Source organism: Euwallacea fornicatus, chromosome 31 (genome assembly GCF_040115645.1).
Source record: "Euwallacea fornicatus isolate EFF26 chromosome 31, ASM4011564v1, whole genome shotgun sequence".
Lineage (NCBI taxonomy): Eukaryota > Metazoa > Arthropoda > Insecta > Coleoptera > Curculionidae > Euwallacea > Euwallacea fornicatus.
In genome coordinates this window covers 338,635-406,582 of record NC_089571.1, presented here as the reverse complement: position 1 = coordinate 406,582, position 67,948 = coordinate 338,635, and the positions used below count along the sequence as shown (strand labels likewise).

The window sequence follows — 67,948 nt, the reverse complement described above, 5'->3', positions numbered from 1 at the left end:
TTTTCCAAAAAAATTTGATTTTCAGCCATTTTCTAATAATTCGAAAATGGCTAAGTATTTTGCAATAAAATTCTGCGCTGTTGTGCAAAATGCTTTACAGTACTTAGATCAGTGAATTAAATAAAGTTTTTTCATACAGGGTATTCAAAAAGAGAGTTCAAAATAATAATTAAAGGATTGTAAAAAACTCGAATTTTTTAAATAGAAACCCCCTATTTTTTCAACGAAAACATATTTAACACCAAAAATAAGTAGTACTTTCAGTTCAATTGTCTATATCTAATCGTTTTCATTTTAGTAAAAAAAAAACACTTTTCAATGTTTATTACTTCGTAACAATTTATTTTTAGTAACGTCTAGATTTACTAGATGGCGCAACAATCGTCAACAGTAGGCTTCTTTCTTCTGTAAGATGCTTTGACAGATCGGCTCGTTTTAAAGTGATCTATTATGCGTTTGAGGAGTCTTCGTGATGGCTTCGGTTGTTCTGGATGTCGAATAACAAATGTATGACAAGTTTTGGTTAATACTTAGTTACATTCACCATAAATAATGAACATATTGAGATAATCTTCGTTTGAATAATTTAATGTGCTGCTATGCTTAAATTCTGGCGAGCAGCGGCATCTAGTAACTCTAGTCGTTACTAAAAACAAATTGTTAAGAAGTACTGAACGTTGAAAAATTTTTTTTTTATAAAATGAAAACGATTAGATATAGACAATTGAACTGAAAGTAGTACTTATTTTTGGTGTTAAACATGTTTTCGTTAAAAAAATAGGGGATTCCTGTTCAAAATTTTTTTATTTTTTACAATTCTTGAATGATAATTTTAGACTCTCCTTGAATACCCTGTATGAAAAAAATTGATTTAACTAACTGATACCAAGACTGTAAAAGATTTTGTACAATTACGCAGACTTTCATTGCAAAATACTTAGCCATTTTCGAATTATTAGAAAATGACTGAAAATCACATTTTTTTTTGGAAAATACTAAATATTTCGAAAACTGTAAATGTATTCGATATAGAACACTATACACGAAAAATATTCATAATGTTCCACAGAATCGATATTATAATATATAGGTTGTTCGATCTAAAATAAGCAAGTTGACATTCATTGCCGGTATAACCGAAAGTGATATTTTCATACAAATATTCTTAATCAATAGATCACCTCCACTTTAGTATGATGCCCAAGTTTCAACTTTTTCTTAGTTATAGTTTCCAAAATGCGGATAGTAGCCCATATTCGTTGGACACATTGTATGGGCGTAACATACCATAAGTATATATTACATGTGTAAGAAAGATATAAAGTAATTGTTCCTCGTGGTTGGTAGGTTCAATATATCCAGTGTCATATAAGATAATTTGTGGAAAAAAGAGGTTTTCAGGACTTGAGTTATATCAAAAACTTCTTCTAAAAGCGTTAAAACATGCTTTCATTGATACTCGTTAGTAAATAGGAAACTAGGAGAGATGGGAACAACGATTTATGTGAATAAATTGGCTTTACTATCTAACGACTTTCAAAAATTGTATAATACATTGGGTGTTTCGTTTCCAAAAGCAATGTTTGAGCGTCCCAAACTTAGCTGAAACTGTTTTCTCAAGTTTTCGATTTAAATTACTCAAAGACAGCTACAGCAAAGTATACATATCTCTGCGATTTTGGAATTCGAAAAATTTCAGTGTTTTGCCTTCAAGGTAAACACTATTTTTGAGCTCGACAAATAAACACAACTACAATTTTTGTCAACTACTAACCCACTAATAAATCATTATTTCACTACGTTCCACTAATATTGTTTATTACTAAAGCGCGGATTTATATGTGCTCGAAAAAGAATAAAAAGTTCACAAAATATGCACATAAAACGGTAGATACATAAATTTTTAAAAATAAGCGAATAAATTCACACGGTTCATGATCTTCGCGAAATTTCTATATAACACGGAGGATGGGCAGAGTTATTATCCATACTGCTCAGCAAAAATTTTCATCGGGTCAGCAAAATAATTAAATTTAATATTTGTTGGGTCGTAGTTAATTCATTTTTCTTCCGCTATTTACGACATTTAAGTAAAATAATCCCAGCTATCATTGTCTATACCGGTCAGCAACAATTTTCGTCAGGTTAGTAAACTAACTAATTAACTTAAAATTTTTACTGAGTCACTTTTAATGCATTTTTCCACTGATCTTTACTAAATTTATAGAGCACATGTATAATATTCAGAGTCATTTTTCACTATATTCGCACAACAAGAATTCTTAACAAGAGTGCAAAATAAATAATTTTGAATTTTTACAGGGTCGTAATTAGCTCATTTTTTCACCGATAGAAGGAATTATAATGAATTTTTTGAATTTTTATTCGTATGTCAGGGGTAAACAAAGCATTCAATTATTATAAAATGTGGATTTATAAGCATAAACTTATAAAAAGGGCAACTGCGCCAAGCCGCAAAAAAAAACCATTTCGAGTAAATTTCGATTTCAAATTAAAAAATATATCTTGCAATTTGAAAAATAAAGTGGATGCCAACTGCGTCGAATCGTAATGTGACACAGATATGACATTTGGCATTAGCAGATTGTTAATTCCCTTACGTCAAAGTGATGTTGTAAATTTCAAATTTCTATCTGTATAAGCAACTAAGAGTGTCTACGTTTGAGTTGTGTCACTGGGTATAATCTGAAGAATGTAATGTGTTTAATTAAGTCAGAGGCATTATAAATATTGAATACTTAAGATTGACCAATATGGTTGTGTGTTTTGTTACAATTTTTGTTAATGCTTTTGTTTGTTATTTATTTATAGATGACAATTCTATTACTTTATAATAAAAAATACTTTCATTTATTGCTAAGGATTGACGTTATCTGTAAAAAGTAAAATGTGTCATAAATATTCAAAGAGTGTGCGCGCGCACGCCGGGGCCCATTTTGAACAATTATAATTTTTTTTTATTACCTAGGAGATTAGACAAATTTATTTTTATTTGTTCATATTGTTAATTGTTTATTAAACTATTTATTTCTCTATGTTTGCTCTTAATCCATGATTTTGTGGTGTGATTACAAGCTTAATAGTATAAAAAAAACTATTATTATTTTTTATGCAAATTGTTGTTTGCATGAAAAAATAACAATAGTGAAAAAGAAATTTAATTATGTTTAGTATTTAAAAACGAAGTTTTGTTGAAATGAATTGTAGGAAAAAGTTCTTTAGAAAACAAAATTAGGAGTTGCTAATTCCTACCCTCCAGACACATGAGACAAAGAATAAATACCATCACAAAAAAACGTTTGATTAGCTGATAATATGTATCAAAATTGAAATTTTTAAACGTTGCCGTTTTTAATAAATAAAAAAAAAAAATTATTTTCCTCCATTTTGAGCCTGGATATTTGAACAGGAAGGGCCCAAATTGAAGAATTTCATACAAAGATCTCCCCCTAAAACGGCTGATAGAATATCCTTTTAAAAGATTTGAACATCATTATGGATCATCCTGTATATACAGGGTATTTCAGTTGATAATAACAGGACTTTAACAGTCGATAAAAGACCTTTTCGTAAGTTGAAAATGTTATATAAACACATATTGAAGACGGCTCAGTTTTTGAGATATAGAATAGCAAACTTGACTTTTTCTAATAATTCAGGCAAATATTACGACACAACCATGAATTTTCATATTTTGGGATTTTTCGAAGTGCCGAATTTATATTTGTTAAAATTTTCGTCAAATTTACAGAGGGTGCAATATACAACATACTAGCGAAAGTTCAAATTATGATAACTTTTTTATGCCTCCTTGTGGCAAAACTTTTTTTTAATCAAAATGGATTCCCCGTTCATTTTTTCTTAAAAAAGGTGCTTTTGTTATATATTGCTAAAAGTCACTGTTTTCGAGATATTTTAAATTTGGTACGTAATAGTACGACCTGCTTCCACAGGAGTGTTGTGATTTGATAGTAAATAGTTTATTTCGCCAATTTTTGTATGTTTAATAAATGTTAAAATATTTTTTAAATTCATTTATCGATGTTATTAATATTATGACTATTACATTTGACATCATTTATTTATTACATTATTAGTGTTAGTACAACTCCCCTGTAGAAGCAGGTCGTACTACTACGTACCAAATTAAAAATATTTCGAAAACAGTGATTTTAGTAATTTATAACAAAAGTACCTTTTTTAGGAAAAAATGAACGTGGAATCCATTTTGATTTAAAAAAAAGTTGCTACAAGGAGGCACAAAAAAGTTATCATAATTCGAGCATTCACTAGTATGTTGCATATTGCGCCCTCTGTAAATTTGACGAAAATTTTAACAAATATAAATTCCGCACTGCGAAAAAACCCAAAATACCAAAGTTCATGGTTGTATCTCAATATTTGTTTGAATTATTTTAGAAAAAGTCAAATTTGCCATCCTGTATCTCAAAAACTGAGCCATTTTCAATATATATTTATATAACATTTTCGTCTTAAAAAAAGGTCTTCTATCAACTGTTAAAATCCTGCTACTATAAACTGAAACACCCTGTATATTCATATATAGATATTTTATTTTGCTATAATCATATTTCCAGGTTTTTCATAACCCATTCATGCAGCTCCTAGCAATTATTTTACTATCGGGAAAGTTTAGCATTAGTATATTTTTTATGTCAATTATATTTAATAAATTTTATTTATTTATTATTTTTAGAATATTAATTTAGGATTAATTTAGGAAGTCTCATAAATTAATAGAATTTCGCGTACTCTTGAATAATGTAATGTTTGTTGAGAAACGCCTGGCATTAGGTTACTAATTTTAAAATATAGTTCATGAAAAGCTACATTATTGTATTATACACACATCAGAAGAGTCTAAACATATTCTTTTTTAAATCATAAAATCCTCAACAAGTAATTTCAATTGTAGTTTATACTGTACTATATTAGTGCAAGTCCTTACTCTATATGTATTCAAATGATTGAAAAAATCTAAAAGTAAATAAATCATTTTCTTGTGGATACGATAAAGATAGGATTTTGTACTCTGCTAAATTATCAGGTTGATTCAATTTCATTTCTTTAATACTAAATGGTGCTTAACAGGTGCTTTGGAAACTACGTTTTACCATGCAACAACAACATTGAACTCTGGATGAGGTGGATCGAGCGGTAGACCTTCTTCAAGTTGGTTTGAGACAACTGAAGCAGCTGAACGAATGGGTGTTTCCCAAAGTGTCTAGTCAGTCTACTATGACGGCGCTTTAGAGAAACAGGAACCACGACAGAAGAACGCTCAGGACTTGAAGGCATTAAAACTGCAGCTCAGTATTGATTTTTAGTTTTGACAGTGAGAAAACAACCTACAATTACGACACCTGAATTGGTTCCAGATTTACAACGGGTGCACCGTGTGATTATAGGCCGAGATACTATTACGAATCGTCTACATGAAGCTGATTTTTATAGTTGAACCCCACTGAGATGTGCATCTCTTACCATCATTCATTTGCATCATCTTTCCAAAGACAATCGCATTGTAGAATTAGAGTGATATCAGGAATATCGAAATTGTAATGGAATTGATTGGGCTACAGTTTTGTTCACCGACGAATCCAGTTTTGGATTTCATCCAGATTCTCTTCGAATAAGAGTGTGGAGACCGCTTAGAAATTTTGAACGTTTACACGTCGAGAAAATCTATTCATATAGAGGAGGTACAATAGCGATATAGGCCAGAATAATAATTGATGGCAGAATCGATATCTTTTTTCCAAAACGATTCCTAAGAGCTCGACAATACATCGATGCCCTTTTTGACCCTACAATCCTGCAATTTGTTGACACTCTTGGCCAGAATTTTTGCCTCGTGCATGATAATGTTCGTCGACATGTCGCAGATATTGTAGCAGACTGGTTGACCAACGAAGGAATTGCCACATTACTATGGCCAGCACAATCGCCAGATCTGAATCCAATTGAGCATATTTAGGACATGCCTCAAAGAAGCATTTCGCCATATATGGCCAACATTCACCTTGCCTTTCGGTTCTGAGAGCTAATGTCAAAAGAATGAGATATCACAAGCGGAAATCAACAATATTATTTTGAGTATGGACGACAGAATATGGGCTGTAGATAATAATCGTGGGGGCCATATACAGGGTGTCCAACGAATATGGGTTACTATCCGAATCTTGGAAACTATGCCTAGGAAAAAGTTGAAACTTGAGCATCATACTAAAGTGGAGGTGATTCATTGATTCAAAATATTTTCATGAAAATACTACTTCCGATTATACCGGAAATGAATGTCAACTCACTTATTTTAAATGGAACACCCTATATATTATAGCAAATATCGATTCTGTGGAACATTATGAATATTTTTCGTGCATAGTGTTCTGTACCTAATTTTTACGGTTTTGGAGATATTTAGAATTTTCCAAAAAAAATTAGATTTTCAACTATAAATATATTTACTAATAATTGGAAAATGGCTGAGTACTTTGCAATGAAATTCTGCGTCATTGTACAAAATCCTTTACAGTCTTGGTATCAGTGAGTTGAATCAAATTTTTTCATACAGGGTATTCAACGAGAGTCTAAAATTATCATTCAAGAATTGTAAAAAATAAAAAATGTTTAAACAAGAATCCCCTATTTTTTCAACGAAAACATGTTTAATACCAAAAATAAGTACAACTTTCAGTTCAATTTTCTATATCTAATCGTTTTTAGTTTATAAGAAAAAAAAACTTTTCAATGTTCAGTACTTCTTAACAATTTATTTTTAGTAACGACTAGAGTTACTAGGTGCCGCTGCTCGCCAGAATTTATGCGTGGCAGCACATTAAATTATTCAAACGAAGATTATCTCAATATGTTCATTATTATGGTGAATGTAACAAAGTATTAACCAGAACTTGTCATACATTTGGTATTCGACATCCAGAACAACCGAAGCCATCACGAAGACTCCTCAAACGCATAATAGATCACTTTAAAACGAGCCGATCTGTCAAATCATCTTACAGAAGAAAGAAGCCTACTGTTGACGATTGTTGCGCCATCTAGTAAATCTAGACGTTACTAAAAATAAATTGTTAAGAAGTACTAAACATTGAAAAGTGTTTTTTTTACTAAAATGAAAACCATTAGATATAGATAATTGAACTGAAAGTAGTACTTATTTCTGGTGTTAAATATGTTTTCGTTGAAAAAATAGGGGGTTCCTATTTAAAAAATTCGAGTTTTTTACTATCTTTTAATTATTATTTTGGACTCTCTTTTTGAATACCCTGTATGGAAAAACTTTATTTAATTCACCGATCTAAGGACTGTAAAGCATTTTGCACAACAGCGCAGAATTTTATTGCAAAATACTTAGCCATTTTCGAATTATTAGAAAATGGCTGAAAATCAAATTTTTTTGGAAAATTCTAAATACCTCGAAAACCGTAAGTATATTCAATATAGAACATTATACACGAAAAATATTCATAATGTTCCACAGAATCGAAATTTGTTATAATATATAGGGTGTTCCATTTAAAATCAGTGAGTTGACATTGATTTCCGGTATAACCGGAAGTGATATTTTCATGCAAATATTCTTAATCAACATATTACCTCCACTTTGGTATGAAGCTCAATTTTAAACTTTGCCCTAAATATAGTTTTCAAAATACGGATTATGACCCATAATCGTTGGACACCCTGTATTGTATTAGACTTTCTTGGTTGTCGAGAACGTTTCGTTAAGCTAAAAGAAGAGCGTTCCCAGTTATATTCACAACCTATAAATAAATCAATATAATCTAGAAATCTATCAACAAAAGCTTAGTTTTATAGTTTATTAAACACTTTCTAGCACTATAAATACATAACTTTATTTTGTAATTAAATTCGGAGGAACTTAACTTTATTTATAAAAATATCCCTCGACTTTTCCGATGTGAATACTTAGCTCTAAGGAAAAGTTCACGGCTGCGAAAGGAATCGAGCTTTTAAGTGGAAATGGAAAGATGATGTTGAATGCTGGGTAAATCGAAGTTGGTATCTATTTAAACCTGAGGAAGCTTTGAGTGTTCGTACTGATAGAAGATCGAACCTTCTTTTCTTTCCAGAGTACACATGCTTAAGCATCAGCACACATCTTCACACACGTAGAACATGTTGTGTGTGTACTTGCGTTGTTCGCACGTGCCATGAAGTTCATAAATAGAAACACGTGTTTTATTCAATATATCCTTTCCATATCCTTTTGGGCGTTTGATTCTTTTGAGAACATGCACACTACAAATTTGTCTTTGTATTTATGTTCCTCCTCACGACATTTTCCATGAGTGTGTTCATTATTTACAAATATCACTGAGATGCAGCAAACCGTTTTCAAGCCAAAGGACTCATCTGATATCTCCAATTCTATGTGTAAGTTTTACAAAAACATTATGATCTACAGTTTTCAAGCAGTTACATTTTTCAGGGGTTATTGGTTAGAAAATAATAAATTTTTCAATTAATCAGTGGTAGATGCACAAATACAAATGGTTAGAAACTGTAGTTCCGAGGAAAGATTATGGTTTCATCTCTAGAAAAATGAATGAGCGAGTCTGTTGCTTTGACGTCGCTTTGGTTTAGAAGCTTTCTTTTCAAGCTTCATTTCGTAATACTGTTTGTCCACATCAATGAATCGTGCCAGTCTCTTCATCTGATTCATTACCGTCTCTTCTTTAACAGGCTCGTCCGTACCAGGTGGATTCAGTCTCATCTACAATACATAAGACCAGGAAATAACGTTAATGGAATCATTTTCAAAGCAATGTCAACACAGGCAGGTTTGGTACCTCTGCGTGTTAATAAACATTCTATTATTAGATAGGAAAATACATTTCCGACCAGATGCAAATTACTTTTTTGCATTATTCATATATTTACTGCACCAAAATAGTAATTCAATTTTAAGTTAAGTATCCCACGGGGTGTTTCATATTTGCAGGCACTCTCAGAATTGCACTACAGCTTCTTTATGTAAAAAATACGAACACCTAACCTAATTTTCCTATCTAGATATTTACTTGGATAACTAAGAATTGAAAAAAACTGAGATACAGAGTGAAATTTTAACGTTTTTTAAAGATATTACTTTAGAGCTCCTTTAGTTTTTGCGATATTAACTTGAAGTTTTGCATATGCACGGCTCGTTAGAACCTACACGATCAGATTTTTCTAAGCATTGATATTGTGTACAGGGTTATTCCCCATATTTTTCCTCGACCCTAAAATCTTTATTTTTGGAAATAGGAAAAAATAGTTATGACAAATGTTTCAGTTTTTATTGTGAATTATCAGAATCCGCCATCGGATGAAATGAACGAGCATCGTAAAGCTGTCAAAAAATGGCAAGTTGTTTTTTTTTTATAGAACGCCCTGTATATTTATACCTCTTTGGAACCTGCTGGTCTCCCTGATTCCAAACATATTTATATGTCACATATACAGGGTGTTCCACTCCGGTGTGCTACCGTTGCTATTTCTTAAACGGTAAGAGTTACAGAGTCGGTTAAATTAGAAAAAATGTGCCAAACTTCGTACTCTTCTAAGAACTGTAAAGAATGTTGCCAAATGATTTTTAGTTTGTGAGTTATTATGAAAAAACTAAAATTCTTTCTAAATAAATCGAAAACTAAAGGTATTTCATCAAAACGTTTGATACAAAAACTTCACAGTTTTCTTATATCTATGAACCAGTAAATTAAAAAATTTTAAATGTTGTTTAGTTTCTGAGATAATGACAACAACTAGAGTTGTCTAAATACGGACCTGTACATTTTTTAGCCATTTTTAAAAGTTTTTAGTAACCTCTTTACAATGATGATAGAATTTGGAATATATAGAATATAATAGAAGATAGAATTTTTTTATGTTTCAGTTCGAAAAAAAAAATTTTAATATTCATCTCAATAAGCTAAGTCGGTCTTAGCTTATACGGCAGCTTTACGATGCTCGTTCGTTTCATCCGATGGCGGATTCTGATAATTCGCAATAAAAACTAAAACATTTTTCTTAAGTAATTTTACCTATTTCCAAAAATAAAGATTTTAGGGTCGAGGAGAAATATGGAGAATAACCTTTTACGGAGTGGTATTTTTTTAGAATCGAGCTTGCTTTCACTGCCCTGAACTTTCTAGTACGTATTCTATTAACTATTTATATCCTGGAATATGAATTCCATGTTTAATTTAGAGACTTTTTCATTTCCTAAATTCTCCTCAATTGTACAGTCGTTTTTCAGTTCTTTGCGAAAAAATTAGCGAAATCGTCAAATATTATCATAAAAACTTTTGTTATTCGCAGAAATTTAAAATGAGAACGCGTGACGCATGTGCACTCTTAAAGGGCATATGCCTGTATGTGCCCTTAAAAAGTGTATATAAAAAATTTCAATTCTAAGATTCTATTAAGCATCTATAAGCTACGAGAAGCTATAAAGTAAACTTTTTAACGATCTAATACTCATACTCCTTCTTTCTCTTTCTCTCTGTCTCTCTCTCTCTCGCACACGATTATTATCACTTTTTAAAACTAGGTAAACTAAGTTCTACTTTATTATTTTTATATAAAGAATCTTTGGTGCAGTTTTGTACCAGTGACTATGGAACCACTGACTCTAGAAAAATCTCTAAAAATTGCAATTTTTTGACCAGTTATGTGAGCACTTAACCAATAAAAATCACTACGCCAGTAGTGGTTCTGCGAGAACTGTGTCAGACTCCGCTAGAACATATAATACATACCGGATGTTCGTGAAATGGTTGACACGAGCATTCATTGAAAACAGCAAAAGACAAAACATGTTCGATTTCAATATAAAATCAATTACGCACTATTTCCGGTTTTACTGGGGGTGACCCTAAGTTTCCTATTTTTGATATATAGGACCTCGTGTATCCAGATTCAGGTCACTGATTTTCAGTCAATCAGAAGCTGGATTTTTGTTCGTTTTTCATAGTTAGCCGCAAAATGTTGTGATTTATGTAGTATTTTGAAACTCGGCTGTTAAATTTATTGATAAATAATTTTGGAACGTAGTCGCCGTTTATTCTGATACATTTCTCTCAACGTGTGACTACTAGTTTTTGCCTTTGGCCAGGAAATAAATTCACGTGATTTTTCTCGGATTCAAGCGAAGTGGTTACAGCTCTCTTCATCTCATCATCGCTGGTGTGTGATAGCTTTTGAGGCGAGGGAGGAAATCGTAGTGAAAGCCTCACGGGCTCCACTTGATGAAAATAGCTGACGTGAATTAGTCTGAAAATTTAATCGTTATAGAGCCTCCAGTAAGGTTCCCAGGACTGTGAAAATGAGACATATGTACGTTTTCTGAAGTGCCTAAGTCGGCTTAAATTTAAAATTAAATTGGATGAGAATTTACAGAACGTAACAGCAGATTCACTAGAAAATCGCCAAAAGGATTTTCACAAGACTTAGTGACTCGATCATTATAATTATTGCTGCCCCTATCGTGTGATTTTTACACGAATTCATGCAGAATTGCACGAGTGCAACCGACGGTTTTGAGGAATCTAAAATACAGTAGGCGCTCGGTTATATGAACACCCTATTATGTGAACTACTCGCTGCAGTGAACATCTATTTCAAATAACATCAGGTTCTATAGAGTGGACAGCGTTGATCTCGATTATGTGAACAAACATACTAGTTGGCAATACGCACTATTAAGGTGGCTACCTGTAACATTTTCCTTCCCACGTTAATAGGGACTTCCCCGAAAATGTCGAAAGACTCGAAAGGGACGAAAGGTTGATTTCATCAGTGTATGGCTTGCGTATACCGCGACAGGTGCACACTACAAGTTCATGCAAAGTTTATCATTATGAAGCGAAAAGTGCTAAATTTATCAGTGAAAAGCGACATTATAAAAAGTTTAGAGAATGGTTTGAGTGTTAGAAGTTTATCAAAAAGTATTTTGTTGCAAAATCTACAATTTGTGCTATAAAAAAAAATAAATTGAACATATTGAAGGTAACATCGCAATGTGCGTCTGAAAAATTGAAAAGAAGAAGGTTGAAAAAAGGTGAGATGCCTAGAATGGCGAAAAGGCTTTATGAATGGTTTTGCAAACAGAGGTGTAAAAATCTATCAGTTACAAGCGAACTGTTAAAAACCAAAGCTAAGTTATTATACAGGGAATTAAAAGAAAAGAAGTTTTTTGTCAGTGATGGGTGGCTACAAAATTTAAACGCAGATATGATATTCGATTTCTGAAAATTTCTGGTGAAAAATTGTCGACTAATCCTGAAATGATCGAACCATTTAAACAAGATCTGCGTTCCGCCATTGAAAACGGAAATTTGGTGAATGAACAAATCTACAATGCAGATGAAACGGGCCTTTTCTGGAGATTACTCCCTGAGAAAATTTTAGTTAAAAGCGATGAAAAATCTGCTCCCGGAAGAAAGGCAGAGAAAGCAAGGCTTAACATGAAGACTTAAATAAAAGGATAAGAATTGAAGACAATTTTTAAGTTTTGATTTTTTTCGATCCAACTGTAAGAATAGATATGTAGTACATTAAAATTATTGTTCAAGACATGCAGCGAACTTTAAGCTTCAAATATCTCAAGAAGGAAGCCTCGTAGAGATTTTTAACAAGAGACCTTTTTTCCTTAAAAAATGTAGGAAAACACAAGTTTAGTCATAAATAAATTTTATACCGGGTGATGAAAAAATTATACCCTTTTAAAGAGGGTTCATTGAGCGCTGACAACGCCCTCTACATTGTGCATCGAAAATGTAAATGGATTCTGATTTCCTATCCCCAAAAACCGCCCGATACGACATTTTGTGTAGATAGCAGCATTACCAACCAAGAAATTAATTTTTTTGCTTTTTTTATTTTCACTTTGACGCCCTGTATTTCGAAAACCGTCCACTTTCGGACTAAGTTAAATTGGGTTAAATCGTCATGTTTTGACCTCAGAAATCTGTGTTAGAATTTTGTACAGACCTTTTAGAGACACCCTGTGGAATAGTGAGATGCATTTCTAAGCAAAATTGCTAAAATTCAAAAGTCTGCCTCGCCAAAATGAAACTGGGAATATTCCAGATATTGAAACCTCTGAAATTTAGGTAAGGGATGAAATACCAAACATTGATATCTCCGAAGCAAGTCACATTTACAACGATGTATCCCAGCCACAGTCTAAAATGCCATTGGGTGAAGAACCTCAAAATGAACCTATATTTGCTAAACTACTGCGACTGGCATATTCAGCTGACGTACGTACAAAACAGGTCCTTTAAAAGGAAGAAAAATAAGGCTGCTGCTGGCACTAAATGGATTTTCGTCGATAGAGAAACCGAAATTATGTTATTTCCAGCAAAATTAACATAAGACTTGCATCAAAATGATAATTTTTGCTTTGTCCTAAGCCTCATTCCTATATTAAAACGTCTGCACAGGGTCGGAGTTTCGGATTTTTTAAAGTTTTTTTGCAATTCTTACATTTATTAAGATATTTACTCTAAATGTATTATAGAATTAACTTTTTTCAGATGAGTGCACATTAAATGACCCCTAAAATTATTTTTGAGGGGATATATTTTTAAGAGTCTACGTCCCTTTTGAGCGGCCCTGAATTTTTAGGGTACGGCCCTGGCACTCATTAACCAAAATTTTACATTTCCAGTTGAATTGGGAAGATTTTCCGCATCACTCACCAATTTCTCAGCAATTTGCAACGGTCGCCGAAGAACGACTCTAAATTTACCACGATTCCCAACTAAGTAAATATTCGGGAAAATAACAGTACTTAGAGTTTCAAAAGCATTCGGAATTTTGGTCGCCAGCTCAGTTGGCACTAAACTTGAAATTATTATTGTAATTTTTCGTGTTATCAGGGCCATAGGTACAGATGTTTTTAATTAGAAACTAGTGCGGTTATCCGGATACTTTCGTAAATTTCTAGGAAACAGATAGGATGTGCCGAAAAATGCAAAACCCACAAAAATATTTGAACTCAGCGAAGAATGAAAATTTTGGTTATTTGGGGCGAGTCGACGTCAGCGGCGTACTACAAGAAAGTGTGGGGCGATGAAAGAAGTCAAAAATATCTTCCTGCACTTGAATTAAATATCTTGACAATTGGGAGGACTGCAAAGAAAAAACTTACACATCTTATTCACAAAATCGTCCCATTTTACCATTTTCTGCCTCCTCCTAAAAGAAAGCAGAACTTAACGGAAACACCCTGTACGTGCACGACTTAAAAATTTCGATATGTTTTGCTGTTTTCAAATAATATTCTATTAAATGGTTTCATGGACACCCGGTATACAAGTGCTATATTTAGTAAAAAAAAAATCATGTAGCAAATGCAAAATTATTGATATATTTTAGTAAAGTGTGCAAATTCTATCCAAAATTGCATGAATGCTTGTGCTAAAATTTATCACTAATTTTTCATACACGAATCATATTGTTAGGAGGATTTCATGAAATTAACGCTACGTATTTGTGACGTCATTTTATAATTTTTGGGTCATACACAATGACAAGAATTTGTGGCGTTAAAACTTACTTACAGAAGTTTCACATAGATACTGAAGTTCTTCTTTTATCGCAATGAGATTTCTCTCGGTGGGATTGCAAATATTACTTAATAACAAAATACCCGATTTTTAGGTGATGACCGAAATGCTGACAAAGATAAAACACACAGATCTCAATCACGAAACCTCGGCATTCCCCGTTAAATTGCGTAAATTGTGGGTAAATAGATATTTGGAATTTTTCGAGTATATATAACATATGTATATTTATATATACAGCTATTATTGTGTGTTTATTAATAAATTAATGTTTTAGTGAAACAAGGTGCATGGAAATTTTCAATAGTCGATATCTCGAAAACCAACGCTCTGAGAGTTTTCGACCAAGTATACCTTTTTCGTTTTGAATTGACGGGGAAATAAGACGTAATCTATTAGAATTCAAAATACAGGGTTCTAAAAACATTAGGAGAAGTTTAACACAAGAACATTGCTGCAGGTAGCGCCTCCTACATATTGCGGTAAAACCGATATCATAGTCGAATTTCTCGTCTCGGAAAACCCCTGAATACTGAATTTCATCGAGATATTGCCCTCAAGTCCGAAAATATTTATGAAAAAAAAAACTTTGACACCTTGTACCACGAAAACGAAACAAGATAGGACATACCTTTAGTACAACTTTTTTTCATAAAATGTGACAAGGAATCACCTCCTGAAATTAATGCCATCACTTAGCAGACACCCTGTATATAACATCACCTTACAATATACCGGGTGGTCCATTTAACCTGACAAATCGGGATATCTCGAAAATTACGCATCAGATTGAAAAAAGTTTCAAATGAAAGTATTTTGTCTCGAATGGATCCACGATATAACACTAACCATCACTTCCCAACTCTTTCACTTGGGGTTGGGACGGGGATAACTTTGAAATCTCAAATGGCAACCCTCATTTTTAATTGCAGATTTGAATTTTACGATAAAAATTACTTGGAATTTGTCTGAAACTTTTTTTTCGATTCGCCACAGATGGCGCTGTAATCGGAAAAATTTGTTTTATTCTGATTCTGAAAGAAAGCATCGTGTCTTTCATATTTTTAATGGAAACTTGTTGGTTTTTTTGGGTACCTTCGATAGTTTAAAGAAATAAAACCGTCTGTGACGAAAAGTAAATTTCATATCGTTTACAAAGACAGTGCAAGAAATTGTAAATTTTTTATTAATGATATTTTTATCTAGGCAGTACCGAAAAAAATGGAATAAAGTATCAAAACTTCTTGAATGAAGTTTTGCCCTTATTATTGGAAGACATTAATTTGGAAACTCGACGTTTGATGTGGTTTCAGCATGATGGTTGCCCAGCTCATTGGGCTTTAATATCCCGACAAATTTTACATCATAAATATCGCAATCGATGGATTGGACGAGGTGGACCTATTCATTGGCCAGCATGATCGCCTGATCTTACCCCACTCGACTTTTTTTTATGGGGTTATCTCAAAGAAAAAGCGAATTCAAGAGTACCCACAACGCCCGAAAACATGATGGAAAGAATTAGAGATGCTTGTGTTTCTGTCGTTCCCGAAGTGTTAGTGTCTACTCAACAAGCATTACAGATGCGCTTAGGAAAATGTATTGATGAAGGTGGTGGACATTTTGAACATTTGCTTCGTCATTAATTTAATGTTCGAACAGTTGTGTTTAATGGAATGAAAATTCAATATGGATCTAAGTTTATTTAGAAATTTAATAATAAATAAAGTTTTTTTTGTCACAGATGGTTTTATTTCTTTAACTATCGGAGGTACCCAAAAAAATCAACAAGTTTCCATTAAAAATATGAAAGACACGATGCTTTCTTTCAGAATCGGAATAAAACAAATTTTTCCGATTACAGCGCCATCTATGGCGAATTGAAAAAAAAGTTTCAGACGAACTCCAAGTAATTTTTATCGTAAAATTCAAATCTGCAATTAAAAATGAGGGTTGCCATTTGAGATTTCAAAGTTACCCCCGCCCCAACCCCAAGTGAAAGAGTTGGGAAGTCATGGTTAGTGTTATATCGTGGATCCATTCGAGACAAAATACTTTCATTTGAAACTTTTTTCAATCTGATGCGTAATTTTCGAGATATCCCGATTTGTCAGGTTAAATGGACCACCCGGTATAACATCACCTTACAATATATACAAGGTGTATATTACGCAAGGGCTTTTCTTTCAAAACGTCATAGACCTCAACGAATTAAGCAAAACCTTTCTGCAACATTTCTACAAAACCTCAAACACAACCGAAATATGCACTTAAGAAAATTTTAATAAATATCAAACCTTTAATTATTACTCACTCCGAATGTGGCTACAAAAAATGTTCCAAATTGTCGCTCGCTTTATCCACGACTCTGTACATGCTGTTAGGCGAAATAACTCCGCAGATAAAAATCGCATGGACTGAGGTCTGGTGATTTCGCGGGTCATTTTATAGGTTCATAGGCGACCTATGCGCCTGTTAGGTAATTGATGGTTTCGGAATTCCCGCACTTCGCGTCTAAAATGAGGTGGTAGCTGGATCGTCTTCAACCTGCTTGACGATCTGGACCGTTCTAGAGGGCCTAAGTCTTCCGGCATATCCGCCATGCTTTATTTTTAGATTTCCGGCCTCTTCTGACAAGATAAACAAATCTACGGACTATATTTGTGATGCCTTAACACGGAAAACGCTCGGTGTGGAACAGAGACGCTGCGGCAGCACTCTGGTGACACTCCCCGTATACCAACGACATATCGACCAATCCATTATTAGTGTAATTATAAGCCATTCTTAATTCGATAGTATTAATGTTTATCAAAATAAGACCTGGAACTAAGCTTTACGACCGATTTTCAAACTTCATAGGTGAACTGTATAAAAACAGTAAATATTAAATGGTGCATACGTTTTTACAATATCTCATAACTTTCTGCGAGATTTCTGTACTTCCCCGTATAATGAATTTTTCATATTATCTAGGGATAGATTTAGATTTTATACAAAAATGCACTAAAAATTATACGCGCATGTTTCGGTTGTTTTTGAGATTTTGACAAAATGGTACATAAACAATAAAGGTGAAGGTAGCAAAACGCACACAAACACAGGGTGTTTGGCAGATAGTACAGGATACCGCATAGAGCAACGGAGGAGGTCATTCTGAATTTATTTTACCAAATACACTTATATACTGGGTGTCCCAGAATGAAAGGGTCAACGCTTAACCACATACTCCTTGGTCAAAAGTATATCGATTCATGGTGATATACTTAGATATGAAATTGTCCGCAATTTTTCGCAGTGCCAAATTTATATTTTTTAAAATTTTCGACAAATTTACAGAGGGCGCAATATGCAACATACTAGTGAATGCTCAAATTATGATAATATTTTTTGTGCCTCCTTGTAGCAACTTTTTTTTTAATCAAAATAGATTCCCAGTTAATTTTTTCCTAAAAAAGTACTCTTATTATAAATAGCCAAAAGTCACTGTTTTCGAGATATGTACTGTGAATTTGGTCCCTAGTAATACAACCTGCTTTCCGCATATGACGCCCTCTGTAAAGATGGACATTTTAACTAAAATAAATTCGGCATTCCGAAAAATCCCCAAATATCAAATTTCATGGTTGTATCTTAAAATTAGCCTGAATTATTAGAAAAAGTCAAGTTTGCCATCCTGTATCTCAAAAACTGAGCCTTTTTCAATATACAGTGGTGGCCATAGAAATAGGATCACTACTGGTTCAATTTTAAATATGGAAAAAAGTTTATTATGGAAGTTATTCTATCTCGTTCGAAATAGGGTCCTAAATTTCTACAAGGTTGGTAATTATGTGTGTCAATAGAAACCAGGGGAATTACCTTATACTAGAATTGTACTTCCCCTGTTTCGTTTAGACAGTCAAAACTAAGATGGTCATAATAATAGGACCAGTGTATTAAAAGCTCGTTATTTTTTTCATAACTTTCATAATTCCTCATTCATTAGAATAGCAATTGAAAAGTAAGACTAATTATTTCGAAGCATTTTGATGCATTTTAATAATTAATATACAAGCAGATGGGGCGTAAAAACCACTGCTCTTTAACTGAAAGAATTAATTAAATTAATTAAAATAAAATAAAATAATAAATAATTAAATAAATTATAAATAAATTAAAATACAAACACTTAGAGATGAGGGCAATTTCCTTCGTAAAATTTCTCAAAAACTAGGAAGATCGAAAACGTTAACAATAAATGCCCTCAAACACGAAGAACAACAAGAAAATCGCGGTCGTAAGAGGAAAACAACCATTTTGACCGACCGCCGAATAAAGCGAGAATTCCAAAAAAAAACTTTTTTAAGTTCCAAAGAACTTGAAAAGGACCTAAAATTGGAAATAAGTTCCAGAACTATCCGAAGACGATTGCAGGAAGTTCATTTACATGGCCGAGTGGCTCGCAAGATACTGTTTTTATCAAAAACAAACAAATTAAAAAGAATAAAATGTCCCAAAAAATCATCTTCGCTTTGAAAACGAAGATGATAACATAAAATTGTGGAAAAATGTTCTTTTTTCGGATGAAACAAAAATCAATTTGTTTGGTTCAAAAGGTCGAGGGTAGGTGAGGTGGCCACCAAAACAGGAATTGCTTCCAAAATATACTCAAAAACCCTTAAACATGGAGGTGGTAATATAAAATTGTGGGGTTGCTTCTCTTGGGTCGGTGTTGGTCCTATTTATTGGATAAAAGGAATCCCGAACCAAGAGGAATACCTTAAAACAATGAAAAATGTTATGCTGCCATATGCTTCGGAAGAAATGCCATTAATTTGGAAATATCAACGAGATAATGATCCGAAACATACGGCTAGGCGAGTTAAACAATGTTTTCAAAATGAAGCAATTTCTGTTGTGCCATGGCCTTCACAATCGCCGGATTTGAATCCCATCGAAAATCTTTGGATACACCTTAAGCCCGCTGTGAGGAGTCATCAGGTCAAAAATAAAGAAGAACTGTGGTCCATAGTCCAACGGGAATGTGAAGCTATTCTTGTTGAGCTATGCCAGTGTTTAATAAGGTCAATGTCTAAAAGATTAAAGGCAGTGACTTCCCAAAAGGGAGAAGCAACCAAATATTAAACGTTAGGCCATATTCAATTGCTAATTTCGTTTTTTTTTCTTTTTTTTTGATAATGTTTTACCAGTCCTATCTTTATGACCACATATTTATTTTGTTTTTATTGTTTTATTGAAGACTTTTATTTATTTTTCGTTAAATTATATTTTCGTATATTGTTTTCTTTATTATTAAATGTATTCTAGTTTTTTTTGTTCTAATTTTTTATCTCTTTACTGGAAAAAATGAAAAATTGAAATTTTTGAAGTGGTCCTATTTCTATGGCAACCAATGTATATTTATATAACATTTTCATCTTAAGAAAAGGTCTTTATCGACTGTTCAAGTCCTGCTACTATAAGCTGAAACACCCTGTATGTATATATATAACATTAATAATATATAATTGAAGATCATGTAAAAGTAATTACAATATCACGATTTATTAATTAAAACCCTAGTCACAAACATTTCGTTACTAAGATACAGGGTGTCTTCGTAAAAAATCGAAATTTATTAATAGCTTTCAAATCTCTAGAGGTATTATAATGAAAGTTTGCTCACGCTTTGCGTGCTCAATGGTCCACATTGTGATGTAAAACACTACTATTAGATCTGCCAGTGGCGTGCCGAAGCGCACCACTTGGGATATTTTTCAAGAAAAAAATGGTACATCAACGCTTTTCTCAAGTTAAAAATGATTTTTTGAATCCACATTCAATTTAGAAGGAAAAAACTTACTTGATTTTTTTTCTTTCGATTTGCTGTTTTTCAATAAAAAAATTAAAACTGTCTGCATGCACGTTGTTTAATAGTTATTTCAATTCTTCTAAAATATGAACACAATTTAAAGTTAAAAAATTATTTATTTCTAATAGAATCAACAGTAACAAGTAAAAATAAAATATTACAACAAGTGCTCAAAATGAAGACCACTTCCTGAAAGCACATTTCACACCTCGTATCTCAGTGACGAAAGGTGTATGAATATGGTTTTAATAAGTAAATCGTCATATTTTAATTGCTTCTATATGATCCTCAATTATTCCTGTTAAACATTGAAACCCTCTGTATATTATTCATAAATGATATTTGAAATATTTGCATTATTTATACGTACTACACTAGCAAATGGTAAAAATAGGAAATGCAATAATGCCTGCTTACCTGCAGAAGGTGAGTGTGATAGCTTATACTATCTGTATGTAACTCTCTGATAATTTGCCAGAAGATATTTATATGATTATCTATGTTTATTAATTGAAGATATAAACTAGATTATTAAAAATGCTTATCAATGAACCAAGAGACAAACTAGGAGTATAGAGGAGTACCTACGCTACAGAAATAAATAATCAAGTAAGGGCTGCTTGCTATGATATACAATATACCTTCAAGGTATACCTGTCCGTAAAACCCAAAACCCAAAACCTATGGCATAACCAACATAGAAGCGTATTAACCCAATCGTTTGCAACTCGTGATAATATCCAGGCAATGGTTAGTATTTACATAACAAGCAATGTAATTCTTAACCTACGAGTGTGAAATATTGTGCATCAGCTGCAGGCGAGGGCGGCAGTAACGTGAATATATTAAGAAACCTTCTTATGAGTTATGTAAGCTATTTTTTCATGACCCTAAATAAGTAGTAAAAAAAATATTAAAAAGAAAAAGTTTATTTGACAGGAATTCGAATTTGCCCCTTTGCAACGAAAATTTCATGCTACTTCAACTTCATCAATGCCGATCTGTTCATATGTGATAACAGTCAACTAGTTGTAGCTTTTGGATTTACTCATATGTATTTTGATCAATATTATTATCGAAATAAACGTTTTTTTGGCTGTTTTGGGGACACGTAGGATGTAGCTAAATTACTGCATTGATTGCCTAATTGACTAATAAAATAGTGTGTTAGTTAAAATAATCCTTGTAACCACAGAAATTCATTGCATTGCGTCCATCTTTAATTTGTTGATTGTTTTATCTAACATGCTAGTGTGTTAGAAGTTCAGAACCCATGTGTTTATAGTATGTTAACCTTCGTTGTTTGCTCGATTGTTTTTTCAATTTTCGTAGTAGTAGCTCGTGGAAAAATATGTTATTATCGTCTTATTTTCAACTACTATGCAGTAATTCCTGTGCATAAATACAAAATTCTAATAAAGAAACATACCAGGTATTTATAAGTAAAATATTGCAGTTGCATACACCTCCAAATGTTACCATCGTCGAATAAACTGATTTACGTCACGGGTTTAAATAAAATTTTGTTCAATTTTGAACACAAATATGAACAAGATAAAAACAAAATTTCTGTGACGTCGGATTCTGGAAAATGTAGTGCGTTATATTGCATACCGTCAGATGTGTTATTGCTTTAATTGTTTTCCTTTTCGCTAGTTAACAAAATGTTATTTAAAGCGCTGCCATGCGTTGCATGATTGGTTCTTAATATGTCAAAACTGAATAACAGTAGAGTAGGACGTTGGTTAAGCCAACCATGTCTTCTACCAAGCATCTGAATAATGGATTAATTAATCCTAGATACGCCTCTGATATTTTAATGTTTATTTGAATTTTTTTAATAGCCCCTCTTTATACAGAATGTCCAACGAATACGAGACACTATCCGTATCCTGGAAACTATGACTAGGGAAAAGTTGAAACTTGGGCATCATACTAAAGTGGAGGTGATCTTATACCACCTCCGGTTATACCGGAAATTAATGTCAACTCGCTTATTTTAAATAGAACACCTTATACAGGGTATTCGTTTTACGAGCACAACCATGGGGATCTCGGTTATTTGAAGAGCTACAAGGCCGGTTAAATTAGGATAAAGTTACGTATTTTCGAGCTTTTTAAGATGACGTTTGAAGATTTATAAAATTTCGATTACTCCCGGAAATATCCGGGAAAACACGAAATTTCGAAAAAAGGTTTATATTTTTTTCTGGCCACGTTTGAAGAGATAATTGAAAATGGCTGGCACATTTTCGTAGTCACTTTGTTTCCTCGACAACATGTCAGTGTCAGTCAACAAACAGGATTTGTGATATTTCTATTAAACGGTAAGTCCGAATTTTAACATGTGATACATCATCGTAATCGCAAAGGAAGCTGAATCCAAAAATGTGAAAATCCGAGATGGCGCCCACAAAAAAAAAATAAAGTTGATGATGGTTCCGGAAAATCGAAACGTCGGATTCTAAATTTGATACTGTCACGTTGTCGAGGAGAAAAAGTGACTACGAAAATGTGCCAGCCATTTTCAATTACCTCTTCAAATGAGTCCAGAAAAAAATAAAAACCTTTTTTCGAAATTTTGTATTTTCCCAGACGGGTGGTATTTTCATGAAAATATTTTAAATCAATAGATTACCTCCACTATAATATTATGCCCAAGTTACAACTTTTTCCTAGTCATAGTTTCCAAGATACGGATAGTGGCCCAGATTCGTTGGACACCCTGTATTGCACCTCAAGGTGGTCAAGAACGGCATTGTAACTAAAATGTGAAACTGAAATCACTAATTTAAGACGTGAAGTATACACATGATGAAATACTGATGACGAAAAAGTCATATAGCTATAGCTATACGACTTTTTCCACTACTAAAGTTAATTGGATTTAATAAAATTACAATTTTAGGTGAAAGTTTCGTTTCACATGAATTTTCATGCCAACCATTAATAAAATGTCAAAGGGAATGATGAAAACGTTTATTATTTACTTATTAAACTATTTTTAAAAAAGACGTGAAAACGTACTTCGCAGTAATCTGGCGCAGGCAATAATTGTGTCTTTTAAAGCTAGTGATGGGTAAAAAATTATTATACTTCAATAGGCAAGATTAAATTACTGGTTTAGTCCAGGATAATTAAAAATTACATCTCTAATCCTTAGTCATAAATGTGAGCTGTTTACATATGTTGTTATGGACAAAAATTACGATTACCAGAGCGAATTAATGATTCAGAACTGGAAAATTCCAGTTTTAAACATTTAAAAAATCTCATGAATTTCGTGAACTATGACGGTGCCAGTGCCCCGAACCTCTTTATACATATTTTATTTCTGTACAAATAACTTATTTTTTTATTGTTTGTAAAGCGAATAGTGGTTAAGATTGAGATTTGACCCAGTAGATAATACAGGTCACATCAAAATTGATGTATTACAAAAACTTCGGTCAATGTCAACTTCAGCTGTCTCGCGAGCCAGTCACTTGTTTTAATAATTTTCTTAAAAATTGGAACTTCGTTCTTCAGGAATGACACTAACAAGGGAAGAGACCCTAGTGCCCCCCTTTCCCGATTTTAATGAAATTTTACAGATAATTAGTTTAGACCTATCTAAAAAGAGTGAGTATATTTTGTGCGTCATCTTCGAGGTTTAAGGGGTGAAAACTATCCCCAAAGTTTCGCCAATTTCTCGTTTTTTGACAATATCTTTTAGTCCAGATGAGTTAAAACAATGAAAAAAAGAACAAAATGTTTCCTTTTCGATTCATCAACGACCTGTCAAGGTCCGGAATTTTTTTTTTTTTTTTCGAAAATTTATTTTGTTTTGGCCCCGTTTTTACACGCGTCCAGCTATCTCGTTCAATTTTTTATCATTTTATAGAGAAAACATTTCTCAATAGAGTGGTGCAAAGCAGAACGCGATACAACGTTTCTAACAAACGTTATAATTGTTTATATAAAAGTGTACACGTCATGTTCGACCTTTTATAACTTCAGAAAAGCAGATCGCAGAAGAGAATTTCTCATAATAAGTAAAGCTTTATTTAATAACTACTAATGATGTAATTATTATACATCGACCTTTGGCCCAGGTGGTATCATATGATTCGCATAAATAATATTGTTCGCTTTTGTCCTGTAGAAACGTATACAGAAGTTAAAAACTGACTATTCTCAACAATTATCACTACGTCATAAACAGAGTTCTAAAGAGAACACGTTCCACTGATCCGAATCCTAATCATGAAATTTATAGTGGGGGCAAGCACCCCCAATCATTACAATAATTTTTAAAAAATTAAATCCTTTGTTATAAAGGGATGTTTTTTAAAACAGAAGTAAAAATCGTCTGTAGATCTGTTTCTTTGATCCGCCTCTATTTAAAATAATAAAGAAAAATGAGAATAAGAGGAAAAATACATTACATCTCATTCACCAAATTATTTTAATAAAATTAAAAATATGCAATTCAAACTAAATAATCTCAATACTCAATTTATACAAAATGTATAAAAATATATTACACATAAATTATGTACATATGTCAATAATGAATGTATCCATAAGTCGTCTTAATTGATCTTATTTAGTGTTTTTGGGACAATCCTGCATTATAAGTAAATAGTGGTAATAAACAAGAATGACCTGATGGTATATAAAGAGACATTTTCATATGGACCTGTATTTAAAAGTAAATGTTCATATAGTGATTAGCAACATTTGAGAATGCACTATGTTGATGAATCTAGTTAATATAGTGAATCTATTGTTATCAATTGCGCACAGTGCCCTAAATCTTCCAAATACACTGGTAACAGAAATGGAACGAGAAATAGCTAATGTTATAACTATTACCTATCAATAACAATTATTGTTACTTTTTACTTTAGGAATTGACCCACACTTACACTCAGTAGAATAAATCATTGATCGCGAAGGATAAGGAGATCTGGTCATCATCCGCTTCAAACATAAGACGAGAAAGCGATGGCAGATTTACTCATCAGTTCGCATTAACGCAAGTGTGAAATAAATGATACAGGGTTGCAAGCAGGGGAAGAATGTGGAATATTTAGGTACTTTCTGGGGAAGATAAGCAGATGCACTCGGGGATGACCCCGATGCATTTTTGGTATGGTGGGACAAGCATTCGATTTCCGAACCCGATAAAATAAAGCGGTGTTCGTCGAGATACGGTTGTATCATTTGGGAAAACCACCCTAACACCAAAGAACTAGAAGGTATTCTTGAACAAACCCGTAGTGATGTATTTTCTGAATTTGAAACACAAGATACTCTTGGTTTTGATGATCCGCCTGAAGCGCACGAGCTGGAAATTATAGAAGATGGAGGAGAGATTCAAAGATATCACTTAGATGATAGCGATTCTAGTTTGGAAAGTGTTTGTACCAAAGACATTGAATTTCGATTAGAAGGAAAGAGCCGTAGAACATTGGAAATCGGGAAAAAATGGTAATTCAGAAATATCTACAGTGTAGAAAAACTTTCAAGAAGTACTATCGGGAAAGCAATTGAAATGTTGGAAATATGCTATGAGTCAAGGAGGGGGATTCACAGAGAAAAGTTTGCAAAAATATCGCAATTTACTTTAAATAGTTTCATGGAAGCATTAGAAATCATGACATAGACATTCGCCGATGAGCTTTAGAGGCAAATAGACATATTGGATCAGATAATACTGCTTTCAAAGCTTCTGACCACTGGATAAAAACAATTAAGCGTCGTCATCGTATCGTTTCCAGAAAAATAATAAAATTTAAATTTATCACCAAGAAGAACTTGATAGAGCAACACGTAATAATTAGAAAAGCAAACGAATTTGTGGATGCTATTGAGAACGAAATGGGTCCTTATGGATATGATGATGAATACAACTCTGACCAAAGTGGCTTCAATTTAGAGCTGCATACAGGACGTACCTTATGCATTGGAGGAGGAAAGCACGTAGAAAATATTGTACAATCAAAAATGTCCGTAGTCATACAATTCAGCCATTCATATCCGCTGGTGGAAAGCTTATGTCGCCGTTATTAATAGTTTTATATGAATCTAGCGGCGGATTTGGACCTCGAATAGAGGAGAAACCCAGAAAATGTCCTCATTTTAGCATCCAAATCTGGAAAATTAACAAGTGAACATTTTAAAACGTGGATAACAGAAGTATTCATACCAAACAGGGGACAAAAATCACTTTTGCTCTTAGATTCCTGGAGTTCAGCCCTGCTGTTTTGAGAGACATAGCTGTTGATCATAACGAGATTAAAGTACTCACCGTGCCTGCTGGTGCAGCAGGAGTGACACACCCCTAGATGTTTTTGGATTCCGAGTTTGGAAAAATCTCGTTAGAAACTCCTCAGATTCTGTATTATTACGTAACTATGATATAAATTTATACGAAAAAAATAATTTGATGAAATCCCAGTCCCTTGTTCATAATCAGCTGTAATCGCCAAGATTCACTAATCTTTTCAGATGTTCATGGTTTAAAAGTGGATGTATTGAAGAAAGGCCAGCCCAATTTGAAGATCCTGTAGAACGCGCTTTCCACACGATTTCTTCAAAATGCGATTTACGTGACCGAGTTGCGGCAATTAAATGTTCTTGGCTTAAGAAAAATTTATGTTTCAAACATTCTTTCGATGGATATCAGCACTGCACAACACATAATCCATAGATACCAATGAAATATTTTCTACTAAATTATTTCCATATGGAAAAGTGCCCTGCGCTGATGCACCACGCATAATGCGATACTTGTCATCTACAGGGAGAATTTCAACATAATTTTTAATTAAAAATATAATTTCGTCGATACCGTTCTTTAATACTCATTAAATCAGTCCTTATTTGTAATGAGAAATTTTCTTCTGCGGTCTGCGATTCTGAAGTTATAAGCGGTCGAACATGACGTGCACACTTTTGTATAAACAATTATAATGTTTGTTAGAAACGTTGTATCGCGTTCTGCTTTGCACCGTTCTATTGAGAAATGTTTCCTATATAAAATGGTAAAAAATTGAACGAGATAGCTCGACGCGTGTAAAAACAGGGTCAAAGCCAAATGAAATTTTCGAAAAAATATATGTAAAATTGGAGGTTAATATAAAGTTATTTCCCCTTTTTTTTAGTATAAACTCGAAGCTTCTTTCTTAAAACTTGCATATTTTTACTTGTTAACAGAGTCGCGCATGTACAGCTTCTTTGTGACGACACTAAAAGAAAGAGAGCGACGAAGACGTCTTTCCATTCTTAAAAACACTGGGCACTAACCATGGGCGTACCCTGACTAGAGTGCAATTAAAAACTGTCCAGCATAGCATAAAGCAGTTATTATGCAGGATTTCGTTCTTTATTAAAGGTTCCGTCACTAGAGGCAAACACTGCTCTTCATAAATCATAAGGAATATCGCTAGGAAAATTCTTGCCGACAAGGCACCTTATGCTTAATCTTCAGAGCAGCATTGTGATTCCACCCTGCAAGATAACGCTAGCCATAGGCATAACGCAGGGAATACATCACTCCTATATCATGACAAAATAAAAAAATAATAATAATAAAATAATTATTAAATCCTAAACAATATACAGGGTGGGCCACGAGTAACGCCTCGGAATTTCATGACAAAGCCAAGAGATTTTTTAACTGTTTCCTTTTTGAGGTGTATACAGACTAACTAGAGCTACATTTTAAAATTATTTTCAAGGTATACAGAGTGTCCCAAACACATGTAATTGATCAAAGTTGCATTTTTTTAAATGGGATCCCCTGTATATTGTATAATTTTTAAACTCGACCATTAAAATAAAATTAAGTTGTATTAAGGTTTATGGTATCCAACTCTAGCAGTTTTTGAAATAATTCAGTTTTTGTCAAGATGCAAGATAATTTTCAACACCCAATCTCTCATCCCATATTTAAGTTTTTAAAACAAAATTTTAATAGGAAACCATCAAGGGACCAAATTTTGTACTGTAAGTTTCAAAAAGTTGGCGAATTGTACAGGGTGTTCTAAAAATCTAAAAAGCTAGATCACCTGACCTTACCCCCATGGATTATTTTTTATGGGGGTATGTAGAAAATGAAGTTTATAAGATTCCTCCTACCACGACTGATGATATGAAAATAAGAATTAGAAATGTTTTTACCTCTATTACGCCACAAATGCTAGAAAATCTCGGAAAATCTTTTGAAGAAAGAATCAAAATATGCATAGAAGAAAATGGTCATCATGGAGAACACCTGATATAATTTTTGTTAATTATATTTAGTTTTCTGCTTTTTGTTAATATTGTTAAAATTGTAATATACAAATATACGCAAGTAAATAATTAAATTGCATGGATATATTAGTAATTTCATATGGCATAATGTTAAAATTGGGGATTTGGATATTTTTATAAAAATGTATGTTTTTAGCGAAAATGAGAAGAGCTAGGTACAGGGAATCCTAATGATATTCGATAGATAAGCAAATTTGGCATCTAACAGTAACACAACATACCGGGAGTTCCATTTAAATTAAAAAGTTATTAACAGTTGAAAGTTGAATGAATTTGGCGCTATTTTTAGAACACCCTGTACAATTCGCCGACTTTTTGAAACTTACAGTACAAAATTTGATCCCTTGACGGTTTCCTATTAAAATTTTGTTTTAAAAACTTAAATATGGGATGAGAGATTGGGTGTTGAAAATTATCTTGCATCTTGACAAAAACTGAATTATTTCAAAAACTGCTAGAGTTGGATACCATAAACCTTAATACAACTTAATTTTATTTTAATGGTCGAGTTCAAAAATTATATAATATACAGGGGATCCCATTTTAAAAAAATGCAACTTTGATCAATTATATGTGTTTGGGACACTCTGTATACCTTGAAAATAATTTTAAAATATAGCTCTAGTTAGTCTGTATACACCTCAAAAAAAAAACAGTCAAAAAATCTCTTGGCTTTGTCATGAAATTCCGAGGCGTTACTCGTGGCCCACCCTGTATATATGTATATATATATATTTTTTTTCCGATCCTTGACAGGTCAAGAGCGAATTGAAAAAGGGACATTTTGCTGTTTTCTATGTTGTTTTAACTCATCTGAATCCAAAGATATCATCAAAAAACGTAAAATTGGCGTAGCTTTGGGGGGGTTTTAACCCTTAAATCTTGAACATGACGCGTAAAATATGCATCACTCTTTTTAGATAGGTCTAAACTAATTCTCTGCAAAATTTAATTAAAATCAGAGGGGGACACTTGGGTCCCTTCCCTTGGCAGAGCCATTCCCTGTCGAACTAGCTACAAATAAGAATAAAAATATTAAATTTGAGCCTCTGACTCGGGAAAAAAGTGACTTTAAGTTGAACGCAATTTTGGTGCGAAGTGTACAATCACAATTAACGATTTTTGACATATCTAATAGTGATACATTTTTATGACGTCACCCCTATTTTATGCCTATAGAGCGATTAACTGCTTTGTGGAAAAATTTTAATCCCGTCGAAAAATAACATTAATTTATCATACGTATAAAATATATTTTAAATAAGCTTCACTATCGACATACGGGGTGTTTGTCCATGCCAGATTTTTTAAAGGTTTTATTTCATCGCTTTTTCAGTTTTTCAAATATTAAATTGAAATTTCGTACACACATTACTCTTTATGTTTTATACGATTGCAGTCTGCAACCCGCTGTAAACTCCCTTCCGGCAGTCAGGTCCACATTTACCCTTCTAATCGTCCTTCATTTAGAACCTCTTTTATCACTTCCATTTTTTTTAATATCTAACACTTTTTTCATTGCACGTACAATTTAATTCAAATTTGGTTCGAAGTTTAGTCTTTTTTATTTAGGTTTTTCAATTCGAAATGCAAAAATATGTTATATTGTGCACTGGTTGCACAATATGTTATACAGTGCCGGAAAAAACACGTTCCATAAGGGTAAGATAGGGTGATGGGAATACCAGGATTATAAGTACTTCTTTTACAACTGTGAAAACAATTCTGAATAACAGTTATACAAATAATTCAGTAAAACTACCAGATATGAAGAAAATTTAAGTTGGAAAAAATTTTAAAAAAATTAGAGGAAATTTAAATTTGATCAAAAGAGCTCTGCCCACCGGAAGTGGACTGACCTGTATATTTTCATAACAGTTTTTAATTTTAATCGTGTAGATTTTCATGAGCCATAATGTATACACAAAAATTCATATTAGTATCTCAAAATTTGAAATAAAGTTGGTATAAAACCTTGGAAAAATCTAAAAGTTCAAAAACCCTGCATATCGACAACGAGGCGTTTTTCGATAATCCTTTATATGGAAAGCCACTATTCTCGACGTAGACTATGTAATAAAAATTGTGCTACAAAAATCGGGACCAACTCATATTTTATACAATTTAAAAGAATCGGTTAAATTATTCCTAAATTACAGCAATTACAAGAAAACGTTTTTTATACAGGGTGTCCGGAGTTGACTGTACAAACGGCGCTAGGGGTCAGAGTATTTCAAGATGATTCAAATTTATCCATATATTGTAGGAAAATTTCAAGTCATTCTCGGGAAACAGCGCATTTTCCTTTTTTTCAATCAGTGACTTTATAGTCATAACTTTTGACCCAGTCGCTACCATTAATTAAAATTTTGCGAGTAGTCATGTTTTAACATACACTATGAGATGCCATTAATAGAGTTTGTCAATTGTAGGTCCGGACTAGGAAATAGTTTTTTAGAAATTTTTATGAATTTGAACACCATGTATATTATTTTCCTTAAAACCACATGGAGCCTTGAATAAAGGATTAGAAACTGTCTTTACCACATTAGTCTCATAATTCCCAGGCGTATCATTTTGTCCCAATAAAACGACATAAATAAAATTAAAATATTTAATATTGTTCTAAATAAGCGCTATCTTTGTATTGTAATAATGAAAACAGAAAATTAGATAATAACAATTACAACACAATAAAAATAAACAGGTATAAGAGGCGTTTAAAATTACTGCCATTTGCTTGAATGCACTTTCTTGCTCTCAGCAAAAGTTGCCTTATTGCCCTTCGTATATAGGGTGTTTCAGGAACATGTTCCAAATTTTAGGAGGTTATAATGGGCGATAAGTAAAGTCATTTTGCCTTAGAAACATATATCCGGAAAAGAGTCGTTAAAGCACTAGAAAAGAAAATTGTTAAAAACGTTAAAGAATGCATATGTTTTCAAATTTACGAGTTTTTACATTTTTGACTTCTACAGTAATTATTAGGAAAGAAAAACAATAAATTATTACGAGAGTTGTTCGAAATTGCGATCATTAACTTTCCGACATGCGGTCGTACGCCGAACGACTCGAAAAAGAACATGTGGGCCTTTCAGAATAAAGTGACTTGCAGCCATCACTTTTCCAACCAATTCTTCTTCTGTTGTCACAAGAGATTCATAAACTAGTAATTTGAGATAATTCCAAAAAAAGAAGTCGAGAGGTATTAGATCTGGACTCCAGGCCGGCCAGTTAACAGGTCGACTCCGAGCGATCCAACTTTCAGGAAATTGGAAGTTTACGTGGTTTTACACGTCGCAAGTAAAATGTACCGGAACTCCGTCATGCTGAGACCACATTCATTGGCGGATGGTCAACAGAACGTTTTCGAGCAATTCTCGAAGTACGGTCCAGTAACTCTTCTAGTCAAACCAATGTCAGTTCTCTACTAACGTGTGGAGTGGCATAATTTCCTATTATATACGAAGATGGCGTTTATTTCGAATAATTATTAAATATTTTAATTTTTTTAAAATGTCTTGTTGTTGAGATAAAATGATATATGTGGAAATTATGAAACTAATGTGGTAAAAACGACTTTTACCGCTTTATTGAAGGTTCCATATGGTTTTAAAGAAAATAATATACAGGGTATTCAAATTCATAAAAAATTCTAAAAAAAGCTATTTCCCAGTCCGGACCTGTAATATACGAACTCTGTTAGTGATATCTCATGGTGTATAGCAAGACGTGACTACCCGCACAATTTGAATAAGTTATAGTGAATAGGGCAAAAATGATAACTATTAAGTCATTAAGTAACGAAAAGGGGAACATCTGGTATTTCGAGAATGAATCGAGATGTGTCTACGATATATTGGTGAATCTGAACCACTGTGACCTATTCTAACCTCTGGTGGCGCGTGCACAATAACTCCGAAACACTCTGTATAACTTGTAAACTGACAGAGGGGAAACCGATGGTAATAATATTGTTATTATAGAACTTGATTCAACATTTAACTATGAATAAAAATCGATTCAAATAGATGCGTATGGTCAAAAGTGTATGCTCGCGTATTCACATTTGAAATATTTGTTATTCAGAAATCCCTGCACTAGTATACAGTGGGTTTAAGATTTTGTGCCCATACATTGGGTCTTCGACAAAAAAGAGGCACTTTTCAATCGAATGCCTAATTTCTAATTGCCCACAACTCTGTATATGATAATTTGATTTTTTATATTTTGCTCACGTAGAAACTACTCTATTTGTGATGTGGTGATTGAGTTTGAGATTGAGCTCATATCTTCCAGTGGATGTCAAATGGTACGTAATCGGAAGGATTTTCATCCAGACGGTCGTGAAGGTTTGCAACTTCAACGATTTAAAATATTGTCTCGGGCCTTTTGTGCAAATTTACACATGCTCTTCGGGCTCCTGTGCAACTTTACCCATATCTTGTAAAATTACTCAGAAAAAAAACTATTACATAATGTTCGCAAATTTTACTACGACGTGCGTCTCAACAAGCAATTTATTTATGGGTTACAACTGAATGTAGTTATCGGTGCGATCAACATCCATTAACTTAATGTCAAAACGTCTTGGTTGTTAATCGTCGTCGTTAATACACTAGGGCGTTCAATAGGTGTTAAGTTGTCGTTCGCTTGCTGGTTTTCCCCTTTGCAATTATACATCTTTTATGAAGGAATGATCTTGCCTTTGCTGTAATTCACGATATACGGGGTGATTTTTAAGCTTAGGAAATTTTAGCTAAGGACGAATAGTGGTTACTAGTGACAAAAATGCATGTAGCAAAACAGCTTTAGTTCGGCAGACACCAGTTTATGGCAAATAAGAATAAAAGAACCTGAACTTCATAACATTGAAATTTATCATACTAATTGTTCTAAGTTATTTCTGTGAATTTCAATATACGGTTAACACATAAAAAAAATGATCACGTGAACCCGAATAGATGATGTATCGAATGCATTTTCAATTTTATCAAATTTAGGCTTATATATTTTTATTTGAAATAAATTGTTATATCCGAAATAAAAAAAACGTTTTAATACACATTTTTCCACTATTAATCATAAATTGTTGTCAGCTATAATTTCTCAAGTTTGTGCGCATAGATTAACAATCGCTCTGTATTTAACTGGCTCCATTAAAATGAGCCATTTTGTATGTGCGCACACCTACTTAACCTCTTTATTCCATGTGCTCATATTATGTGCATCGGTGGGTGTATCCATGTTTAATTGTATAAATACAAATCTAATGTTAATGTAATTAATAATGTTACACATTAGTAAATAGGTAGTTACAATCTACTACTACTTCTAGTATCCTATTAATAGCCCTATTAATAGCCCTATTAATAGCCATATTAATAGCCATATTAATAGCCTACTAGAAGCCTAACACTATTAATAGCAGTTAAGAAGCAATAAATATTGTGTCGCAAATTAAAATCTCGGCATTGTTAAAATTATCAGATTAGTTTTGGATAGCTGAGCGATTAGTCGTCCTCTGAGCCCCGTTTAAGACGCTTCTGTAAAAAAAATTTGGGTTGACCATAGGGAAATGCAATTTATTTGCAAAATGAGCTTTTAAAATGCAAAAAAAAAACAAATACAAATTGTTAAAAATTCGATGCAATACGTAGCATTGCCATCTCCTTATCTGCAATTATGTGAGGTAGAAAGTTGGTTGCATTGAGGAACAGGTGCGAATTTTGTTCATTAATAATTTTTTGAAAAGAAATAAAAAAGGAAAAAATCAGAGTACTTTCAGAAATAACCCAAAAAATTGAACTTACCAAATTTTGTTTTCAATTTTTACAGCTTTTTAACTAACCACTGATCTTATTAGTCGCATCGATGAGCCCTATCAACGTGTCCAGAATTGTGTCTTTTAATTACCGATCACTCCAGTAAACTGAAAAACCGCACGTTGATAATTTTGAAATTTATCTGAAATTGTCAAAACCGGAAGAGATACTATTAAGGTTTCCCGTTTTTAATTTTTAACCGCAGATATCTCGGGAACACATAGAGAAGTTGTCTTAAAAACAATCGCAATCTTTTGGTTTTTGATATACGAGATCACACCTGTAACTGCATTTTCGGTTATCGAGGTGCTATAAAATGAAGATCCTAAAAATGCCTTTCCAAGGCTTCAGACCATTGGTTGAGGTGTCCCAGCTCAATACATTACTTCCGTTTGCCTAATCTCCTAACTCAGAAATCAAACGTGATTTTCCATATCCCTTTATGTAGGATCATAGAGGTAACTCATGCAAACCCTTAATAATCAATATAACTCAAATAAATGAAAACAATTCATTTGAGTTATTTTTTAAGATAATTGCTTCATGTGTTTTTAAATTATCGGTGTAACAACGGGGAAAAAGTAAGGACATCTCTCACTAGTGAAATAAAAAAAATCGTTTTTTTTGTGTTGATTTTTAGTTTAATGGAGTGATTCTACAGGGTGTCCGAAAATAACGTTAGGAGGTGATTCTAGAGGTTAAAATAATAAAAAAAGTTCTTATAAACATACCTCCAAAAATGCTTCTTATAGGAGGCCTAGAACCCCTTAAAGGAGGACCTCTGAAGATGTTTTTTTTGCAATATTTTCGAAACGGTTCGTGTTAAAATTATGAAATTCGTTATACTTTAATAAGTTAGAATGGGAAAACTTTCTTTGTTTTAACAATTGCAAATTTTAGTCAGGGGCGTCACATACAAGGGGTCTCCTACGCAAATCTTGCCTTATTTTTTTTGTTTGTGACAATTCTTTCTTTTCGAAATCAAATTACTGATTCTTCAATATTTTTCAGTAAAAAAGTCCTAAAAAATGGATTTTTGTAAATGGATGCGCGATTACAGGGACATTGAAATGTATCTTAATAAACATAGTAGGGGCACCCTTGTAATAGAAGTACTTTTTTATTAACCAGCAATTGCAAGACAAATATTAGTAATTATTATTTATAACAAATGTAGAAAATGGCCTCCGTTCATCTCAATGCATCTTCTTATTCTATGCTCATTAAGATACATTTCTATGTCCCTGTAATCTCGTATCGATTTATAAGAATCCATTTTTCTGGAAAACGGTCAATACGGCACTTTTTTACTGAAAAATATTGAAGAATCAGTAATTTGATTTAAAAAATAAAGGATTGTTACAGGAAAAAAGTTAATGCAAAATTTACGTAGGAGACCCCCTGTATGTGACAACCCTGATTAAAATTTGCAATTATTAACACAAAGAAATTTTTCCCATTCTAATTTATTAAAATATACAGAATTTTTTAAATTTTAACACAAACCGTTTCGAAAATATTGCGAAGAAAACATCTTCAGAGGTCCTCCTTTATAAGGGTTCTAGCCCCTTTAAGAAGCATTATTTGGGGTACGTTTGTAAGAACATTCTTTTATTATTTTAACCTCTAGAATGACCTCCTAAAAAATTTCACCGTTATTTCCCGCCACCCTGTATACTGATCCTAGATATCTCAATTGAAGTCCTGGAGCCTTGGAAATGAAAATGACGAAAAGAAAACTTGATTTGGGTTTAAACAAAGACGAACCAACTCACTCACTTTTAAGGAGAGTTAAAAATGTCTTAAGAAGGGTTTCTCTAACTAAAATATAAACGAAAATTAATTTTTTAAGTCTTTCCGATTATCTTTCAAAGTATTCTGATTTTGAAAATTTTTGGTTTAGTACGTTGAACATTCTCTCTCACGTGATTGTCGAGGCAGCAATGCTCCTGCATCGAATTATAGATGGCGTTTTAGTTTCAATCAGTGTCCTTTTAAGAGGTGGTAGAAAATGGTAAAATAAGACAAATATACAGGGTGATTCCTAAGTTGACACTTTTTTCACCGTATGCAGAAATCAATAAATCAAACATCATTTTCAAATATTTTTTTTTCAAAAAACTTAAAAATAAGGAAGTTACATAAATTTACCAAAAAATCAGTCCCCAATTTTATCTGACTTAAACGACACGGTTAAAGTTGTCACCATCAACTTCATTACAACGCTTTGCTCCCCTCATCCACTCTCGCTTAATGGAGCGTAATAAGGAAACCTAAAGGGGACCTAAATCTATGCGATTTCTTCTCGTGAGGTTTTATGAAAAAATCAGTTTTAAAGGCGCCTGTTAATACACGAAAAGAATTAATGGCACAGGGCAGACAGCAGTAACAAATAGACGAAAATCGGTTTCCCCATTACGCGCCATTAAGGAACAATAGTTGGATCGAGCAGAGTTCCGTTGAAGTTAATGGTGACCACAATTCTATCTAACTTGCACACATCCTTCATATTAGATAGAATTGTGGATTCATTTTATGGCAAATCCATGTAACTTACTTATTGTTAAGTTTTTTGAAAATATTTTTTGTTTTCTTGTCTTTTGCACGCACTTAAAAAAAGGTATTAATTTAGGAATCATCCTGTATATAATATTACTTGAAAAAAGCTTATTAACAAATATATAGCATTAATTTTTTTTTGCTTTTTCGTCGAAGCTCTTTCAATTTTTGATAGTTTTCCTGTGTTGTTTTTAAATTGTTTCTCCATACTGATCATACTAGGTGATTCAAATTTGGAATGCACAAGCCAGTTCGAAACTCTCCAGAATACTATTTCTTGAGAGATCACGACATTTTTTACTGCCTTAAGCATTTTTGCGATACATCATTAACATCCACAAATAAAATTTTGAATTCTCCATTTAATTTAGAAATTTTTTTGTCGAGTAATACTGGCGAAAAAATCATTCCATTTTTACTATAATTCTTTTTTTTCATATGAATTAGACAGAAATTTGGAATTGCACTAAATTGTTAAATTTTTCATGTCACCAGGGACGGAGATACAGATGTTAATTAGAAAAAAATTAGAAGAGTTTTATAAATTTGGTAACTCCTACTCGAGAGACGTATGGTAAAAATAAGGCATTTTTCCCGATACTTCTGCAAATTGCTCAAAAACTATTGATAGATATGGAAGAATAAAAGATGCAAAGAAGTTTCTATATTGAACTGCGAACCTAAAATATTGATTCGGGAATATCAGTATACCACAAATACAGTAGGGATCATAATTATACCGACTTTTAAAAATTTTGCATAATTTAGCCAGAATGGCCTAAATTCAAAACATCTTTTAAAATAAGTTTAATACACGACTGTTGATGTTTAGAATGCATGAAAGTAAAAAAAAAACATTTTTTAATGTTTTTAAATATTTTTATATGCGAAACTACAGGTTGTTTCAGAACAGTATGTCATAAGTTTAAGGGGTAATTCTATGAGTGATTTAAAAAAAAAAGGTTACATGAACATACGGTCCGTTTTCGCTTTCTGTCTGAAATACAGGGTTTTAAAATTTGCAGTATTTTTTTTTTAAGAAGTCCGGACCTGCGTTAAATATTTTTATCAAGCTGGGTGGGCGTAAGTTAGGTGTGGAAACACATCGTGTAAAAGAAAAATTAATATTTAAATGCAAGCAGTGGGGCCCCCAAGGCCATGACTCTGATTATTTTTCGTCAAAAATATATTACACCGCTGCTCTTTCAAAAAATCAAAATCGTTTTCTCAGTTTTAGTTATTTTTGTTAAAGAAATAGTCCCTTAATTTTTTTTCGTAACATCAAGTATTTTCAAACAACAAACGAATTATTTAACATTGTATGTCATAATAACAACCAAATTAGTTATAATAATATTTAATTTGTAGTAATTTATAACGACCATTTAGAAAAACAAAAATTAAATAAGTTGCTAAAAATGTCCTATGTTAAGAAAGCGATTTTTATTTTTTTGAAAAAACAGCGGCGTAACATATTTTCCACAAAAAATAATCAGGGTTATAGCTTCGGGGGCGCCACTGCTTGCATTTAAATATTAATTTTTCTCTTACCCGATGTATTTCTACACCTAACTTACGCCCTCTAAGCTTAATAAAAATATTTAACGCAGGGCTGGACTTCTTAAAAAAAAAACAAAAAAATATAGCAAATTTTATCACTCTGTATTTCAGACAGAAAGCGAAAACGGACCTATGTTCATATAATCTTTTTTTTCTCAAAATCACTTATAGAATCACCCCTTGAATTTATGACATACTATTCTGAAACATCATGTATAGCTACTTTTGGAATTTGATGTATTGAATTGACCCAGGAACACTTGAAAGAATATTTGTTCAATTTAGTAGATTTATTTTGAGATTTTCATCATGGGTCAAAACAGTTTCTTTAGAACTTAGAAAAATTATAAATAAACGCTATGAAAATGGAGAAAAGCACATTGATATCGCGAAGAGCTCGTGCTTTTGTGTCGCGAGTTAATAGAAAATTTAAACGAACGGGAGATGTAGCAGCATCGAAAAATTCAGGACGCGAAGGAAAACACCACACACTGATAGATGTATAACAAAAATGTCAAAAAATGATCCATTTCTCTCATCTAAATTTAAAAAATTCAAATTTAGGGAAAATGGGACTTGCGAATATCAGTTGGAAAACGGGGAAAAGAAGGTTGGTCGACAATGGATTATATGGTGGAAGACCTGCGAAAAACCATTGTTGTTTAATAAAAATGTAAAGGTCTGCCTAGCTCTCGTGCGAAATCATCAGGACTGGACACCTGAGCAGTGGAAATCACTAGTATCCAGCGATAAGTCCAAATTCAATTTATGTAAAAGTGATGGACCATCGTATATTAGACGTCCCAGAGGCACAAGACTCAACAAAAAGTTCATTTTACCAACTGAAAAACATGGTGGAGGCTCGATTATGGCTTGAGGCTGTTTCTCTAGTTTTGAGGTGGACCCGCTTCATCAAATGGAAGGTCGCATGGATCGTTTTATGTATAGAGACATATTAAGGAATCAACTACAACCTCTTGACGAAATGATGCCATTAAGAAATATTTTCCAATAAGACAACGGCCCTAAACACAAATCGGAACTTGTGTCAAAACGGTTTAGAGAGCAAAAGCGGAAAGTTCTTCCTTGGCCGTTGCAATCTCCAGACCTTGATCCTATAGAAAACTTGTAGGATTACGTTGATGATTTAATTCGTCATAAAACATATTCAAATTTAGAGGATTTATTTCAAGCACTTCAAAAGACCTGGCGAAGTATCGACATCAATTATATTAACAAATTCATAGAATCGGTACCACGAAGATGTGCAGAAGTTGTTCAACAGAAAGGACGTTACACTAAATATTAATTTATAAACAATTATTATCTGATAAATTTTTGTAATAAATAATGTGTAAAAAATTCAAAGATTTGCTATATTTTTGTCCAGCGCTAGAGAAATGTTTTTTATTTTTTTTATTTTTATATACGAAATGTCGTTTGGTTTTCATGCATTTTAAACATCATCAGTCGTGTATCGAACATATCCTAAAAAGATGTTTTGAATATAGGCCATTATGGCTAAACTATGTAATTTTTTTCTAAGTTGCCATAGTTATGACCACTACTGTAGATATGGGGCAGTGCACCAGCGTTTGACCCCTCAAAAAATACCATCCTCCAGAATTTCTAATTGGCTTTAGGGACCAGTTGACGTGAGCTTCAATGGCAAATAAGCATCAAAAATTTAAACTAAATATCTCAAACGCTGAAAGAGCTGTAAAAACATCTGTTACTTTAACACACTGCATATTTCTTATTACAGATGCTATTTTCAAATGAGTAAATCGTCTCATTTCGCCTTTTTCTATTGCCTTCTACAAGGGCGGACACATAAACTAAAACACCCTGTATAGAAATGTATAGGGTGTTCCATCAACAGAGGTTATCGGTTATATCTTAGAAATTACGAATGGCAGCAGTTTGATACAGGAATCTAGTTAAATAACACAACCCAGAAAGACACTCCGATAGCGATTTACGTAAACAGTTAGGAAATTCGTAGTTTTACGTAACAAGTAGGATTAAGCGGAGTGAACGAAGCGAGATCCCGCAATATCACAAGATTTACACAAAACGGTAATTCCTAATGAGTTTCACATGTGTTCCTTTTTAAATTTGTGCTTTACATCCAAGGGAGAATAAATTAGAATATGTTTAAGGTTTACCTTAAATCGCGTGCCGAAAAGCGTACATTCCCGCACCCGAATTAATAAAATATTTAACATATTAAGTGTTTTTCTTTATCATGCACCTTAATGAGATTTTTGTGTCAAACATCTGCCTTTATAGATGACCCTTGTTAATGGAATACCCTGTACAATCTTTGAGGTATAAGAACACGAGTAGGTAGGTATAAGTACAAACATTTTGACATGATGGATATCTATCAACACGGTGTAGGATATTTTTGGATCGGGATGGTATATGATGGCAAGGGTATAAAATGGCAAGCGATGGTATAAAATCGAACTTTGAGATGAGCTGCTCATACCTGATGTCCTTATATAATGGTCTGTAAAAACTTGCTCTGTTTTATGCAAGATATACATCGCATAGAACATGTTGTACAGTACAAATTCCATCAGAATTGGTGCTAAGTTCTGTACAAGTTAGTGCTTGGATCACTCTGAGAAAAACGTTCCTATACCCCTAATTTTTACATTACGTAATTTTCTATGTTACGTCATCGACAACCTCAGGAACGAGTTGGTAGCGATGGAAAAACCTGAGTTGAAAAATATCAGAGAAACGCTGCTCGAGTGATTTAGCTGGGTATGGTTTTGTACAGACCATTTTGGTTTAGGACACCCCGTATCAACAAAAGTCCTAGGGCGGTTTCCGCTCTCGAGTGGTACGCGTTTGGCACCCCAAATTGTTATGTTGCATCCTTATTTAACCTCATGAATGAACCGAGGAAAGACAACGCCAATCTGAGATACCAGACACTTATCGCTCACCAACCAAAATCGCCTTTAATTTTTCGGGTTACTACCTTCAAAGATTGGTTAGTTTGAACCCTTACCATTATTCTGTATTTTTCTTTACAAGCATAACTACTCTCATCAACATCTTGGTAACAGTCACTTTTGTAGTCTTCAGGAATCGGTTCTCCTTCAAACTCGCACAGTTTTTCTAATGGTTTAGCCCTTTAAACGTGTAAACAATGTTGATTCCATCTACCTAGTTTTGTATTTTATTAAATGTTGTTCGAACCACTTACTTCACGATTAATTTATCCATGCCTGTGGGTTTATGAATTGGGCAGTAGAAGACGTCTGGCGTGTTCTTGTCGTACACGATGCTCTTCCGCAACATGTCTTTTATACCCCAAACTACGCCCAGAAGGGCAGCGAGGAGTATTGCCACGCTGAGCACGTTCATTGTGTCTGGTAAAATTGAAAATAAGAAATCATTCTCAGTAACATCAAATCAATATAGAACAAGACTACAGGATTTTCACGTTAGAATACATTGTTTAAGCATTTATACTGGGTGACACAGGAATTATTAACCAAGTGCTTAGTTTGCGATTGAAAAAGTTATGATTTTGAAATATTTGGGGTGGATAATGGTAAAAAGTTAGCACCTTCAAATTTCACGTACTACAAGAAAATTTTCACTGTTGGTTTCACCAGAAGTGAAATAAATTTCAATATTGTTTGACGATCCACCGCGCCACCCATGCAATAATGGATTAAATTGCAATTTGACAATGAACCTGAAAATGAGCAACGTATGCAAGGTGTGAAATATAAAATAAGTAGATTGGTTCCACTTCCGTCGAACCGTGTAATGGAAATTAGACATCCATGCAGTTTGTTGAATCCAAACTACTGTTTTCATCTTCTAATATTTCGAAACTTTAATTTTCCTTAACCAACTCATTTAAGGTAAAGTTCAACATTTTAATAACTTATTTTAAAACGGAATAAAGTTCAATTGTGTCGCACAAATGGGATATGCTGCGCAGTTTTTTTTCCTATTAATGGAAAATCTACAACTTTTTCCCCGGAAAGTACATCGATTGATTAAGGAAAAAATTCTAAAACATACATTCAATGCTCTCAACTATACAGAAAGTCGATGTTGATCTCCTTATTTTAGATAGAGCACCCTGTGCATTATTGCATATACCGGGTGATTCACGGTCGATGATAGGTTAAACGTTTCTGGAAGACTGATATCGCGATCTCTCTGAAAATTTTCATAATAGATAAATGACCTTGCTCTATCGACGTAAAATATTTTCAGCGATGCAGTGTTGCCGGTTGTATCAGAAAGTACTAGCATCACCGATATTTTAAATGGAACACACTGTATATTTTTTCATTTTTGGGTTCTATATTTCATAACAATAACTTCTGCATTTAACTTCCTATGCCTATCTCTAGCAGTTTTCGGAATATTATTTAGTCTTCCCTAAGGTCTGATTAGTTCCAGTCAGTTAATAGAATAAATATTGAATGTAACACAAACTATTGTAGTCGGGGTTTTCAAACTCCTGCTATCTTTGATAGAAAACAATTTCCTTAAAAACGATGAAATCACAGCAGAGAATTGGCCAATTTCTCCAGTTCCATGAAAATAATCTTGCTGGAAAGTTACTAGAAGTTTGAAAAACCGGGCCTAAATCCTGGTAACTTTGCCAGCAAGATCATTTCCATGGAAATTGAGAAATTGACCAATTCTTTCAATTTAATTGTCTTTCAGCATGGCTACTAATATACAGAGGGTTTCATTTGAAAAAACATATGTTAGACACTTTTACTGTCTACCCGTAAGACCATTAATTTTGAGCCACTCTGTACAAGACAGAACATTCTTATTTACATGCAAAAAATTGATGAACCTTTCACAAATTATTTTCCAAATTTTGTCTCTCTGTGAATTCAAATCATGTTATAACAGAGGTTTTATTAAAGGCCTGACTTTGAGCAAAAAATAAGAAAATTAAATAATATTCCGAAAACTGCTAGAGATAGGTATAGGAAGTTAAACGCAGAAGTTATTGTTATGAAATATAGAACCCAAAAATGAAAAAATTTACAGAGTGTTCCATTTAAAATATCGAAGATGCTAGTACTTTCTGATAGAACCGGCAACACTGCACCACTGAAAATATTTTACGTCGATAGAGCAAGTTCATTTATCTACTTATGAAAATTTTCAGAAAGATCGCGATATCAGTTTTCCAGAAATGTCTAACCTACCATCGACCGTGAATCACCTGGTACATGTCGGCGCCTTAACGTGTTTATAATAAATAGTTAAGATAAAGGGACCTGTTGATTTGTTGAGAGTCGGTGATGAGTCTTCAGGAACCAGCAGAATGTGGGTTATGAGCGGATGCCTGATTTGGGTACCTGGTTTAGGTTTAGATAAAGAATAGACTTGGCGTGTGAAATGCGACTGGTGCCCAGAGAAAAAGGGGAAGAGACAGTCAGAGTGATATAGTGAACTGGTCCCGGATCACTAGTTCTTTGCGATCGTTCTAGGACACTAAATTAGTGACTGTGTACCAACTAGTGTTTAAAGCGTCATTGTTGCCCTTTTAATGTAATCAGTAGCATTGAGTGTTTTTGAATTCCTGAACATGACTTTCAAAGGAAATTACCCTTCTATTCTGATGTTGGAGTCCCAGAGAAAAAACCTCTGACACCCGGTATTATTTTATACGTGGATACCACCACGAAAAAGCAGGACAATGGGCGAGAGAAAGATTACTACTTAACGTCAACAAATGTCTCTATTAGTTTCTAAAGGTTGAATCGTACCAAGATGGTTATGAGTCGAGGAAAGACTTTTCGTGTGTTTTTTGTAAACCAAACTGACTTCGTCTTTAGATTTTCCGATCTCGTAAAGTTTGGATCATCCTTCTTTTCCTTCGTTGACGAATCCGGATCCTGGTTGGATAGTTTCCCATGGGTCAGGGTTTTCAGGGTGAAAGTGATCCAAACATATACCTTAATGGGATTTTGCCATCGATATGTCAACTTATGAGTTCTGCGAATGGTCAAATCGCTGATATTAGTCTATAGGCGGGAAACATTCACAATACCCTAGATGGTACATATGATGGGTCTGTTTAATGTTTCTTCTAATGAACACAAAACTGCCCTTTGAGTCCAGTAATTTATCAATTTGACTTTTAGACGTTTAACATATAACAGACTCAACCAGAAATAACACGGCGATGTGGATGGGAATCCAACACTGCCATACATTTATTGTACATAAACAACCCATGGACTACTAGGCTTATTAGAAAAAATACCAAAGCACTGTACATATAGAAGATTTGTGCCTTTTTACAGATTTTTAAGGAACATATGAAGTTAAAAGAAAAATTATTAAAAATTAAAAATCTTTGCACAAATCACATTTTTTACATACAACGCCATATACAGAGTTATTCCCCCAAACCGTTTATTAAGAGTTTACTATGATCTACAAGTGATACGAATTTGAAAATTTGGAATTAATTTAACTTCGACGTGTATCACTTTTGAAAAATACTTTCAACTTCCAGTTACTTTCGGTTTAACCAGAAATAGCTGTCGACTTGCTTATTTCAAACGGGCACTCCCAGTACCAGAATGAATATGTACTACTAGTTGCACATAACACTTAATTATTTCAATAATGGTTTGAAATAGATATAAGTGACCCTGATACAGTTCAATAGAGATTTACATTATTTATTTAGTACCGCGTAAAGTTATAGGGTGTCCCATTAAAAAAAAAAGACTTCTGCAATTTTAAAAACGCGAGTGCTAGGAGGGGAATTTTGGACACCCTGTGTAATACTATGTCATATAAATAGCAAGGGTGTAAAATTAAGACTCTGTATTGACATTCTGGAAAGTATGAAGATTATGTCTTCTATAACTGTGGAAAAATGCAATTATAAAATTGGTCGTTACGGAAGCACGTTTTTAGTTCAATGTCAAAATTTCAAAAACGGTAAGAGCTAAATAGTGTAAATTATACGGAAAGTAGATCCGAAATATTACGTAAAATCTAGAAACCAAAAAATATACATATAATCCCATTTGAAACAAGCATATTTATAGTTATTTCCGATCAAGCCGAAAGTGGTAGGAAGTTGAAAATATATGTTTTCCCTATTATACAGAGTGTTTCCTAACTAAGAGTAAAAAATTTAAAGGCATAATCCTCGACTGATTTTGAGTCAAAAATGTCTAATAAACATATGTCCGCAAATGCCTTGTTTCCAAGATACGGGGTGCTGAAATGTGACAAGAAAAAGAGATTTTATTTCCAAAATGACTCAATTTGGGTGTTTGAATTTTAGAAAAGACAATTTTTTGGGGGAATGCTTTAATGATTCATTATAAGAATTGCTGAAAATGACCACCATTACTTCATAAGAGATCCTGTATCACAAAGACGTTGAAAGAGGTTTTTAAAGGTTTGGTGGTTGGGAGCTTGGTGGTTTGGAAACCTTTCCATGTAAATGCACCTCGCTGCCAAACACTCACCATCAGCAAGGCCGTAAATAAAAACCATATTGGCCATTTCTTGATTAGTGTAATTAGGCATTTGAAAAATTTTCAAAACTGAGGTATAATCTGATTTTTGGGACACAGAATTATATTCTTTCACTTTAGAGAGTAAAACACCAAAATAACACTGACTATTTTGTTTATAGTAGTGGAAGTAGCAAAAAAAACTAACAATAAACAAGTTAGTAAATACCACCAAACTTTTAGAAATCTTTAAAACCTTTTTCAACGTCTTTCAGTCAACACCCTGTATCTTGGAAACAAGGCATTTGCGGACATATGTTTATTAGACATTTTTGACTCAAAATCAGTCGAGGATTACGCCTTTAAATTTTTTACACGTAGTTAGGAAACACCCTGTATATCAAAGTTGACTTAACTTCAAATTTTCAAATTCGTATCGCTTTTACATCCTAGAAAACTTTTAATGAATGGGTTGAACGAGCAATCCTGCATATACGTATTATTAGACATCAGAACAAAGCTTATCTTTCTAATCTCAAACATACAAGGTGTCCCATAGTTTGGTCTCAGTCCTTAAACAGTCTAATCTACGAGCAAAAATAATACCAAATTGGTAAATAGACATATATCCTGAAGTGCCCCTAACGGAGACATGGCCCCTTGAAGGTGGTCCCAATGCGAGTGTTTTTGCTAAATAATTTCTGAACTACTTAATATAAATATACAGGGTGTTCTCAAAGTTGAGTCATTTATTTTAACACCTGGTAGAACTAGTGAAGAAAAGTTGGTTTACCAAAAATTGTTTATACGAAAGTTGCAGAATAAGAGAGTTAAATAATATTAGATTGTAACCTCCAAGTCGCAATAAAAATGAAAAATTATGCTATGCTCACCGGTAAAAGACATTCTGTTCTACAAAAACTGTTCAAAATTCTCACTATTGGTTCGGTAGATTCAAAATCTTGCTCGGCGCACCCATGAGTGACTACATGCGTCAAAAATAAAGTCCCGATGTCCACGAATAATATCACAAGCATTCTCAATGCTCTGTTGTAGTTCTTCCACATTATTTACTTCTCCATTGTGATTAACTAACTGTTTTAAATAGCCCCATAGAAAAAAATCTCAGTGCGTTAGATCTGGGCAACGTGCAGGCCAAGAGATGGTCTATTCCTGTCCATTTATTAGGAAATTCATTATTTAAGTGTTCTCGTATGAAATGTGATTGAGCTCCATCATGTGGAAATTACATATTCTCTCTCACATTTAAAGGAACATCTTCTAATAAATCTGGCAGATTTTTTTGAAGAAAGCCAAGATAATGTTCTCCTGTCAACCAATTAGGTACAAAGTAAGGTTCAATAAGCATGCCATTTACTACGTCAGCACAAACATTTACCGAAAATCTGTGCTAAAAAATCACTTTTTTTCACAGCATGCGAATTTTCTACTGCCCAAACATGGATGTTGTGGAAAATGTTCACACCATTTGTTGTAAACGTAGCCTCGTTAGTAGCCAAAATGAATTTGGTAAAATGTTCGTTTATGCTATACTCATGTAAAAACCACTGACAAAAGTCAACTCTTTTAAGATAATCTTCGGGCTGTAACGCTTGTACCCGTTGGTAATGGCAGAAATAAAATTGTTTTTGTCGTATAGTTTTCCAGACTTTTCTATGAGCAACTTCTACTAGAGCTGCTATGGACCTAGTGCTCGTTGTTGAGTCGTTTCCGACAATTTCTAAAATGCCATTTTCAATCTCTACCATTTCTCGTAGAGGAAGTTTTCCAGCGTGACCTCCTCCATCCGCGGAGCCGGATGATTTCGTAAAGGAAACCTTTTCGCGTACAAGGGACATGCTGCGGCTGTATTTTGTTGGCACACCCTGTAAATTAATCCTACGTCAACTAGTTCATTATCTTGATAAATGTATGTTATTTTTATTGCACAAAACACCCACAAATTAAAAATGATACACGAACTACTGTACGAATTTATTTAACACTAATCAAATCGAAAATTTCACTGAAAACCGCAAAACAAAAAAATGGTCACACCCAGTATCAGTAGTAAACAAACAATTGTTTATTACTAAAATGTTTTTATAAATAATAGTCGAAAACGACGAACAATCAGATTTGTATTGAAGTTTTTAAATTTTAATTTTTTTAAATAATTATTAATAATTGCTTCATTCTGCAACTTTTACATAAACAATTTTTGGTAAACCGACTTCTCTTTACGAGTTCTACCAGCTGTTAAAATGAATGATTCAACTTTGAGAACACCTTGTATAAAATTTTGGTATTCTCACAATTTTAACGTGCTCAATCCAAATATCTGATCAAAGTAGTTAATCGTGAATCAATCATAGACCTGTCAATGAGAGGGATTGTGTAACAATTACAGCGATATTTTTTTAATGGATGCGATTTTTACATTTATTTTCAAAAATATGCAAATTTGGAGATTTTACTCAAAAAAGGGTACTCTTGAATTTTATCTCTAAATGTCATCGTTTCTGAGAAAAATACAGTTTGATGTTCTGTATACATTTTTTATTATTTTCAGTGCAACAATGAAGTACGGTTTGAACCAAAAGTTCGCTGCTTAATAATAACATTAAAATAACAAATAAAATTATTATGTAAATAAATTAAAATAATATTTGATAGTTTGATATTTTTTTGTAATTAGTTGAATAATCTTTAGTTGTCGAAATTCAATTTAGAGTGAGTTATGGAACGTTTTACACATAACGAACTAGGTGATGTTCACTTTATTTATGGTTATTACGAGCTTTCTTTTATGTTCCGTAACGATAGTTTAATAAAAATATTTGTTTACAATAACTGATCCGTACGTAAAAATATCAAACTGTGAAATATTAAACAACTAGCTTTTGTTTCAAAGTCCACTTAAGCAAATTAATAAAAAATATTAAGAAATTTTTATTTCAACTGTATTTTTCTCAAAAACGGTGACAATTAGAAATATTAATCAAGAGTGCTTTTTTGAGCAAAAAACTCTAGGTTTCCGTATTTTTAGCCAGGAAATGTAAAATTCGTATCCATTAAACAAATATAGCTGTTTTTGTAACACAAGCACTCTGAATGATAGGTTCATGATTCACATTCAACTGCTTTGATTAGATATTTGAATTGAGTATATTAAAATTGTGGAAACACAAAAACTTCATACATTTATGTTAAGCAGTTTAGGAGCTTTTTAGCAAAAATCATATCGTTGAAACCCCTTTCATGGCGCCGTGTCTCCGTCCTAGGGCACTTCAGGACACGTTTTTATTCACCAACTTGGTACTGCACATAGATGACGCAATTTAAGGGTTGGCACCAAATTGTGGGACACCGTGTATAATAACATTTCACGTATTTTACAATGGACCGTTAAATACAAATTATCTAACTTTAAATCTGCATAATATTTCAGACAACTTTTACTTCAATCTGCCATTTTCTTGGCACAATTTAGCTGAAAAAAAATTTGGTATTTTTCCATTTTTTCAACACTTTTGAATATTTTTCATATTTTTCCGAATAAACCTGGTAGGCTAAAGGTCGACATATACGGAACGACCCAGATATTTGTGGTAGACGCTACACTCTACATTAGAATCAAATAGATAACCTAACAACAATGTGAATATTGTTGGGTAACAATGTAATATTGCAGGGTATCGGTTTGAAAAAACGGAGTTTATTATTGCTTGTGACCTACATGTATATCAATCGTGTAAGCAGTGTAAAAAAACACTGAATAAGTGTTTCGGCGATTATTTCCAGATTTGATCATTAACAAGAAATATTCATTATTATGAACATACAGCACATTAACTAACCTTGTATTTTCATTGCTAAGGTACGAGTCCATTAAGCAAAACACGAGAGTAATCATATCACATATGTACATAAGTGTTCCCAAATGGAACACTAAAAACGTAACCAAGCAACTGTTCAGTTACGCAGGTTCTTATTTACTTAATTACGTAATGTTCGATATTACCTACATATTTTTCGTTAGTTGAAGGTTTTCATAAATAATTATCTGACATCATTAGGAACAATCTGGTATAAGCTTTTGTATATTGCTATCGCCGTCCCACGGCTTGATGACTTACCCGAATGAAATTCCTTTGTGTGCGATGAAGAATAAATATCTATGTAAAACAATAAATATCTGTGTAAAATAATAAATATCACTTAAAACGTTACGAAGTTTTTATTAAGAGGTAGATTTGTGCGACACACTGTGGTAATACGTAGCTAACGCCTATGCGTGTAACTGTTTAAACGAAAGAATCAACAGATTTTCCTTCTTTGCCTTCGCTTGTGGCTTTGTGGTAGGAGATGGTAGGAGAACGTGTCGATGACGTCTGAGGACGTAGCGTACCATTTAGCATGTAGACCAGAATGTTGTGGAGAAAGAAGGCGTCAGTTGGCTACATGCAGCTGTAAAACATTCTTTAATGTAATTTCCATGTCACTGCCTCGAAAAATGACTTTTTTCCTTCTTTATTTAAGCACTTCATTAATTCATTGCAGAGTGTTAGAATTTTATATTTTTAAACAGATTTTAATTTATCTCTTCTTCCCTTTTTTTAATGTTATATTAAAATTTATATAAAAACACATAAGAAAGGAACAGTGATTTGTGTTGTGCTCCAGGTGTTCTAAACTTCCAATCTGAATAACCGAAATTGAATCATGAACGTCCGATCGGGGGGACAATATTCAAATGTAGGCATGGGGCCGATAGATATACAGGGTGTAACTTAAGTGATGTCATTAATTTTAAAGGACGATTCCTTACCATAATTTATGAAAAAATGTTCATACAAACGTGTGTTCTAACTTGCATCATTTTCAAGATACTGGGTGTCGAAGTTTTATTAAAAGGTCGACTTTCATTAATTACTCAAAACGCTTTGCGCCGATTTCGATGAAACTTGGCATGTTTGCAACCATTATAAGGGGCTGCTTTTGATGTTTTTACATTTTAAACAATAATTCCAGTGGCGTCGCAAATAGTTACCTGATTGTTATTTATGGTGTGATTATTGTACGCCACCGTTTTTACTGAATTTCATACTTGTATCAGACTAAATAATTAAAAATACAACTTTCTTGTCCTTTGACTTCTTTTTGTAAAAAGATTTATTTCGTGTTTAATGTGTGCAAAGTATCGCGAGTGGCGCCCCCTACATTTTACAATGAAAATGAGAGCAGATTTCAATTTGTCACCCCAAAAAACCCCCCTAATCGAATATTGTGATAATACACCAGTTATGAAAAAAATATTTATGAAAAATTGAAACCAAATTGCACTTTTGACACTCTGTATCTCCGAAATCGTCCACTTTTGGACTTAGGTAAGTTGGGTTAGATCATCATATTTTAGCCTCAGGAATTTGTGATAGCATTTTTTCCGCACATTTTAGAGACACCCTGTATACAGAATGTTTGGTAACTCGATACATTTCTTCAGGAAAAAAGGAATCGTCTTAAACTATTAACAAAATACAATTTCTGATATAAATATATAAAGAGTTTAGTGTCTGAAAGACCTATTGACAGTGAAGAGGGGTTGCTAGCAAGGGTAATGGCCGCCTGCCCACAAATCCAAAACACACCTGAAATATTTTAACGTGTCAGAACATCAATGAACAGGCGAGCTCAATTAGGTCTTGAACAAAATGGCCATCAATTTGAACAATTTCTGTAATGTTATAGCAAATAAATAGTATTTAGAACACATTTAATATCATTAAAACCATTTATAGGATATCGTGCATGTAGACAGTTTTCAATTTTTTACTAGCAAACGCCACAACGGACGAAACAGAGTCAAGTGAGCATTTTTCTTCTAAGTGAAAGTAAACTTCTAAAAATAATTTTTATTTTGATACAAAGCATTGGCGCACAATTTTTTTCCTTTAAAAATGTGCTGAGGGGTGTCCGTACCCACGCCACTGGTAAAATTAAAAATAACTTTTTTGCATATGCACGTGTCAAATTTCACTTACATATCTCAAGCGGTTTCGAATATATCAATAAGAACTGGATTTTTTAAGTAAAATATAACACCCTGTATCTTCTTAATAAAGCATTATTGGAATATGGTTTATGTGGGGAGTCATATTATTTTTCAATGTACAATTACCTACTAAAATATAATGAAACACTTGTGGGACACCCTGTATATGTATTGACCTTTGTGCAATATAGAAAAGTCAATTTTTTAATGGCAAATACTGTTTATGGTTTTTAAGGGCGATAAATTAAAGTCCTTTTACGTGTTCGATGCTCACTGTAGACGGCGCTCTCAGCGCTAGTTGAACTTTCTTCAAAGGGACATAAGTTTTTTATCACCCAGTATAAAATTTATTTTTTATTTATTATTATTATTATTAATTTTGTTTAAATTTGTATTTTCCTACATGTTTTATGGCAAAAAGGTCTATAGGTACAAATCTCTACTGACATTACTTCTTGAGATATTCTAATTTTCAATTCATATATTTATTTTTTTTATCTTCAAGTTTTTATTTGAATATACAAATGTTATATTATTTATTTAGGGCGAATGAAATTGTACCTACTCGTACCTATCAAGAGTATAGATGTTGTTGATATTAGAGATATTTCCAAGTTAGTAATAAATTGTCAAATTTTGTGTTATTTAAGCTTCAATTGTGTTTTAAATTGAGATGGCTGAAGCTCCCAGAAATTTACAAATGGCAGATATGTTATTAGGTTATGGATTTTGTTAAGGAAACAGCTGGGAACACATTAGGATGTGCACAGAAAGATTTCCAAACTGGTGCAGACCAAACTACCAAACGTGTATTGCCATCGACAGGCAATTTCGCAAGAGCGGTAGTTTCAGTCCTCTAACTGTTAATTACGGGCGAAAATGGACGATGAGGGTCCCTAAAATTGAAGAAGAAACTTTGGAGCGAAACGGTAAAAATCCAAAATTAAGCATCCAGCGCTCACATTTAGAAATAAGAGTACTGAGAGACGTTAATAGAACTTTTAAAGAGCAATTACTTTATGCCCATCACATCTAAAGAGTATAAGAGCTTTTACATATGAATCTTGATTTATGACTGAGCTTTTGCCGATTTGTCCATGAGAAGAGAAAACACGACATTAATTTTATTACAAACACGGATGAAAATTATTTTATGAGAAGTGAAATTGCTAACTTACACAATGAACATGTTTATGCTGATGAAAATCCGTATTCTAGCAAAGTGGTATATCATCAACACGAATTTAAGATTAATGCGTGGGCAGGTGTAATTAATAATTTTATACAGGTCCTGTTATTTTGCCGCTCCGATTAAATGGTGAAAGTGATTTACAACATATTCAAAATACATTGCCAAGTTTATTGGGAGATCTGCCTTTATAACTTCGGTAAAATTTATGGTTTATGCACAACGGTGCTCCGCCACATTTCACTATGAACGTGTGCAACCATTTACATCAACAGTACCCACGCAGATGGATCGATAAAGGAAATGGTGCTCCGGCGAATTGGGACCCGCGCTCGCCGGATTTGCCTCCGATGGATTATTTGTCATAGCGATCTTTAATAACCTCCACGGCCATAAATAATTTAAAGAAATTACAGTGATGAATCTGAAATGTAGTAAACTTTTTTTAAGAACAACGAGAAGTTGGTGAGTAGAGTGCATTTGAAGTTTTTACGTGAAATTTATGTTTATATACATAAAGTCACTCCGAACCTTCACTAAAAGTACAAACAATTTTTTTACACAATTAAATTAACATTTTTAAATAATTTAATCTATTTTTAAGTGTAATTCTTTTCATTTAAACTGTGTCTGAAAATTCTTCAGACTTTTCTGGGAATTCCCTGATTTCTGCAATAAAATATTCTAAAGAGGGCTAACACCCGGGGGACCAATAAACCTGTGGTATCATCAAGTCCCGAAATTCAAAGGGTAGCGGCAGTACAGTTTGCTGCTAGATAATAAAAGTATCTGGAATTTCCCGAGAAGTCTTAGAACGATGCAATATCAGTCGCACGTGGGCCATTGTCCAAGATTCAACTTCTGAGTTAAGAGAAGTACATATTGGTAACCGTAAAATCAGAGACCAACAAAGGGTTGGTTCCCGGTTCCCGTGGAACCCAATTTTATGATTACTAAAATAAATTGAAGGACAGAAATTGAATTGACCAACGATGGGAATTTCCAACCGCCTCGTTAGACTAACGGTTCAACCCCTGTGGGGATGTCCGAGATCTGGGGAGAGGGGAACCGAAGAAACGAACTCAAGTCAGTTCCGTCTGTGTTTTCTCAGGAGAATCTTCTTTAATCAACCCTCGCATCGCTCAACACATATACAGTGTACCAGCATCACTAACAATGCATATATGTACAAGCAAGGTGTGATTTCATCATTCAAGGGGTTCAATTACAAACTCTTGCAACCCAATCAAACTAGTTGTTCTTGGAAATACCAGGGGCTAGTTATTGTTAAAACGTCAACTAAGTACAGTCTTTTACCACCTGTTTTGCTTGGAACCACGAGTTACATTATTTACGAAATAAAGCATTAAAAACTCAAACAAGAGTGCATAAATCCAGTTTCTTTCTGTCTGGAAAAACGAGAATGGTCCTTCGGTACAAACTCAAACAGATCCAGCCGCGGAAGCAGGTACCACTAAGTTACATCAGTGCCCTGGAGAGGTACAGCAGCTTCTCCAGAGGACAAACTGTACGAATATACAGGGTGATTTCAACCCAACTAGAGGCAAACAAAGGACCAATCCCTGGTATCGCGGAGGACGTCCAATTCCAATAATTCAATAAAGGGTCGTTACCGTGTGACAAGGGAAGGGTAGTGGGAACTGACTGTTGAGGCTTCCACTCACTTTTTAGTCAGTTCACACTAGACCTCATCAGAGATTAACAATTCGCAAAAAGTCAAAATTTGCCCTTGAAATCATCAGACACCAATCACTTGTCAACACCTTTAAGCTAAGAACTTCGTTAATATACAAATTCAAAAAGTCAATCAAGCAATTCAATTCAACTCAGTTTCTTTCGGTCTGACAAAAACGAGAGTGGTCCTTCGGAAACAAAAGGTTTAGAACCAGCCGCGGAAGCAGAACTCACTAACTACTACATTGTCCAGGGGAATTACATAATTCCCCCCAAGACAATTCCTATACCACATACAACGAGTACAAGCTCTGTTGCTCCGCGATTTTCAGCCAAAGCTATATTTCAGTAGGTGGTTACTCTGTAATGTACCTCCCGTATTATCTTAGTTCTCATGGAATATCTCTTTTGAACATTTAGACACATCACAGAACAATTAAGCTATTTGCTACATTTAGATATTATCTTTGTTTATATACAGTAAATTCATTCTAATGTAATTTGCTGGTGCAAAGTTCTAAGTTCGGGCTAATCTACAAACTACCCTTAATGACAAGCAGTAGCATATAAGTAACTCGGAACCCCTTGAAAGGACAGATTTCCTACAGAAGTCATGCAGATTCGTCCTCAGAAACCGATAGTTAATGCCTAGTGTTGTCTTGCTCTTGTACCATTGAGAAGTTGAATAAAAGTGTTGTATCTTAATTCTCGTATAATTCCTCACGGTCACATTACAACTCCATACAGAGGCTCATAACAACTTTTTTTTTAGTGAAGTTTTATTTACTGATGGGGCAACTTTTTCGTGAGAAGCAATCATTAATTTTCATTCATGGCTTACGAAAATCCTCATGCAATAAGAGAAAGTCGCTTTCAGCAATCATTTTCACTAAATGTATGGATAGAGATTATTGATGACTATCTTATTGGACCACACCTTTTATCCCCTCGACTAAATGATAATTCGTAGAGTCAGTTTCTAACTAAAGAACTAAATGTCCTCTTGGAAGATGTTCCTCTACAAGTAAGAGCTAATTTCTGGTTTATGCCCCAGCTTACTTCAGCCGTGTTGCTCGTCAGTACCTCGACAACACTTTTCCTAATCGCTGGATTGGACGCGGAGCTGCTCAAATTTGGCCAGCTCGCAGTCCCGATATGAATCCTTTAGACTTTTATTTGTGGCGTCACCTCAAGTCGCTCGTGTATATGACACCTGTATTAGATGAAGATGATTTAAGAAATCGAATAATTCAATGTTGCAATGCCATAAGAAATACTGCAGGAGTTTTTGAACGAGTGAGACAATCAATGATGAGACGAATGGGATCGTGCATTTTATCAGAAGGTGGCCATTTTCAACATTTGCTTTGATTCTGTGTCAGAAATGATTATTTTTATGATTGCTATTTATAGCTAAACAATAAAAATAAATAAAAATGGTGCTGTATTCATTCATCAATAGTACTTATTACATTGCAGTTTTTTATTTACTTACTCGAAAACGGTGCGTCCTACGAAAAAAAGTTAAGAGACTTTTTTTCTTTCATATTGAACACGTAATTAAAAAAGGAACAAAATATTGGAAAAGAACAGTGGCGTATCACATTTTTACTTAAAAATATCCAGCAATTATCCTGCCCGCACGCCACTGGTTACACAACAGCCACTGTTTTTGGCGTAAAATACGCACCGTTGCTAACTCTCAAACCTTGCAAAATTTCATTAAAATGTCTCCAACAGTTTCGGAAATATTTTTAAAAAAATTATTTTTTAGACTTTTCACACCCTGTATTTCCGCAACGAAGCATTTTTGGGATATACATAGTTTATATAACAAAATTACCTTTATTTTAGCTATAGAACACGCTCCCGAAGTTATGTACCATACTTAGGAAACACCCTGTACAGTAGCGGCCGTAAGTGGAGAAACTTTTATAAAATGTACAATAAATTATGATTATTTCAATATTTAGTAGGAAACCCTTTGCTTTTAATGACTGCTTGGCATCTTCTAAGCATCGATTCTATAAGTTTCATAATTTCTTCCGCAGGTATAGCCTTCCAGGTTTGTGAAAGCTCGACAAATAAATCTTCTTTAATTTTAAATTTCTCCTTGCTTTCCTTCCGAATAGCGACTTCAAGTTGTTTCCACAGGTTTTCAATAGGGTTGAGGTCTGGACTTTGGGCTGGCCATGTGATTATGTCCACTTGTTCAGAAGCCGAGAACTCCTTAACCATTTCGGCGGTACCATTAGGATCGTTGTCATGCATTAACTTCCAGGAAAGAGAGAGATTTTCTTCACTGTAGGGCACCATTGTGTTTTGTAAATTATTTAAGTATATGTCGGATCGTCAATAGGGAGATCTTCCATGATGATATAAAGTATTTAGTTCACTTTTAATGGAAAGCACAGAAAAGGGCAAAACCAACGAATTCGCTACCACACGATCGCTTCTCCTCACTTGTCAATTTAATCTGCCTGTCCCTTTTTGGTTTCTGGTTTTCCAGATCTCGCGAGTCCTTCAAATCCGAGGGATTAAGGTATCTGCTAGTCCCTGTTTCCGACGAAAGCTCGCACACATGGCCTCTCGATTTCGCCCTTGGTGGTAGCGACCTCGTTCGACAGTGCTTTTCCTTAAGGTGGCCCTGTCAGCCTGCCCTTCGTCATATTATCAGCTCGTAATGTTACACTTTATCACTTAAGGACTAATAAATTTCCGACATATACATAGCGGTCCATAGTTTGATTCATTTTGACGAGTGGTCCCATTCCACGTCCAGAAAAACATCCCCAAACTAAAGTGCTCCCACCGCCATGTTTCATAGTGGGTCTAATATATTTCGGATTAAATCTTTTTTTTTTATTTATTTTTTTTTAATTAAAAGATACTCTTTACAAGATCCTTTAAAACTATTACGATCTGATCTTTTAAATAGATCAATGAGCAATTTTGTTCTAACTTAAATTATTACGTGATGATTAAAACTAAGGTCTTACTAGTTTGCCTTAAGATCTAATAAGTTTACTACACTAAACTTAGCATGTAGCACAAATACCGCACAATAATCTGCTTCTCACTATCACTATTTCACTAACTCGAAAGACTTGGTTTTCTTGAGTCTTTTTGCTATGTTTGTGTGGTCTAAGAGCTGGATGGCCTCGACATTCACATAGTTAAGTAACTTTTGTTCGTGGATACTGGCAACTTTGGTGATGGTTTGAATCAACAGTCTCCATTTGAAGGTCCCGATGGATGTCTCTGTTTCGACAGTACTAAGGTGCATCAACGATGTTCCTTAGTGCTTTGTTCTGAAATCATTGGATCACTTGTATGTTGCTCTTGCTGGCACAACCCCAGAGTTGAATACCATAGGTCCAAACAGATTTCAGTATTTGTTTGTATAATAACAGTTTGTTGTATGTAGATAACTTGGAATTTCTTCCAATAACCAAAAACATTTTTCTTAATTTGATGCCCAGTTCTTCACGTTTCTTTTTGACATGAACTTTCCAGCGGAGTTTCGCGTCTAATGTCATTTCCAGATATTTAACCGAGTCGGCATGAGGAATCTGAGTATTGTTGATCCGGATGGGTAGATGTTGCTTTTGTTTATTGGTAAAGTCTGTACGTACAGACTTGTTTTCATTTACCTTGATTCGCCAGATTTTAGTCCAGATATTAATTTTATTAATAGAGGTTTGGAGTTTTTCAGCAGCCTCTTCATGATCTCTTCCGATAGCAATGACTGCGGTGTCATCAGCAAATGTTGCTATTGTTTCTTGTTCAAGACTTGGGACATCACTAGAATATAATAGATAGAGTACTGAACCCAGCACAGTACTTTGTGGTACCCCTGCTCGGATTTCCTTTATTTCAGAGTAGGCATCTTCTTGTTTGATTCTGAAATATCTTCTTGATAAATAGGATTGTAGGAGCTGTGAATGTTGCTGTGGCAGAAACTGGTTCAGTTTATGGAACAATCCTTCGTGCTATACTTTACCAAAGGCCTGTGCAACGTCGAGGAAGGCGATGGAACAGACTTTCCTTTCTTCTAGTGATTTTTCGATGACATTTATAATTCTATGTACTTCGTCAATTGTGAAGTGACTTTCTCTAAATCCAAATTAACGAGAAGGTATCAAATTCTTTTCTTCTACTATGGGTTTTAGCCTCTTGAGGAGTGTTTTTTCATATAATTTGGAGATGACTGGTAGCAACGATATAGGTCTATACAATGCTACGTCATTAGGAGGTTTACCTGGTTTGGGAATCATGACGACTTCTGCTACTTTCCACATCTTAGGAACGTACTTCAATCTGAAGGATGCGTTAATAAGATTGACAAGTTTTATTACAGATTTCCTGGGAAGTTGCTTTAATACTTCACCAGTGATGAGGTCAAAACCAGGGGGAATTAAATCTTTGATTGACAGGACGTCTTGACCACTGAATACCATCGGATCCAAACATACACTCACTTTCACATGAAATGCACCACCCAGTAATAATAATAATTAAGTCTTGTAACTTGGGCAAAATAATGCTTCATAATGGAGTATCAAATGATCAGACTTTCAGTAAAAAGATACAACATTTATTAATTAAAAAATTAATAATGAGTGACATCGCCTCGTACGGCAATGCAAGCACGTACTCTTCGCCGCATGCTTTGCAACAAATGATCAATATCCTCCTGGGATATTTCATTCCATGCTACCTCAAGATGATATCGTAGGTCATCCACATTGTTTGGAGAACTCGGTAAATTTCGAAGACGGCGACTCGTTATGTCCTAAAAATGTTCGATGGGCGATAGGTCCGGTGACCGTGCAGGCCAAGGCAGTATTTCCAATTGTATTTCTTCCAGGTATTGTCGAGTAATGTTCACAATATGTGGTCTTGCATTATCCTATTGGAAAATGCCATTTCGTAAAGTTTGCATGAAGGGTACTAATACTGGCCTCAGAACATTGTTAATGTAGCGACGTGCATTTAGGGTGCTTGGAATGAACACAAAAAAGATCTTCGACCAACACATATCGCACCCCAGACCATAACACCAGGAGTTAAAGCTGTGTGGCGCCTTTCATAAAACTGTAAATTTCTTCTTACACCTCGGTATCGTGTGACTCTTCTACGATTACCATTGATCCATGAACAAAATCGCGACTCGTCACTGAAGACGATATTGTTCCACTCATGACTCCAATCAACTCGTTCTTAACACCAGGCCAATCTGGAAGCTTGGTGTTGGGCGTTTAGTGGCAGTCGTAGATTTGGGCGGTATGAATGCAGGCCAAAAGACGAAATTCTTCTGTAAACTATTGCCATCGACACCCGACGATTTAGAGCTCCCATCTAATCTACTGCGACAGACATTGTTGTTTGAAATCGATCATCAATGGCCATCCGTTTAAGAAGTCGATCTTCACGTGCATTGCTGCTACGGGGAGGACGTCCAGGTGGACGATGTTGCTGAACCCTTTCTTCAGACCATGAAGACCATATTCTCCCAATCGTGGTGCGGTTCCGATTCATTCTTCGGGCAATCTCACGAAAAGGAAGTCCACCCTACTTCATGCCGATAATTCGCCCTCTATCGAAATCCGAAACGTAGGAAAAATTTCGACGCTGTCTCACTGGGGGCATCTTGGGATATCTCGTTCACAGTTCAACAACAAAATAAACTGATATTTCCATGTAAATATTATTTTAGGAGTCTAACCGAGCATTCGCACGGATCGGACGTATCGCCTGATAATAGTGCCTAAACATAAACAATTTTTTATCGCGTCGTGCGGTCGAGTTAAAAACCCAACCCGTAAAACGCATCGATATATACGAGCTATTCGCGCTCTCTTTCAAGGATCATGGATCCTGGGAGTTCCTTTGAATCCGAATCGGATCAGGGCTCTCGGGACGGGCCTTTTCAGGTGCCTAGAGCGAAAAAACGTGGGAGGAAACCAAAATCCGCACCCACTACTCCAACCACTCCTCGAGTTGAAACGAAAAGACCAGCCCTCGAGAGACAAATCACTGCCGAAACCAATAATATGGATACAACATCAACGCCAACAACCTCAGAATCAACATTAACATCACCCAAAATAAAAACAACAATCGAGATCACAGGAAAAAAACCACTTACCAACAAATCACACACATTCACTGTGTACTTAAAGACAACAATCTCGAGACTGGAGTTCGCCCTCAGATGGGAGGAGCTGGTTCCGGGAAATCAAGACATAATTATCAAACTTGAAAAAACTTTCCGTATCAAAACAAATGATGAGAAAACAACAACAAACGGCCTGATGACGCTGACCAACAGCGGAACCGTGTCGTCATTCAATCTCACGTCTTCACCAAATTCCACCCTCAACACATCAAATTCAACGGCCAACCCCCTTTTAATACCCACTTACTCAGCCGTTGTGACCGGAGTGGACCTCGAAATCAGCGACGACTTATTCCGCCAAAATCTAGAAAAAATTGGTTTGACCAAAATAAGATTCTGCAAAAGAATAATCTCACGTGCCAGAAACACCCCGACATATATGATTAGACTAATTACTGGAGACCTAGCAACATATGAGAAACTGATGAACGGTCGAACGGTCCAATTTCTGGGCCGTGTGTTCAGGGTGGTGGAGAGCAAACCGCCACCACCTGTGCCTGCTCCATGCAGCAAATGCAATCAATATTCACATCGTACCGAAGACTGCAAGCAACCTATAAAGTGTACTAAATGTGAGGGCCCTCACTCAACCTCAACATGCAAATCTCCCCTGCCGCCAAAATGCATCGCTTGCAATTCAGAAGAACACGCAGCATGGAGCAGAAAGTGCCCGAAAAGACCAACCGCACCAATCGAGGGAATACCTAATGCGAAAATTAAGTGTATTAACAGAACCACAACCGAGGTGTCACAGCCAGTCAAAGAACAAAGCAGAATTCACTCTCCGTTAACCACACACGACTATATAATCAATAAATATAAACACCAAATTAACAAATCAAATAACATCAACCGAGATGAGCTTTTAAAAAAATTGAAAAAACAATTTATTGATGACTTCAAAGTTGACACCTCGGTTGTGTTTTTCGGAAGTTATATGTATATTTTAATGCTTGATATCCTAGAACCTAACCGCAGCTCCCATACCGAACCACAGGACCAACTACGACAGACCATCACAAATTTGCAGCCTTCACAGTAATATACAGCAACATCAATGGACTGAACAACAAGAAACACTTAATATACAATTACATAGAACGCAACGACATTGACTGCTGTCTGTTTGTTGAAACCAAGACAAAGACTGGACAAACACCACGCTACAGAGACTGGCAATATACAGGGTGTCCGGAAATTAGAGGTAAATATTTCAGGGGGTGATTGTACGATAAAAAATAGGCAGAAAACCTCATATAAACATAGGTCGGCAAATGGACTCAAAGGGAGCTAGACCCTTTTAAAAGGTGAACCCTGAAGGTGGTTTTTTATCGATATACTCGAAACGGTTTGAGATAAAGTCATGAAATCTTGATTGTTAACTCAGATTTTTATGGTAAATTAGAAAATTTAAACGAAATTTAAACATCTTGTTTTGATGTGTGTTAAACAGGGCCGGCTTAGGTTATTTTAGGCCCTAACTTTTTTACTCGTAACTTTTCCTACATTTTGACTACACGAATTGAAAAAGCATGGTTTTCTAGATTAAAAAGGTGCTTTTCGTCGACTTCGAAATAAGGCTCCGTTTTCGAGTAATATGGATTTTAAATAGTTCATGCAAAGTGCCATGTTTATTTATTATTACTTATTTATTTATTTTAACGGGAATTGGATTTTATAAAAACATCTCAAAATGCTCTCCTTCTAGTTCCAAACATAAATTAATTCTTTTTAAAAAGTTCCAACGAATTTTAGGATATAGCTCCGCCTTCTGTCTAATTAACTCGCAGTTGTCAATGATTCTCTGCCTAAGCTCTTGAATGTTATTCACGGGTGTTTTGTACACAAGGGTTTTAAGGTATCCCCAAAAGAAAAAGTCCATAGGATTTAAATCGGGGGATCTAGGAGCCCACGGTACAAACCCCCCACGTCTCATCCATCTTTCAGGAAAATTTTCATTCAAAAATTCTCTCATTGCTAAACTGTAATGTGGAGGTGCGCCGTCTTGAAGCAGCCACATTGTTTGTCTAATTCGAATAGGTACATTTTCTAATAGAATGGGCAATTCATGTCTTAAAAAATGCAAGTAAAGTTCACCAGTAAGTCTTTGCGGCAAAAAATAGGGTCCAATTAAGTGGTCTTCTACAATACCGGTCCACACGTTAACGGAGAATTTCTTTTGAAAACCTCGTTCTATCTTGACGTGAGGACTATTATCAGACCAATAATGTTCATTGTGAAGATTAATTAAACCATCGTGACCAAATTCAGCTTCATCCGTAAAAAGAATAGACCGTATAAAATCATCGTTTTCATTATGAAGATTTCTAATGGAGTTGCAGAAATGTACACGAGCCACAGGATCTTCCGGAGAAAGGGCTTGGACCTTCTGGTAATGATAGGGGTAGAGGATCTGTTCCTTCAAAATCTCATGTGCTGAGCTTCTTGGAATATTTTCTTGAGTTGCAATTGATCTTACACTTGTGTTAGGATTATTTTCAATGGCATTCAAGAGTCGTAGTTCTGTTGCAGGATTTCGGGTTTTTCGCGGACGTCCTGCCTCATGACGTCTTACTTTAAAAGATCCAAATTCTCCCAGTTTTTGATGGATGTTAGTGTACATCCGTGAATTTGGGATTCGCCTATTTGGAAATGCCTCTTCATACAAACGTCTTGCAGCACATGCATTGCCGCCAGCTAAACCATAATAAAAATCCATATCACGTAGTTCGACGTTAGAATAATAATTATTATTCATTTTATCTTACTGTTAATCTCGATTTTACAGGAAATTGTCTTACTGATCTGTCAAAATTAACAACTACCAACATGTGTAGGTCTGCTTGTTTCCATAGACATTTTTACGACGCACTTGTTTTCATGGCAAGCTTCGTTAAAGTTTCTGGTATTTTTTTCACGTTACATGTTACTTTACATGAACTGTTTAAAATTTGAGATGTTTTTATAAAATCCAATTCCCGTTAAAATAAATAAATAAGTAATAATAAATAAACATGGCACTTTGCATGAACTATTTAAAATCCATATTACTCGAAAACGGAGCCTTATTTCGAAGTCGACGAAAAGCACCTTTTTAATCTAGAAAACCATGCTTTTTCAATTCGTGTAGTCAAAATGTAGGAAAAGTTACGAGTAAAAAAGTTAGGGCCTAAAATAACCTAAGCCGGCCCTGTTTAACACACATCAAAACAAGATGTTTAAATTTCGTTTAAATTTTCTAATTTACCATAAAAATCTGAGTTAACAATCAAGATTTCATGACTTTATCTCAAACCGTTTCGAGTATATCGATAAAAAACCACCTTCAGGGTTCACCTTTTAAAAGGGTCTAGCTCCCTTTGAGTCCATTTGCCGACCTATGTTTATATGAGGTTTTCTGCCTATTTTTTATCGTACAATCACCCCCTGAAATATTTACCTCTAATTTCCGGACACCCTGTATACAGTGGCACAAAAAAGTCTCCGTACGGTTAGTTATCACACAAACTTATGGAGTTTTAGAGGCAACACAAATAGTTTATCAACAAAATATATAACAATCTACAACAAGGAACATTCCTTAGTCCATTAACAATGATAATCAAGAAGTTAGTCAAAGAAATTCCAATTTTAGACGAACTTTTCTTAATATTGGACATATTCTTGCACAAAAAAGTCTCCGTACGATTTCATATGACTAAACTAATATTAACTAAATTTAATTGAATTATTGGAACAATAAATGTTTAATATTTTGTGGGGTTTCCTTTAGACTTTAACACTGCATGTAATCGTCGATTCATAGAATTAACTAAATTTGATGTTACATTAGGCGGTATTTTGGACCATTCTTTTAATAATGCTTCTTTTAACTCATTTTTATTAGTAATTGTATATGATCTTATTTTTTGCTCCAAGTGTTCCCACAGATGCTCAATCGGATTTAGATCAGGCGATTGGGGTGGGTGATTTAAAATACTCTTAACGTTAAACCATTCTTTTGCTAGACGCGAGGTATGTTTTGGATCATTGTCTTGCATAAAAATAAAAGATCTACTAAGGCCCAACTTTTCCGCACTAGCTTTAAGATTTGTTTTTAAAATGTTCACATACGCTTTACTGTCCATTACTTCGTCAACAAAACACAGATTGCCTATTCCTGCTGCCGCCATGCAACCCCAAACCATAACGCTTCCGCCTCCATGTTTGACCGTTGCAGATAAATTTTTAATTTCAAACTCAGTATTCGGTTTTCTCCACACTTTTCCTTTGCCATTCAATCCATGAATGTTAAATTTGCTCTCGTCGCTAAAAATTATGTTGTTCCAGAAGTCCTGGTCCTTATTTAAATGCTCTTTAGTATATTTCAACCGTTTTAGCCTGTTCGCTTTCGAAATAAAGGGCTTTTTGCGGATGGATCTGGCTTTATAACCGTTGCATCTTAGAACATTTCGAACCGTTTCGTCACTACAATTTAGGTTTAAGTCTTTTTTTAAATTTTTATTGATTTGCGTGGCGGTTACTTTTGGATTTTTCTTAATGTGACGCACAATATATCGTTCCTCTTGCGCTTTCAGAGTCTTTGGGCGTCCAGTTCTTGGTCTTGTTTTTACTATACCATGTTTTCCATAGCGCTCAATTGTATATTGTACCGTTGACTTAGATCTCTTTACCATGTTTGCTACTTTAGCCATTGAATGGCCCTCACAATACAATTTAATGATTAACTGCCTCAAATCGGCATCAATTTCACGATTTTTTGAATTCATGATGTACTCTTTGAGATGTTTTTAGTAACTGATGCATATTATTGCGAAGCTAACCACATAGGAATTTTTATTTATCGGCGTTCCTTAGCAACAAAAAAGTTTATTGCGTACATCTTTGAATCGTACGGAGCCTTTTTTGTGCAAGAATATGTCCAATATTAAGAAAAGTTCGTCTAAAATTGGAATTTCTTTGACTAACTTCTTGATTATCATTGTTAATGGACTAAGGAATGTTCCTTGTTGTAGATTGTTATATATTTTGTTGATAAACTATTTGTGTTGCCTCTAAAACTCCATAAGTTTGTGTGATAACTAACCGTACGGAGACTTTTTTGTGCCACTGTATGTAGACACGGCAATATTATAAACAATGCTAGGGGAGGGGCAACCGTACTAGCAAATCCCAAGGTCAAACTTGGAAAAGCCAACCCACCAACACTTAACAACAGACTCAACAATAGCATCCACTTCACTATCCCTTTTTTAGACGACAAAATCCACATTTTTCTCGTATATATCTATCCCTTTTCACCAATCGAACAGACAATACTGACCAAGGCATGCCTCTATAAATATTCAATTATCATTGGAGACTTAAACATGAACAATAATAAAACCAGACAGCTTGAAACATTCCTCGGAAACTCTGACTTTGTGAAAGTTGAAACTCCACCAACGTTTTTAATGCCTGACAACCCGGACTCTACACCTGACGTCTTTCTACATACAAAAAACCTTGACATAAATATCAACAACGTGAAATTGACAAACGAGCTTGGGTCGGACCATCTAGGAATGACCTTTGAACTTGACATTGGTCAAACTCCACTGACTAACATAGAACCAAATAAGAAACTTAATCTACAGAGAACAGATTTAGACAAAGTAAAACAATTCATACACAATTTTGTACAAACAGGCGATATGACCATGGAGACGATTCAACAACAACTGACGCAGGCTGTCGAAAAATACACACCACTGATAAAGAAAAGCTTCTTTCAGCACGCATTGCCGAGGTTTATTCTGAGGCTAATCAAACAGAAAAGATACCTATACAGACAGTATACACTAGTACAGGACAATGAACTAAAACGGACGCTAAACAAACTCAACAGAAATATCAAGACTCTAATTTATGAATACAGACAGGACAAATGGCTGAAAGCTTGCCAGGAGATAGAAAACGATAGAGGCAAATCGTACTGGCAGAAAATAAAAAAACTGTCTCGGTACAAATCGAATAATACCACTGCATACATCCACGAAAACGGACATCAACTGTATACAGACCAACAAAAAGCTGACGCATTCGCCAGACACTATCAGGGGACTTTCAGTAACTCAACCAACCCAAACTTTGACCAACAGACATGGGAAGAGATAAACGACTGGTACGACAATTACTTTGAGACAGTCCCAAACAACCTAAACAATCTAATTACTGACGCGGAATACGACGAAGGACTGACCCACCTCAAAAATACAGCACCAGGAAAGGACATGATAAAGAGCCAAATACTAAAAAACCTAACACCAGAATCCCACGATGTAATGTTGAGAGCTCTAAACCACCATATGACCAATAACACAATACCAGACTGTTGGAAAAGAGGCATAATTATAGCGATCCCGGAAAACGGACAAGACAACTCACAAGTACAGAACTACCGACCTATTACGCTGCTTCCAGTTTTAAGTAAACTATTTGAAAACATCATAAAAAACAGACTTGACGAACATTTAGCATGACACATACCGATTTACCAATTTGGATTTAAGAAGAAGCAATCAACAATTCACCCTCTTTTTACCTTGACGA

The 67,948-nt window shown here is 34.2% G+C and overlaps 1 protein-coding gene across 2 annotated transcripts; it reads right to left on the bottom strand.

The window, feature by feature from the left end:
• Window positions 1-7,869: 7,869 nt before the first annotated feature.
• Window positions 7,870-61,389, bottom strand: LOC136348092 (uncharacterized). Of its 2 annotated transcripts, none has more exons than XM_066298668.1 (4): window positions 61,328-61,389; window positions 41,968-42,133; window positions 41,770-41,893; window positions 7,870-8,800 (listed from the first exon to the last, which is right to left on the bottom strand). In XM_066298668.1, exons 2-4 carry the CDS (start codon window positions 42,126-42,128, stop codon window positions 8,621-8,623), a joined length of 465 nt encoding a protein of 154 aa, XP_066154765.1. In that variant the 5' UTR covers window positions 42,129-42,133; window positions 61,328-61,389; the 3' UTR covers window positions 7,870-8,620. The 2 variants fall into 2 exon arrangements, with proteins under 2 accessions (XP_066154765.1, XP_066154764.1); XM_066298667.1 differs by lacking the exon at window positions 61,328-61,389 and adding an exon at window positions 50,377-50,568.
• Between the last annotated feature and the right edge of the window lie 6,559 nt (window positions 61,390-67,948).

What these genes read in the sequence shown, in the direction of transcription:
- LOC136348092 (XM_066298668.1), bottom strand. Translation starts at nt 42,128, where the DNA reads ATGAACGTGCTCAGCGTGGCAATACTCCTCGCTGCCCTTCTGGGCGTA. An exon ending in ATGGATAAATTAATCGTGAA is followed by an intron (nt 41,894 to 41,967) that starts GTAAGTGGTTCG and finishes ACACGTTTAAAG; the next exon opens with GGCTAAACCATTAGAAAAAC. An exon ending in AAGAAAAATACAGAATAATG is followed by an intron (nt 8,801 to 41,769) that starts GTAAGGGTTCAA and finishes TATGTATTGTAG; the next exon opens with ATGAGACTGAATCCACCTGG.